The sequence below is a fragment of the Topomyia yanbarensis genome, chromosome 2 (genome assembly GCF_030247195.1).
Source record: "Topomyia yanbarensis strain Yona2022 chromosome 2, ASM3024719v1, whole genome shotgun sequence".
NCBI classification, from domain to species: Eukaryota; Metazoa; Arthropoda; class Insecta; order Diptera; family Culicidae; genus Topomyia; species Topomyia yanbarensis.
This window is the reverse complement of record NC_080671.1, coordinates 373,549,937-373,610,884: the sequence shown is the minus strand read 5'-3', so window position 1 is coordinate 373,610,884 and position 60,948 is coordinate 373,549,937. Positions and strand designations below refer to the sequence as shown.

Sequence of the window (60,948 nt, the reverse complement as noted above, 5' to 3'; positions counted from 1 at the left end):
ATCAAAATTATGAATTGTTTCTGAAAATCCCATTACGCGAAAAATGGCTAATTAATATACAATGGAATTTTTTGGGGCTTCCATTCATTTTGGGTTTCGTTATTGTTCTTCTTTTCCTGGCGGCGTAGTTAAAGATTATAATCAAAAAAATTAAAAACCCTCAAATGTTCAATATTTTAACCGAGGCTCTTTTCACTAAATTTCTTACGCAAAACATCATAATACAAATTTCCTACTAAGAAAATGACATTATGAAAATGACGCTTTACTAATGCAGTTTTTGTTTTGAGATTCGAGCAGCTCGAGGTTCCCTCGAAATTGTCATTTTAATATGTGGATTTTGTAAACAACGAACCTAAAGCGACTCGAATCTACAAGCGATGTCAGCCTAAGGGATTCATATCACTCAGCCGACTTCGTGCCAGCTATGCTGCGTCTCCATAGAGAGCACAAACGCTGGCCGCCCAACGCGTCGCGTGTTGCATGCAACAACTCACTTCCCGCACCTTCTGAGTCGCGAAAGCCGGTAAACGATCGTTCACTTATAAGCTAAGTGCGACGTATGAAGACTATCAATGAGCAGCGGGCCAGACGGGCCGCCAACTCGCTGTAGTTAATCCGGGTGTACTTACAAAGTAAGTTATGCGGACGTTCTGCTGTAGTGGCATTCAGTCAGTGTTCATCTCTCGAGCGACGCGGACGATTGTTGTTGTGTTTGCATTGTGTAATCATCCTTCCCTAAGTTAGTAGGGATAGGGAGATCCCGTTTCGGGAACACTATTGTTGTGTATTCAATTGCCATTGGAATTGATACGATTGTTTGTTGAACTGAAAAATCGTTTGGCGCTATCGTGGGAATATATCCCGTGGGAGTTGTGTAAAGTGAGTGTTTGTGTTAAATCACTGCTGAAGTTGTGTGATCATTACTCTGTCTCTCGAAGCACGTTGTGGCCGGAAATACTAAATGTGACGTGAAATGTTTAACCGTGTGAAGAAACTTGTACTAGTAAATTATTTTAAATTCCTGGACACGTTGGATTTAACCCTCCGGAAGTCGCGCATATGGCCCACTGAACGAGCAGCCGCAGGTGCCCAAAGACGATTCGCTAGTTTTTCAGAGCAGCGTGCACTCAGTGCACCAGCGCGACTGCCGGAAGGTTAAAAGTGGCATATGTATAATATAGGAAATATTTGATCGACGTGTCGTTCAATGGAGTTATATTCCGAAGCCGTTGAAGGAAATAATCGTTTCGACTATTATGAAAACTGTTTCCGAATGTTTCTATCTATTATGACACAATTTTGAATATTTATAACAAATGTAAGGTACAGAGCGTGTGCGAAAAACCAAGTTTCTCCAACGAAAGTCAATTCAAAATTCTTCCAACCCAAGTAATGTTTTATGTTGAATATCTGTTTTTTTCTGGTTTTACCTTGGGACGGGACATGTGAAGTGAAAAAAGTTCATGTTACCTTGAACTATCGGACCAGGGTTTCCACATTCACAAATTTTACTGAAACATTACAGATTGATTTAACATTTTTTTCACACAGATTTCATTTCACAATTTACAGGTTATGGACATTTTTTGAAAATCGACTTCTACAGATTTTTGTGTAAATATTGCAATATTTTAACAAATATATTAAAAATATCACACATATTTTTAGACTTGTGTAGGTTGCGATGTAGTATCACTGGCTATTAACCAGAGTGCTAAGTACGAGGTTGTATTATCAATGGCATAAATTGCCTTTAATTTTTTATTACAAAAAATACGACCTTGGGTTGTCACGCGTAAATATGTGAGCGCCTGTTCCAAGAACAGTATTCGGTACCTTGGAAACATAATACAGATCGGTAAAAATATTCTTTCTTCAATTTGTCAAAATTTGCCATCATTTAGACTATTAATTAAAGATAGTTTAATTTAAATCTTAACATACATTAATACCAAAATTTAGTAAGACGGAATATTCAAACAAATATCGACTGAGTCGAAAGGGTAACCCAGTGTAAAAAAATATTTCGAGTTTTAGCAGTTCCACTCAATATTCTACACAGTTCTATTAAGCCGACCACTGTTAAGTTTTTAAATAGATTGTTTTTCTTTTCAACTATAACCTATAACTCATAACTCAATCGCCTGTTTTACTAAAGTGTAACAATACAACAGATCGCTAAACCAACAAGTGAATGGCGGGAATGAAAGCCTGTGAGAAAAAAAATATGGGTTGGTAAGTCAAACATACAAACGGATTTTAGTACAGAACCTCTCAACTCAAGACTACTCAAGACTCAAGCAACGGTGTCTAAACATTAATGGACCATTTAAAATTGCAATAACCTACCATTTATACAAAAGTGTAGGTATACAAAACTTTCCTCTGTTAGTAGACTATCGACTGGAAAAATATATTTTGCAGCTTCCACGAAACACATGTTTTAATAAATGGCGCTACAAAATAAATGTCATCAAGATAGCACGTTTTAACTCGAAATGTGAACGTAGTGTAACGTGTGAGATCGCTATTTATGAGAATGTAGACGAATATAGCCAAAGGAAAATGTTGCTTTGCGTTGCGGCATACAATCCAAAGGACTCATAAGCCCATTGGATTTTATACCGCAATAGAACAGTTTCCTATTGATTTCTTATTGACTCCCTTTGACTAGTTATTTCTGTTGTGAAATGGAATGGTAAATCGATTTTTAGCGCTATCTTATTTTGTAATACTTATTATTTCACCTTGTTTTCTCAATCTCTTTAACTAATTAGCCAAAATGTATAGATTGGAATGCAATTAGTACGTACTTTTTTAATTCGGGGAAGCTATCCCAATAAAAGTTTTGGATACACTTGAAGGCAAAAAAAATTCTTTTCATCTTTTCATCAAAAAACAAAACGTGTCTTAAAATCCTCACCTAACTCTACTGTTAATAAAAAAATCCACAGTTCCGTCTTGCACGAACTTTCCCTACACCGGATGTTTCAAAGTAATTATAAACGATGATTTCTCTTGAAAGTGTCATTATCGTTAATAGTTATGTATCCATGCAAGCACTAACCTCATTAACATAGTTGTGCGGATTCTCTTTCATCAGGGGGGCTGGTTTGATTGCATTACGCTTTTAACCGATTTTGTTATTACGGAAATACGAAGTAAACATAAGAAACTGAAATTTCTTATGTTTACTTTGCCTTCTATTTCAAGTAACTTCACATACGATTCGTAGCGTACATGGCAATTGTATGGCTAGTGCTAATATCCTATTGACACCTTAAATCCTTCCTAGTCGTGACTCGAACGTGCGATGACTGGCTTTTGAAACCAGGCATGGGAGACACATCTCCTGCAGGGTTTCTTATAGTATGGTCTGAAGAACTTCAAAAACCTGGCCTGTAGTGTATTGGAACTGTGTGGGACAAACGCTATTAATACCCTCCATTGGAGCTGCTACAGCGGTGTCTAGACGGGAAAAACAGTGGTTTTTGAGCGTGTTGTCTCAAAAATGACAAACGCTGTTTTTGAAGGCGCTCAGATTCATGAATATCACCGTTTGCGGTGCCTTCGGTCACGAATAGTTCACTACGTTTGCCACAAGTACATATGCCCTGCCAAATCAGATACTTCGAAGCGACTTTCGACAGCTTCTTCCATTTGAAACGGCCATCCATAGCAAACTTGTCCTTAGCACAGTTAGAGTCCTGTTCCGGCAACTACTTAAAATTCCGCCTTGATGTAGGTCTCATCATCAATGACGCAGTTCCAGTATTTCATTAGAAGCATCTTGTAGAATTCCCAGGCGCACGTTTTGGCAATACTCTACCCTAGAACGTTCCACAGGGGTACAAATGTATCCCACGCCTTCTTTGAAGCCATGTGAAGACGAGAATTCGGCATTTACTTACCTGGGGTCCTACCATAATTCAATTTAGAGTTCCTAGTAAGAGTAGGAAAAGGTGGTATAGTCAGTTTACTTTTAGACTTCGTGGAAGCAGGTGCCAAAGTTGGCGTGGGTACATTTGTACACCAGTGCACGGTTGCCGTTAGCGATTCGTACTGTCAGTGGAAATGTGACTCGTGACAATATCAGTTTAAATACTGGTTGTTTTACTACGTAAGTGACAATTAGTTAGTTTTTGATAATTTATTCCAATAATTTTATTTAATTTTGAAGTAGAAAAAAAATCGGTCTCATTTTTGCTGATTTGTATTGTTAACTTTTTATAGTTTTTCAAAACAATGGCTGGCAAGCATAATTTGTGTACTGTTGTAACAGAAACGTTGCATGTAACCAATGTATTACGGATCAGAAATATGTTTTTCATCTCAATTTTCACCCTATTTCGTGGTATTTTGCAAAACCCGATTTTTAAAGTTTCACTCTTCCAAATAATTGCATTTTTTCGAAAATATCGAAATCTCATTTTTACCGTTTTTAGACCATTCTTTCAACTTTTAGAATAATTTGATTTTTTTCAAATCTGTTGAAAATTCACACTTTTACTAACACTGCTGTTTTCACAATTGAAAAACGAAGAAAATGATGTATTATACATTTCTTGTGTTTGCATTTTTACCTACGAAAATTGCGATCAAACGCGTGGGGTACGTTTGTACCCCAGTGCAAAGTTCTAGGGTGGAAAGTGCAAGTGCAACATTCTAGCGTTAAGAGAAACTGGGGTCAAGTATGAAAAAAGTTACACGAATTTGAAACTGTCGCAATTATCGAAATTCTTGAAGTTTATCCGTGATTTTTAGACAATTTACACGGAGAAAACCCGCTATCTAGCACTTTCACCGCTAGGTGGCTCTGTATACTTCAATTTATCTCTGGTAGTGAGTGCTGTAACCCAATGCAACATTGATAAAGGGCGAACAAGAAATTATTGCGACACCGAAAATGTCATGCCAATTTTCTTATAATGTTTAAAATCAAACCAAAATTTTAGGGTAGTTTTATAAATATATTTACTTCAAAAATCGAAAGAAAAGTTAATCGATGGAGCCTTGAGTGTAAAATTGAACGCATTTTCGCTTGATGCCCTCCATCAAAGTCTTTACAGTGTCATCCGGTACCAGCTTCTCAGTTTTTTTTCCATTTTCCTAACATGTTCTTCTTGTCTTTGACTGTCTTTTTGCTCTTTCGAAGTTCCCGCTTCATCATTGCCCAGTACTGCTCCACCGGGCGCAGCTCCGGACAGTTTGGCGGATTCATGTCCTTTGGAACAAAATGGACAGAATTGGCCTCATACCACTCCAGGACACTTTTAGAATAGTGGCATGATGCCAAATTTGGCCAAAATAGCGGAGCTTCGTCGTGCTGCTGCAAGAACGGCAAAAGGCGCTTCTCGAGGCACTCAGATTTGTAGATCTCGCCATTTACCGTGCCCTTTGTCACGAAAGGCTCACTCCTCAGTCCGCAAGAGCAGATGGTTTGCCAAATGAGATATTTGGAGGCGAACTTCGACATTTTCTTCTTCTTAAATTTGTCGTCCACATAGAACTTGCTCTTGCCGGTGAAAAACTCCAACCCCGGAATTTGCTTAAAATCGGCTTTTATATACGTTTCGTCGTCCATCACACAGCAGCCATATTTTGTCAGCATCTTCTCGTAGAGCTTCCGTGCCCGAGTTTTAGCCGTCGATTGTTGCCGCTCATCGCGGTTTGGGAAGTTCTGTACCTTGTATGTATGTAGTCCAGCTCACTTCTTTGCATTCTGGACGTAGCTCTGCGACATACCGTACTTTTTAACTAAATCACGGCTTGAGACGTTGGGATTTGCTTTAATCATCCGCTTCATCTTCCCCTCCGTCTTTTTGTTCTCCGGTCCCGGTTTTCTTCCAGTTCCTTTGCCGTGGTCCAACGTCAACCGCTTCTGGAACCGCTTCAACACTCTAGAGACGGTTGAATGGTGAATGTTCAACATTTTTCCCAACTGCCGGTGCGACAGGTCAGGAAATTCAAGGTGTTTGGAAAGAATTTGTTCTCTCGACTCGCGTTGGTTCACCTCCATTTTCATTGAATCGAAAAACACGACTTCGAGTTTGACCGCATGTAAACAATACACATCAATGAGAAAGTGTGCAAAATTTGGTAGATTTTTACCCAATGGTAAAAAAGTTATGCCCTGTTGAATGCGCCGCAATAATTTCGTGTTCGCTCTTTAGGACAAGTTATTAAATTTTTAACGAAGTAACGTCTCAGTCAGGTTGGTATGAGGTTTAATAGCGTATGGTAGTTATCAGTAGTCAATTTCCATAAACTTGACTGCATGAGCATGAGCATGATGACCGCACAATTCGGAGTTTCTACTCCGTGATTGACCAGAACAAGCGAAATTGCACAGAGAATCATCGAATGGGGCCTGAGCGTTGCTATCGTTGAACAATCTATTGAGAAAGGCAAAAATGGGAGATGATGCTCAAACCTACGGTTTGAAATGCGTAGGATGATAATAAGAAAACAAGGCAAAAATAGGCTCATTACCATACCCCCCAGATCTACATAGTTGACGAATCGTAGCTTTTTTGCCTCATTGTAGTCAGTCGGTCGAATTTGTCATTTTGAATATTTGTCCTTCATTTTGAATCAGTCATTTTGAATTTTTCAAATCTGAGAAGGGATTGGTAATTAGCGACCCAGAAAACCCTCAGAACTACATTTAAATTCATGTTCTCTTTTTGAGAAGAGGCCCACTTCTTCCTACAATTAAAAAAAAACACAAAAGAAACACTGAACATAAAAAATATTTTTTTTAAATCTATAAAGTTGTGTTTTTTGAACCGCTTTGGATTAAAACAAATATCGCGGGAATTTCCATTTTTAACAGTTGTACTACCAAAAATCAAAACCTGGCCCATTTCTGTGTGCTTTACTTCTTACAATAGAGTAGTTAAATTTAATTCATAATGAGCAACAGTCTATACAAATTTTATTCGCAAAAAGGGCACGACCTTTTGAGAGCAAACAATAAGTGGTTTAATTTAGTAGTAACATGTTTACACTTAACCAGCTTGATCATCAACCTTTAGCAGAGAACGCGATCGTGAGAAAGCCGGGCTTATTTTAATCTGCGCTTTTCCGCATTGCCTTGAATAAATGATAATTTTTTCGTTTGTACCATTGACGCTTTGTGTACTGATAGTACGTAGTGTTAATATAGCTATAGCCTTACACTTAAGGGGAGGGTAAGGTTAATCCGCTAAAAAGACTTCTTTTTAATTGTTATGGCGATACAGAGAGTGCTAGTAAATTCATCCAATTTCCATATACTAATGCCATAATTGAACAATAGGTTATCAAAATTGCCTTGCAAAATACTGGACGAGCGACAGTGAATCTTCGGAGGCGCCTCGTCGAAAACCTTTTTTGCGGTGTACATCATAACTCGTAGCGTAGTTGGTAAATCGATTGCCTTGTACGCAGCTCACCTGGGTTCGATTCCCAACCCCACACATACGGTTAGAGATTTTTTCAAAAAGAGATTTCTCTAGCTCGAAGAGGCGAAAGACCCTACGGTTAAAACCTCTATAATAAAAATAAAAATTGAAAAACTTTACATTATTCCCCAGTTAATGATATAAGCTTTTATTTTTCTCGAATCAAAGATATCATTAAGGAGAAAGATACCAGCTTCGATATTTTCCATGCATTCCATATCTCTTTATCATCCACCATTACTGAAAACCTACTAATGGACTATTTCAATACGATTTGAGCAAATATTCGCTACTTTGGTCATCTACGCTGCAGTGAGCAAAAACCCAACTAGTAAAAACTCAAAACTGTCTCCGATTTTTCGCAGAAGTTGGGTTTCTTTCTTCTTATTGCGATGTTTGATTTTATGTAGTTTTTATAAGATTCACCACATTGAAACATAGAGGGTAGCAGTGCAAAACACAATAACGTAAAAGACAAAGACACCAATAAAAGGTACGAGTGAAGCTTAAAAAGGTAACCTATCGGGCAAAATCAGAATCCAGCTGTGGATTCCAATTGTGCTTGATTGGTTGACTTATTTTGGTCTACAATTCTTCACTACTCAGAAGAAGAAAGATAAACTTAAATGCAAAATATTATTAATACTTCTAAATAATACACAATTTATGCGTTACAGTTACGTCGCTGCTAAAAGAAATAAGTGAAGATATAAGATATCAAAATAATAGCTGTCCAGGTTATCTAGAGAGGTTAAGCTAAAACCGATTTAGTTAATGCAAATCTACTTTTATTACGATATGTCTGTAGAGCAGGACGTTCTAACTAATCGAGACGTGAATGCGTGCACTATTATTCCTATTGTGACCCACTTACAGTCCCACCCGCCTTGGCCCTTTAGGTCAATCTTCATGCACCGTAAAACAACATACACTTAGGGTTTTCTTAGTATACGATGCAATTCTAAGCCACTCTCCCATTCATCTCACGATCCGCTGAAAACAACAAGCTTCAGAAGTTGAGTCGCATTGCGAATAAATGTGCACCCCCAACAAACAACAGGCTCAATGCAAGAAAGTGCATCCATCGCACAATTGTTGATGCTGGGGCGGCTATGGGTTGCCATCGTGGTCGACGTATTGGGGTTAAGATTTAATAACACGTAGCCGGCATTGCAACAGTGTTCGATCTGCGTCCACTGCCTCTCGGGGTTTTGATCTTGGCAAGATGGAGGTTATTATTTTCCTGGTGCGACAAAAATGCATAACGCTGGCTAGATCGTTCGCTTTGTATTTATGTTAGGGTAGATGTACCGATTGTTGTTTTGGATCGCACGGGTTGGAATGAACCACACAAAGCGCGTTTTCTTCATGAGCAATTATACATGCAGGCTAAAACAGTTGGGAGACGTTCCCTTCTATTTCACGAAACCGAAGATATTTTTCATGAAAATTCGTTCATAAGCATGAGCATAGGCATGATGACCGTACAATTGGTAATTGTCTTTCCATGATTGACCAGAACAAGCAAAATTGCACATAGAATCAACGAATCTCCATTCATTCCACCTCCCCCCAGTAGCTACCCAAGCAACCAGAAGTTCGGATAATACTTAAAAAGCCTACTATAATACTATTACAACATAAAACGTTTTGCAAAATTACTTAAAACTAGAAGCGTATACAGATCCCTTATACAAACTTTTGGTTGCTTTGGTATCCATCATCAATGTACGCACATTGATGATGGAGCTTTGAAATGACACTAACGGCGCCGGCCACGTCCTTGCAGTCATCGGGGAAGCAAAAAAAAGTAACAAACGTTATTGTGGAGACCGTGTATACCTCTGCATCTACGTTTGCCATGGAAAGGAGTATTTGTTAGTAGGATGGTGTAAAGAGTTACACAAATCTGGATTCACCTTGATAAGTGATACGATATATGCGAGTGGATATGGAAGCTGTCCTTCAATGTCAGCTTCTTTCTCCGAACAGCCTAGATAAACCGTGTAGTGTCGGTAGTGGTTATTTCAACCGGCAAAGAATTACACCCCGGACCACCTGTTCCGGTGATAAAAACCCTCTAAACATGGAGCTCTGGCTGTGGTCCAGGAGGTTGATAACAGTCTATTATCTTTCTCTGGACAAAATCAGCCTATAGCTTAAGCCGTATTTGATTGACAATATCTCTTCTGCTGTCGATATGTTATCTCACCTACCTATCCTCTCGGGGGTGTTGATATATCAGCTCTCTGTTTAAATGAAAACTCTAAATCCCTCCGGGGGTTGGAAGTTTTATTCCTCCTATGGTATCACCTGCAGATCGTTCAGCATTCTTCTGGGGGTGCAGAGAGCCCTGTTTTAATTGTTCTGTGTCGTTATTTTCCTTACTCCTAACCTTACCACTTCCTCAAATCCTTCCCATCAGGAAAACGATGAAAAGACGATTCGTGGCAAGGCACAAATCTCCGATCAACATGGGAAAAGTGCCATTTGAATCAGACGCTACTGTTTCCTGATTCCTGCTCTGGGCAGCCAGCTTCCGAGAATTTATGATAACTTTATCGCCTGTTGAAGTAACTTTGAAATGCTCGGTTTGTAAATAAAAGCAACTTCAGCTCCGGACAGCCTACAGTCGGGAGTGTGTTTAATTGGACGGCTGGTGAACGATGTTTTTTTGTTTTGATTAACCTTAGGATCATTCGCCTCTTATCGTGTTAAAGAAATCTCTTTTGGGAAAAATCTCTAACCCTGTGTGCGGAGTTGGGAATCGAACCCAAGGGAGCTACGTACAAGGCAACAGATTTACGCTGTCGCTGTCGAATATACAACCGATGACATGTGCGCGGTTTGTTACGCTATTTAATAGAACAAGATTGGACACAACAAGGACGAATAGAAACGAATTTGTCACCTGATGCGTCAATAATCAAGCTATAACTTTTTATACTCATGAAGATTTTTTTTTCATAAAACGTTTATTTGACACGGCATTCGCAAAAGCTTTTTACGCCGGGGTTTTTTTACATAACATGTTACAAAAGTTCTTAAGACTATCACGTTATAATAAAAATTCACTTTCTAATGCTAACACTGAGGATAATCATCATTTTGAATATTTTTATTTATACTCTATTTTCTTGAATTTCATTTTAAACCTATTGATAGTTTTTTCTGTAACCTTTGTTTATTTTTTTCTTTATTTATATCGTTTTATCTAACTTAACTCACTGCGAAGAAATCTAAATTGTTTGTGGGTAGCAAGGGAAGAAAACTAGAAACGTTGTGGGGATAATTATATTTGAATATTTATTGTTTTCAGGAAATGATAAATATGGCCCATGTATGTAAGATCTCGTAAGGCGAGGATATCACGAACAGGAACATAGGGTGCTTTTCTTCTAGCTCGTAAGGAGTCTATTAATTGGGATCTGGCTTCACGATATTCAGTGCAAGACCAAACAACATGTTCAATGTCTTCGTAACCCTCTCCGCAAGCACATTGATTATCTTCTGCGATCCCAATACGGCGGAGATGCGCATTCAACGTATAATGGTTGGACATGAGTCTAGACATCACACGAATAAAGTTTCGACTTACATCGACCTTCGTTGATACTTTGATACGTTGGGATAATTGAATGCAACCACCGTCCCAGATCTCCATTGTCCCATGATGTTTGCCAACTAGTAAGCGTCCTCTGACGAGAAGCGCTATAAAATTCATTGAAGGCAATAGGTTTTTCATAGATGTCACCGTCCAATGCCCCTATTTTGGCCAAATTATCCGCTCTCTCATTACCCGGTATAGAGCAATGAGCGGGAATCCACACTAAGGTAATTTGATAAGATTTATTTGTTAATTTAGTTAAGTATTCTCGTATCTTCTTCAAAAAGAACGGATCGTGATTATCAAGCTTTAAAGAGCGTAGTGCCCTAATTGTGCTGAGGCTATCTGTGAGGATGAAATAATGGCTCGGAAGTAAAGTATCAATGTTTTCCAGACTATAGTGAACTGCTGCTAGTTCGGCTGTGTAAACAGAGGCAGGTTCTGCAAGCTTGAAAGAGATCGAGGTGTTATTGTTGAAAATACCGAAGCCAGTAGCCTCATTGATTCGTGAGTGTAGAACATTTTATGGCAGTCAATGTGTTGGTATTTACTTATGAATATTTTAGGGATCTCCAGAGAGTGCAGGTGATCTGGGATTCCACGAATTTACTCTTGCATGGACGTGTCGAAAAATAAAGTGGAATCAGGAGTATCTAGTATATTAATACATGTCAGAACATAACTAGAAGGCGTTATTTCTTGTGACATGTGATTGAAGTACACTGTCATGAATCTGGTTTGGGATTGAAGTTCGACAAGTCTTTCGAAATTTTCAATTACCAATGGATTCATAATCTCACATCGTATAAGTAAACGAGAGGAGAGATCCCAGAATCGATCTTTTAAGGGAAGAACTCCCGCTAGTACTTCAAGACTCATCGTATGTGTCGATTGCATGGAACCTAAGGCGATTCGTAAACAACGATACTGTATTCGTTCCAATTTAATAATGTGAGTGTTTGCAGCTGAACGGAAACAGAAGCACCCATATTCCATTACTGAAAGTATCGTTGTTTGATACAATCTTATCACGTCACTTGGATGAGCACCCCACCAAGATCCGGTTATTGTTCGGAGAAAATTTATCCTTTGTTGGCACTTCTTTATCATATACCTAATGTGGCCTCCCCATGTACCTTTAGAATCGAACCAAATTCCGAGATATTTAAAGGTCATGACTTGGGCTATCGTTCTACCAACCAACTGAAGCTGAAGCTGAGCTGGATCACGCTTCCTTGAAAAATCAACCAACTCTGTTTTCTCCGTAGAGAAATCGATGCCTAACTTCAAAGCCCAACTTGATAAATTATCCAAACTATCTTGCAGTGGTTGTTGTAAATTTATGGCTTTTGGTCCTGTAACAGAAACCACGCCATCATCTGCAAGTTGCCTTAGAGTGCACGGGCTGACAATACAATTATCAATGTCATTTACGTAAAAATTGTAGAGAAGGGGGCTTAAACAAGAACCTTGTGGGAGCCCCATGTAACTTATTCTGAATGTTGCCAAATCGCCATATGAAAAATGCATGTGCTTTTCTGACAATAAGTTGTATAAATAATTATTTAATATTGGTGAAAGACCACATTGATGTAGTTTCTCTGAGAGAACATCAATGGAAACAGAGTCGAATGCTCCTTTTATGTCTAAGAACACAGACGCCATTTGTTCTTTGTTTGCGTAAGCTAGTTGGATTTCTGACGAAAGTAGCGCCAGACAATCATTCGTTCCCTTTCCCCTCCGAAAACCAAACTGGGTATCTGATAGCAAGCCTCAACCCAATTGTCGAGACGTCGTAGGATAATTTTTTCCAACAATTTCCTGATGCAGAATAGCATTGCAATCGGTCGATACGAGTTATGGTCGGAGGTTGGTTTTCCCGGTTTTGGAATGGCGATAACTCTTACTTGTCTCCAGTCGTGCGGGACAATGTTCTGCTCAAGAAGCTTATTGAATAAATTCAACAAGCGTCTTTTTGCTAGGTCAGGCAGATTCTTCACCAAGTTGAATTTAATTCTGTCTGGACCCGGAGCATTATTGTTGCATGAGAGGAGTGCAATTGAAAATTCCATCATTGTCAAAGGCGAATCTATGGAATCTTTACTTGTGGGAGCATCGCGAATGATTTTCTGCGCAGGAGCAGAATCTGGACAAACTTTCTTGGCAAAATTAAATATCCAGCGATTCGAAAAATCTTCGCTTTCATTAGTTACGTTTCGATTCCTCATTTTTCTGGCTGTGTTCCAAAGAGTACTCATTGATGTTTCTCTTGACAAGCCGTCAACGAAGCGTCTCCAATAACTAGACTTTATGGCATGACGGAGACTGTCAAATTTGTTTTGCAAAATCGAATAATTTAACCTTCTGACTTATAACCATCGGATCGATCTGAAACACATCTCGGAAAATGAAAAGCGAAATGAATAACTCCAAGCAGTGGTGTAGTCAAGAGGACGCCACCCCCCCCCCCCCCCCCCTCACAAAAAAATCAATTGGATTGTAGTTAAAAATGTATTAATGCAGACTGGTTTAATTCAATATTACAATGATAATTATAAAGCACATTGATAACCTATTGTTTGAAACATTATGGGGACCTTTGAAAAATTGTGGGAATGCGATCGTGATCTGTAACTGATCTGTTGGTTTTGATCTCACAGTTGTCTAATAACATCAATATGAAATACTTGCCTAAAACATTCCAATAGAAACTCATTCCAGAGTTCTGAAATCAATCATAATCATAACCATAATTTCCTATCATATTGAGATCAGTTTTGAAGGGGTGTATTGTAATATGGATATGGATTAGGGTCTTTTTTTAATAGGAAGCGAAACTTGAATTGCTTTAATGTCTATGAAACTTGGAACTGCTCACAGAAAAACATTTGCTGAAATTTTTTTATTTTGGGAATGCGTCGAGTTGAGACGACAACGTTATAGAATTAATACCGAGAAAATCACCTTCCAAAAATAGGGGAATATATGAAAAATTGCGTTTTTTATTCCGCCAATTTCGCAGGTTTAGTATCTTCGATGAATTTTACAAACGTTAAACAGCACATCATTTGATCAAATAATTTTGGCGTTATATCCTCCAAGACTTAATGTCTTCAGCAAAATTTTGGGGAGTGCTATTACAAACCACTTTGTTGAAGACATGAAGGCTCCATGTGGTCAAGGTATTAACATATTTTAGGCTATTTCTATTTAATTTTAAATTAAATTATTATAATTTTACTGTTTATGATTAATCTCTTCTATTGTTTATAAACGATAAAATTTACATTTTATGCAAAACTTGAGTTTGTGAAGCTCACAATAGAAAGTTATTTTATAAAAAAACAAGATTAAGGAACACTTCGTAAATATCATTTTATAACTCGATATACTCCATACGTAGTATCCATGCCTATAATAAAGTTGTTTTAAATGAAAGTCTCAACAAATTCGCTAAAGACAAGAAATCTGTTACAATTTTTTTGAAAAACTGATTCTCCATAATTTTAAAACTTCAAAGATGGCGGTTTCGTAATTATGCCATTTGAACAGTAAGTTAGATTTTCACCAAATCCCCACCAAACCGACTTTCTGACTATGCCGCTGACTCCAAGTAAGTAGTGACAAAGTCGTTTTACACTCGTCCATAAGAAACTTCTTCGAATACTGCCTATCTATTATAATACATTGAAGACCAGATTTTATCAGCTCCCAATTTTACCAGCCTCATATGAAAATATGTTTGATGGGCTCTAGCAGACAAACAAGGCTAAATTTGAGTAAATCCTTTATTGACCATGTATTCCTTATCTTAAAGATGCAAATATGCGAAATTAAAAAAAATCATTTTTTAAGGGAAGAATATTTTAACAGCTTCAGTTTATTATGAAGAAAAAAAATGTCGCGATTTAGTCAATCTCCATTTTTCAGTATTTTACACCATTTTCTGAGGATATTTTCTTTCCATTGCATCGAACTACACCAATTTTAGGTAGCTTTCAAGGGGTTATTTTTTCTGCTTCTTCCAAATTTCAGCTAACTTATTGCCATTCGTGCGATAGTGTATTTCAAAAAGGTATCCTAAGTTAATTGGTATACTTAAGGGTTTTTATGTTGCAGGTAGAGAAAATTCATAAATTTTCAGCTTTTTTCACAATATAACAAAAGCTTAAACTTCTTAAACAACTGTTCCTTATAAGATTATGTAAATTATAAAGAATTTGAAAATTTTTAATAGAAGTGACGGAAAGTTACCGAAAAGTTTCGTGAAAAAGAAAATTCCAGTAATAATAATGACTTTTCCTAACGGTTTTCGAGAGTTTTTTGTTTGTTCTTTGGCATTAGGATTAGGGATAAAAATTCAGACCAACGATACTACTGGGTTTTCATTTTTAGAAAAAGTCGATATCGAAGTAAAGTTTGAACTATGCACGCATGCACTTCAGAGGTAGCGAGATATCAAGAGCTGAAATTTCAGTGCACACACAATGCATTGATTGAAGAATTTATAGATGTTATTAACGGATCATTAGTAATAATTCGTTTGCATTTCTATTTTATGGGCCATTTTTCGGCTTTTCCATTAAATTGGTTTAACCTTTGAGATTTCTTGCACTGATAATGCTAAAATGAGCGATTCTCTGAGTCCTGCCACAATCCCATGTAGTATGTGTTATCAAAAACATCGTGAAGAGTCAAGTTCTAAATGCTCTCAATCGATATAATACCCGAAAAAAGCGATAAGAGTTATAAGAAATGTATCATCACACTGTTAGGTGGATTAAAAGCGTTTTTAAATAACTTTTTATTATGCGCTTCACAAACTCAAACTAGGGATAAAATGTACATTTTGTTGTTTATCGTAAACAGTAACATCATATTAACTTATTTTAAAGGTTTTCTATCACAAATAGCCTAGAATATTTCGATACCCTGAACACATGGAGCATTCATGGCTTCAACAAATTGGTTTATAAAAGCACACTCGAAAACTATGCTGACGATATAAGTCTCGAACTAAATTTGTTTGAAGAGTAAATTCTCCATAAATACTTCTTGGTGGATATAACCCCATAATTATTTTATCAGATTATGTGCTGTTTTACGCTGTAAAATTCTTCGAAGATAATAAACCTATGAAATTGGCGGTTTCGAATTGATATGATCTAGTCCTTAAATTACTGTTTTCGAACATTTATTATACACACCAGTTACAGTTCAGGGTCCCATTCCCACAATGATCCAAAACTACTATGTTCTCAGTGTACTAATCAGGCTATTATTATTGTAGTGTTAAATTAAATCACTTAGTATCAATAATTTCGTCAATCCAATAAATTGTGGTTTTGGAGGGGGAGGTTCAACCGCCAACTCCACCCTCCCCCACCACTTGCGAAGGCAGCTGGTTGAGGATTCTTATTTCGCTTCTCATTTTCCGAGATATGTTACAGATCTATCCAATGGTTATAAGTTGGAAAATTAGCTAAATAGTTAGTAGTAACTAAACAAATAACAGACTATCTACTTTTTTGAAGTAACAATATATTTGACATTTTCAATTTGAAAGGGTTTTACTTCACAAAACTTTACATTAACTATCCCACTGCTCCAAAGATCTTACTGTTTTTGTAGAGCCGCATTCTCATCCATTCCAAAGAAAAGAATGAATGAACAAATGGTCGGTGTTAAGTCAGACCGGACCAAGTCGCAAAACATCAAAAAATGAGTTAATGATAGCACTGGATAAAGAATTTCTTCATCTACACGCCACTTTTATCAGATTTGAAATATGAAACAATAAACAAGAATTATGGTAAAAATTATTTTCCAATTATAATGTCAAGGATGCTGCGATTCAAACTTTAAACGCGTTTTTCTCGAAATCAATGCACTGTCACTTAGTCCGGTCTGACCTAACACCGACCAAATATGACGTCAAATGAATTAAATCCTTGTGTTTGAGTGTTGAGTGAAAGTCAAACTTCTAATGCTAACGTCTGAGCCAACGTATTCAACAAAGAAAGCATGTGAAATTGGAATTATCCAACTACATATATACATAGTACACTTGAAACGAACAGAACGAATAACATAACAACTACCCTACACTCAATTTCATCCAACGTTGCCTGCGAAACAACAAATTGCTGTTCAACGATGATGCACTTTTCAGTCTGGTGGATTAAGGGGAGACCAGAAAATATCAGTAGAGGGTTCCGAGACAGGTCAATAAATTTGCATACCTTACTATGACCCAGAAATATCTGAGAAAGAAGAAACGTTGTTGCAAAAAAAATCATTTCGAAATTCTCTCTGCAATCAAGCAACTGAACGCGCAAGATGAGCACGTAATTGGGCTTGACGCAAATGGCACTGAGAAGTAAAATAAGCTATTACTGATAATTGTAAGTAACTAAAGTACCTAGATAATGCTAAAATAATCAGGTACTCAAAAACCGGAAAATCGACAAATCTAGATTATATTTCATGGCCATGCGAACATTTTGCGCGACATCGAATTATATGTTTGTGCAACGTTGTAGCCAATCTCGCTCATTACGACATTTTTCTCTTTATATCTTTGCAGGCCTCGTCCTTGCGAGGTGACCTAATTCGGGACCGGACTCTTATCGATGCAGTAAACGAAAATGGAGTCCATCGTGGCCCCGCCCCATCAACATCATCGGAGCGTGCCGGAGACGTACGCCGGACGGACATTGTTCATAACCGGTGCAACAGGTTTCATGGGTAAAGTCCTTGTGGAAAAGTTGCTCCGTGATTGTGGCGATCTTAAGTGTATCTACGTGTTAATCCGCACGAAGAAGGGCGTTGATGCAGTGCAGCGACGGGATGACTACCTCAAGCACATGATATTTGACCGTGTTCGCCAAACGAACCGCGATCAGCTGGACAAAATCAAGCTCATACGGGGTGATATTTTGGGCGAAGGGTTGAACATAAGCGACACCGATCGGACGGAACTGATCGAGCTGGTCGATGTTGTGTTCCATTGTGCGGCGAATGTGCGCTTTGACCAGGAGCTGAAGCATGCGGTAAATTTCAACACAAAAGGTGCAATGAGGGTGCTGAAGATGGCGGAACAAATGAAACGACTGAAGGCTTTTGTGCACGTGTCCACTGCCTACTGCCAGTGTAATGAAGAAGTCGTGGAAGAGCGAGGATATTCGGCCCCACACAACCCACTGGGTATCTCCAAGCTGACAGAGCTGGTAAGCAGCGATGTCCTGCAGATGGTTACACCAAAGTAAGTCGATCGGAAGATCACGGGCCCACAACACAAAGACGGACAGCAACACCCAACCCATACCAAACCATCGTAAACCATATCGGCTGATTCGCCTCGACAATTAGTCTGCATGTTTTGATAATGGCATTCCGCTATACACGCATGGCAAGTGCAATGCCCCCCGCTATTTAATATTCAATGAGATCGCAAAAAAGACGTGTAAAATTATTGCTTCTCGCGACAAAATGTTGTATAAATTTGACTCATAGTATCAAACAGCATTGAAAGATTAGAGGCCAAACGTAACCAAAAATAGGTTCATAACCAAGGTTCTGCCTGTTAGCAGGTTTTATCAGCGTGACATAGAATTTGCAGGCGGATATGATTAGATGACGTAAACTTATTCTGCGCACTTACACGCTAGTTACGCCCATTGCATTGTCCAGACTTCAAGTGTGGCATTGTTACAATGTTGTGAGAATTTCACTCGTAGGAATGTTATTCCCGTGCTGAATATACGAAGATACTCTTGAATAAGTTTCAGTATATATTTGTGCAAATAGCACAAATACACGAATATTTTTATTTAATTTGGATCACATTATATATTTATTTATTGAATATCTTGCAACCTAAGAATTCTTGTTTCATGTTACAGTTCAGATTTCATGTTACAGTTTAAATTGCATTTAAAAAATAAAATATTGCGAATCTTCTAAATCCACGTAGTGACTGAAAAGCAATGCGCTACCAGGTCATGCGTCAAATTATGCGCCCATTTGATTTGCATCAGTGCGAGTGTAAAAACGTTTTGAGGTTTGTTTTTGTCTCTTGAGTACTCGACGAAATGTTAAATTATCTAGAGATAGACAATACTTTAGAAGAAAAATAATAGAAAATCTATATTCCAAAGTGAACCTAAAAGCATCGTATGTATGTTATACCTTCTATTTGGTGTTTTTAACCGTTGTTTTATACAGTGGTTTCGGTAAAGTGGTTCTAGAAACTAATCGTTCTCAACACGTTGCATTCAAAATCACTAAGCATGTGTTGATGCCCCGCCAGCATGCTCCAGGTTTCTTGACAGTAGGGGACAACCGGTCTAATGAGCGATTTGTTGAAGATTAACTTCATCCGGTGTCGTACATTCATCGATTGAAGGGTTTGTCGAAGCCCAAAGTTACAACGTTCACCTGCTAGAATACGTTTCTAAATTTCTCCGCTGGTGTCATTATTGACGGTCATTAGTGAGCTCAAATACACGAGCTCACTCAGTTAACGAAATGGCAACTAGGCGGGTTAAAACATGCCGACGAGCGGTAGGCTATTGAAACATTGTTCTAGGTAACCCGCTGTAACTCGCCATCAATTCCTTCTAATAGTGTGGGTATCAACCAACTCAATATCATCGCCATCGCTTCAACCGTCAGTCGGGTGTACGGTCCCACCATCGTCTCAAGATTGTGTGCCACAATATTGACGTTACCGGCGAAGCTAAAAAGCTGAGCAGACTTCCGGAAAACCGTGTCAATCCTAGCTCTTATTGTCACACCTTACCGTAGCCCTTTCCGAGTTTCAAAAGGACTCGAAAGCATTTTTAATACTCATCACATATCATTCGATCTATTTTCCCTGGTCCGAATATCCGTATTTGGGCATTATATGCTAGTTTTCTCAACGAACTCGTTGCTAACGGTGATTGGCGGCGACAAGGAGTTTGGGAGAACACCTTCAGCAATATGATTGCTCGATAACTATTTGCAGCAATCCCGCTTAACACCTTTTTTTAAAGATGGGACATACTACTTCCTCCATCCCATTTTTCGGTAAATCTGTTTCTCCCTGATCTTCAAAACCACCCAGAGGAGTGCTCTACACAACGCCTCTCTTGCGTGTTTCAGTAGCTCACATGGCAGTTGATCATTGCAAGCGGCTTTATCAGTCCTCAACCCGCCGATCACCTCATGAATCTTCGGTAGATCTTGCGCTGCGAACCTGTCGTCGGCTGCGCATGTCCCCAGACTGATTCTTGCGATACTCTCGTCGTCAACTGCTATTTCGATGTTCGTCATAATACACTCATCGATCAGTTGACACTCGGTCGTGAGAAGGTCTCCATTAGTATCTTTTCATATGTCAGCCTGTGGCACATAGCCTTTGCTTGAGCGATTTACCTACTCGTAGAATTTGTACAGATGCTCCATCGCCTCAGTATCCCAATCTTCCTGTAGGCGATTTCGAATCTATGTTCACACTGTGGAAGGTGCGCACATTTGTGATGTTGGAGAAAAATTTTCCGTTCATTAGAAAGTGGTCGATTTGGTTCTCAGTTTGTTAATCAGGTGATCTCAGGGGTGGGGTTCATGTCGCTGATGAGGAGCTTCACATTCTGCCACGGGCTCCATATGCGCGTAAAATGCATCTTTCTCGTTCTCGGGTCACGCTTCGTGAGGGCCGTGCACGTTAACGATGCTGTAGTTGTATAAATGGCCTTTGATCTACACACATCCTTTCTCTGATCGTCTGGTACTTAATAACGCGATGGCGCATCTTGCCCAGCACTACAAAGCTGATTCCCAAATTGTTTGTTGTGCCGTCGCTCTAGTAGAATGTAACCGCGCGATGCCCGCTTTTTCACACATTCTGTCCTATCAAGCAAAGTTCCTACAATGCTACGTCTTTGAAGTTCCGAGTTTTCAGCTCATTTTGTAGGTTTCGTTCGAACCCAGGGAAGCAAAAAGACTTACAGTTAGATGTGCCAAGTTTCCAATCGTAGTCCTTTTTTCGTTACGTGGGCTTTGATCGATTATTCCTATCCACCTTATCCTCCTGATTCTTCGTAACGTGGTGTTTTCCGGCAGCTTGTTGGGTTTGACACAACCTCCTGTCTCCTCGGACAGCCGCACGGGGTTTCTTTGCCACCTCACGTATTCAGTTCTGTCTACTGCATAAGACGGTAGTACCCAGTCGATGCCGGGCTACAGATTAAATGTCTTCAATAGAAGCACAGGAAATCATGAGATAGGAGCTTGTTAACACTGGGAAATATTCACCATTTGATGACCAACCTTCGAAGTTGATGGTTTCGTAATTTTGTGATGTTGACCGTAAGATATATTCCATTTTAAAACTCTATGAAGATATGAAAGGTATTCTTTATTTTTTGCCTTTCTCATATAGAAAGGTTATGCAATCGCTCTAAAAATCGTCAACCTAATCCTGGCCCGGAGGGCCGAATGTCCTATTCCATTCGACTCAGTTCGTCGAGATCGGAAAATATATGTGTGTGTGTGTGTATGTATATATGTGGAAAAAAATATCACCTCTGTTTCTCATATATGGCTGAACCGATTTGCACAAACTTAGTCTCAAATGAAAAGTACAACCGTCCCTTCGGCTGCTATTGTTTTTTTTGTTGATTGGACTTCTGGTTCCGGAGTTACGGGTTGAAGAGTGCGACCACACAGCAAATTCCCATATAAACTGAAATGGAAAATTTTTAAAGGGAGGAGTAAGGGAAAATTTCAAAATCGAATTTGTATTTTGGATGCCAAATAACTTTAAAATGCATAAAACGTTGAGATTTGATGTATGCTCGAAAATTTTTTTTGACTAAGATTGACTTTTTTGACTTTAGCACCTTTCTCATACAGAAAGGTTAAGCAATCGCTCTAAAAATCGTCAACCTATTCCCATTTTTTTTTAACTTGTATAGACTTAGGTAGGAGTATGCAGTAAGAGGTTGCTACTTTAAAATTATAACTAGTTTAAAATTTCTTAACTGATCTTCCTCCTTGATTCGCCGCTGGTTTCAAGCGATGTTTCAGTGTCGACACATAGTATCTCAAAATCGTGGCTGTCGATCCATTGTATGTACTATGTGCAAATCATATTGAATATGTAATATACATTTCCACCATTGTATTGAACATAATGAGCCATGGAATCGTAGATTGGACAAATGAGAAAGGCACAATAGCACCACTAGGTGAATTTAAACAGGTTTTTTTTCTTATTTTTAGAACGGAAGGGTAACCGCTGAACTGTTTTTGTTTCTGAACTTTCAATATTTTATCAAATTTACATTATATTGAAACATTTTCGAAAAATCAACGATTTTCGTCAAACAACTCGCCCCTCCCCTAATTTCTGGCTACGCCACTGACACAAACTAAAGCTTTCAAATACCAAAACAGTTGTATTTCTTCTTTCACCTTCATGTGTAATTTGCATAATGATATTTTGAAACAAAATTAAAATGGATTGAGAAGGGGATACACTGCATAGCACAGTGGCTCGATACAGATGAAATTAAGGGGTTACACTACCGTAGAATTTTCAAAAAATCGATTTTCTATTTATTAGTCTAAAATGTGCTTTAGGATGTTTTTAAATGATTTCCTAAAACATGGAAGACGTAAACTATACATAAACGTTCAAATTCTCAATTCTCCCGCAACGTCTCTTATGTATATCCCGTGTGTACTGAAAACTTTAACAGCGGTTTTTTCGAAACCACTTTTTTTAGCTGGCCGGAAATGTAACTCGAACAAATGATTTTTGGTCGCTTTGAAATTTACACAGCATATTCAAAATTAATTTCTCTAGTGACGTACGTAGGATTTTATTTTTTTATTGCTTAAATTTTGGTAAATAACATTTTTGTGTCGATTTTTATGACATTTTCGGCGTTTTTTTACTCAAAAGTACGCCATTTCGCGTAAAATCAAAGTATTGAAAAAATCGTACGTACGACGCTTGCTATTGATATAAGGAATCAGGAAAATTTTAGTTTTTGGCTCTAGGTAAAAAATTACGGGAGATAGATTTCCGGCCGTGGACCCCTTTAAAAAAACGCTTATGGGGGAAAATGCTACACAGCCACCATCATGTGATAAAATTGCTCGAAAATATTATTTTGTGTAATTCAATACTTATGTCGTAGATCCCATTTAACAAGATCTCGATTAACCTCTTTATTGCGTCTAGAAAAATTCTCGAAGAATGGCTATTTTGTCGTGCTCTACAGTGGTGTAACACCTTAAGAACCAAAGGGTGTTTTTTAACGTTTTTGCCTTTCTCAATAGAAAGGTATAGCAGTTGCTCTGAAAATCGACTTTATAACCGAGGCTCAGAGATCCGAGTGTCATATACCATTTGAGTCAGTTCGTCGAGTACGGCAAAGCTCTGTGGGTATGTATGCGTGTGTATGTGTGTGGCTGTGTGTCTGTGAGTGTATGTGAAATGTCTTTCACTTTTCTCAGAGATTGCTAAAGCGATTTTGACGAACTTAGTCTCAAATGAAAGGTACAGCGTTCTGATAGTTATTGAGTTTCTAATGGATCCGACTTCTGTTTCCGGAATTGCAGGGTGATGAGTACGATCACACAGCAAATTCCGATTTTAACTAATTCTGCGATGAATGTTAAAAAGGTGAAAATTTTTCCAAAATGTGACCACAACTGCTTGGATAGGTAGTAAGGTCACTAACAGCTATTCAAAGTCTCTTTAGCTACATTGACCGCACCATCATCGGTTCCGGAAGCCCAAGCGGGAGAATCCAAATTTAGAATACTGACCGAACTTAGTCTCAAATTAAAGGTGTTACGTCCCCGGAAACTAATATTAAATTTCATCCCGATCCGACTTGCCGTTCTGGTGTAACGGGTTGTGGAGTGCAGTCACATAGAAAATTCCGATTCAAACCGATTCAAAATGGTAAAAAATTCTGCTAAAATGGGTGCCAAATAACTTAAAATTGCAGTTCTAGTTTCCTGGCGGCCAACCGAAGTCTCGTTGACTACATTGACCACCATAGACAGTTCTGAAAGTGTCGGAGAAAAGTGGCCATCTTCAAAATTAACAAACTCACATCAGTTTCCCGGAGATGGTTGGACCGATTTTTACAAACTTAGTCCCAAATGGAAGGTATATTATCCCCATAGATGTCTTTAAAATTTCATACGGATCGCTTATATGGTTCCAGAAATATATAGATTAAAACCCTTAAACTGTCCGGTCACATGAAATTCTTATATTAGCCGGAACTCAATTTCAAAGAGGGGATCCCATGAAATTTTAGAAATCTAATTCGTATTTTTTATGCCATACATCTTTAAAATGCATGAGATTTTATGTTATCTCGAAAAAAAACTTTTTGGAATTTGGCCGATTTCGTTCCTCTTTTCGATTTTATATTACCGTGGCTGTATCGAAAAATGTTCGTAAACAATCTTTGGTGTTTAGACCATTTGGTCGGTATTAAGTCAGACCGAACTAAGCGACATTATATTGATTTGAAGAAAAACGAGTTTAAAGTTTGAATCACAGCCAGAGCCGTAGCGTGGTCTTCTAGCACCCTTTGCGAAGTCTCATTTTTGCGCTCCTCTGGTGTTTACATTAGCTTTCTTTTGCATGCCGACTTTCGAACCATAATTTAGTAGTGTTTTTTTTTTCAATGGAGAATGCAATTTACGCACTAACCCAGTAGGTACACGTGCTAATTAGTAGATGCCAAGCTACCACACGGGGTGTACTGGAGTGTCGGGCTCTCATGGTGACACCATGACTAGGTAATACCGACTAAACTCCATTGGGCACCGCCATTGTTCCCCCCAGGGACTACCTCTCGGTATTACTTCTGGGGGGATGGCTGTACTTGATGTACTCACTCACCCTCGCTCACGCGTTCATACATCCTGTATGAGGCTTACTTGGGTGCTCTCTCTGTCGCACCTTGATTCACAGAAAACAGACTTGGTATCATCATCGGAAGAGGATTTCCACGGCTTTGAGCTAGAAGAAAAGTTTACATCACCCGGGTCAGCTGCACCAAGCCGGCAGCGAAGATCAACGAAGAAACCGACTAGATTTAACGATTACCACCATTTTCCGGGTTGATCCCCTGTCGAATCTCTCGATTGCTACTAAACCTCGGTTACTACAGAGTATATACATAAAAACCTGTTTAATCCACCTAACGGTGCAATTGTGCCTTTCTCATTTCTTCAAACTATGACCATTACCATTACCATTTCTTCAAACTATGACCATGACCGATTATGTTCAATATAATTGTGGAAATGTCTGTTACATTCTTAACCCTAGAACGTTGCACTTGCGTTTTCCACCCTAGAATGTTGCACTGGGGTATAAATGTACCCCACGCGTTTGATCGCATTTTTCGCAGGTAAAAATGCAAACAAAAGAAATGTATAATACATCACTTTCTTCGTTTTTAAATTTCGAAAACAGCTGGGTAAGTGGAAGTAAGGAATTTATTGAATCAATGATACATAAATTGGTTTGAACAAAATAAAAAGTGAAAAATTAAACGGTAGTGTACAAGACGCGATCGCAGTCACATTGAACATGTAGCATTATTAATGAACACGTTGCACGAAGTTATTTTATCACATCAATACCACGCATGACGTTGCATTTTTTGAAACCACATCGACGATAAATGTTTATATCGTCGCTGTTGTGCTATCTTATGACAAACGCCATTTTGGGCTAAACTGAGTTAGATATGCAACATTACTAATCTGAAAATTCTCTACAAAATGGCGTTTTCAGAATTTTGAAATTTTGCTTGGTTACTGAGTTATAGCGAAAAAAGTGATGAGAAATTGTCAGTTTTTTGCTTTAAATCACTGTATCTTGGGATTCGCTTAAGTAATGTAGAAGTTTTAGATGTTTTTATATGTTAAAATGTCTGAGGAACACAATGGCATAATAATTTTTAAAATAAAAATACGTGTATTGCGAGAAATATGCAGTTTTACTTTTAAATTGGCAATATTTCATGTTTGGCAACACTGTAATTAAAAATTACTATTTTTTCTAGATTGCTTGCTCAATTTCCTTCAAAATACATCCCATCGATTGTTTCTAGGCCGAATAAAGCCGAAGATATTAATAAAAGTTAATAATTGATGCTTTTTTTCTATGGAAAATTTTCCATGCACAATTATGACACGCCATACAAATTTTGACCTACCTACGACACGTGTGAGTGCGACTTTTGTTTACATTTATAGTGAAAATTCGCAACATAGTCAACCGAACCTCATGATATTTGAGAGTTTAATACAGAATAGTTTGAAGCATTAATTGTCTTCTTTGAATTGTTTTTACCATTTATAAGTTTCAAGATATTCAATCTCAAACTTTAAAAATCGTTTTTCTCGAAATGTGCTAAATGGCGCTTGTCATAAGATAGCACAACAGCGACGATATGCTTTATTACATTATTGGATAAACAGTATTTACATTCTTAAAAAGTCGATTTTTACAGTGACTGCATAATAGAGTGGGACATGGTTATATGAAAAAAATAAAATTTGGCTCCGAGTAACTTTTTGGGTCCCATTAAGCTCCCAGAACAACTCTGCAAATTTTTAGTTCGATCGGTGTAACTATATTTTTGCGCCCGCGGTTTAAAGTTTACATGGGATTTCGTATGGGAAAATTGTCATTTGCAAATTAATTCTTCCAAGAGTCGCCCGTTATCTCCTAAAAATAAATGGATGTCTGATTTTTATAGGAAATTTGTCAAGGAAATAAAGACTAGAAGACTGCAAAACGATCTGATGCTTGTGGAAAAAGTTATTAAGCAAAAACCGATTGAAGCCCTGAAGATTGATGAAAATTTAACTTTTCACAGCATCACTGCTTCTGACGGTCCAATTATATACAACATTTTTAACTTTCTCTTATTATGTACAAAAGAAGCCTCAATTTATCCCTCAAAACATTTCGAAGTGGCCAAATAGTATAGATAAACGATTTAGACACATTAAGAGAGGATTAAAACAAAATTGCGTATAATTGGACAACCAACAGCAGTGTGGCTAGAAAAAATGAATATTTTATCAATCGTCAGAGCATCAATCGGTTTCTGCTTAATAACTTTTTTCTCAAGCGTCAAATCGCTTCGTGGTTTTCGAGACTTTGTTTCCTTGTTAAATTTCCTATAAAAGCCACATAACGATTTATTTTTAGGAAGTAATGGGCGACTCCTGGAGAAATTATTTTGTAAAAGTTAATTTTCCCATACAAAATCCCATGTAAACTTTAAACAGTGGGCGCAAAAATATAGTTTCACCGATCGAGCTAAGAATTTGCACAGTTGTTCTAGGACCCAAATGGTACCTAAAAAGTTGCTCGGAGCAGGAATCTAATTTTTGTCCCACCCTACTGCATAACCTTTCTTTATATGAGAAAGGCAAAAAATAAATCCCAAGGGAATCGGATATTGGCTCGAATCGTTTTGTCGAGAGGGCCGGGGGAGTGGAAGGGTATTGGGGAGGGGATCAAGAGTAGGAGAAACATCCAAGCCCATATCATATCTTGCATTTGTGACTAAGATAGTGAAAATTGGTTCAGTCATCACCGAAGAACTGATTCTGGTATATACCCGGAACCGTCGATAGTGGACAATATATTTAAAAAATTCTTGATTAGCCACCAGGGATCTAGGTGTGCTAATAATTTAGAGACTAGGCGAGTTCCCCGGAGGCATAAAGAACCGTCATAGGTGGCCAATGTAGTCAAATCAACTTTGATTGGTCATAAGTGATCTAGACCTGCAAATCCAAACAATGTTGTACCCATTTTAATAATTTAGACATCATGGTGTTACCAGTTTATATGAGAACTTGCTGTGTAACCGCACTCTCCAATCCGTAACTCTGGAACTGAAAGTCGGATGAACTAAAAATTCAATAGCAGGAGGAGGAATATAGGAGCGCTATTCCTTTCATTTCAAACTAAGTTTGTGTAAATTGGTTCAGCCATTTCTGAGAAAATTGTGTAAGTTTAAATGACACACATACACTTCCGGTATGCGGGGTCAATGAAGAGAATGCGAGTGTGAGGGTGGTCCGAGGGGGGTAATGAAGGGGTGAGGTGCAATTGTAAGGGGGAGAGGGGCGAACGATGCAACACCTAGCTGCATATCATACCATCCATTTGAGACATAGTTTGAGAAAATCGGTTCAGTCGTCACCTAAGAATAGATGTGACTTAAATTGTGGAATACGCCCGGATACCAGGATTTCCGGAATTGTCGATAGTGGACAATATATTCAAAGAATGTTTGATTTCCATTCAGTGATCTAGACCTGCGAATGGATGTAATTTGGTGACGATTTCAACAGTTTTTGGCCTCTGAGGTATTACGATTGTAACGGTTTCTATAGGAAATTCCAGTGTAACCTTACCAACCAACCCGAAACTTCGGAACTAAAAGTCAGAGCCGAATGAAATTTAATAGCAGTTAATGGGATTACTGCATTCTAAATTTGAAATCAAGTTTGTAAAAATCGATCAAGAATTGGCTGGGAAATAGGTGTGATACTAGTTTAGGAACATTGCCAGTTCCCCGGGGGCCAATGTGGTCGAAGCTGCTTTGAATGATCATTAGTGATCTAGACCAGCAAATTCAAGGAATGTTGGACCCATTTTAATACGTATTACACCATTTGTACATCAAAGTGATAACAGTTTCTATGGGAATTCGCTGTGTGACCACACTCTTCAATCCGTAACTCCGGAATCGGAAGTAGGATCAACTAAAAATTCAATAGCAGCTTATCGGAGCGTTATACCTTTCATTTGAAATTGAGTTTGTGAAAATCGGTTCGGCCATCTCTGAGAAAATTGTGTGAGTTTAAATGACACACATACACACACATACACACACAGACATTTGCCAATCTCGACGAACTGAATCGAATGGTATATGATACTCGGCCCTCCGGGCCTCGGTTAGAAAGTCGATTTTTACAGTGATTGCATAGCCTTTCTTTATATGAGAAAGGCAAAAAGGTATATTTCCACCCAGTGCTAAATTGTTAAAAAAAAATAATAACACCAAATTAACTCGAATCGAAAAATATGGGTGAGCACGATTGTTTTAACATTACTCGCTTCCGAAAAATGGAAGAAAACACATCGTCGCTCTCGTTTTAAATTTGCTTGTTTGCAAATTGGTGAAATGTGTCCAATTCCTATGAAACGTCTGCAAAACCTTTCTCAGCTACGATGAGTGTATCAAACCTTTCAGTTAAATTTGAATTGATATGATAAATTGGCATCGGTCTAAGGACCAAATGTCATCAATAGACTCACGTGGAGGCATGAGATAGAAAAACCCCGGAACACTACGTTATCTCTTCGTTAAAATAAACCAACATTGGTAGCAAATAAATAAATTGAAATAAATACCCGTAGCGGTTAAAATAAAATATTAACTTGATTGGAATGATGCAGTTATTTTCTTTATATCCTCGGGTGGGTTGATCCCAGCTCGACGTCCGACAACATTGTTCAACACCACATGTAGTATATGACCAACGACAGACGGGCAGGTTTTAACAGATGGTTTTTTCTATCCCAGGTCTGAAAATCTAATAGATGGACATGTTTGACTTTGCTACTGACTCTTCCAGACACTGAATTCGAATTTATTTGGTTACACTAAATTTCATAAAACACCTTTGTTCCTCCAGCTTACTCAGCAATCTACCAAACACGTACGCTTACTCCAAAGCCCTTACCGAAGATCTCGTGTGCAGTTATGGAGACCGGCTACCGATCGCCATTGCTCGACCTACCATCGTAGTAGCGTCGTGGAAGGAACCTACACCGGGATGGATAGAGGGTACCAATGGCCCGACTGGGCTGATGATCGGTGCCGGTCGTGGAGTTATTCGCAGTATGCACTGCAATCCGGATTACGAGACAGACCTAATGCCAGTGGATGTCACCATGAATGCAATCATCGTGCTGGGAGCGGAACGAATTAACAACACAATCGACCGAGATGTTATGTTTTGCAATGTGTCAGGAGCCAATATGAACCCAGTGACTTGGGGCGAAGCATTGGAGACTGGCCGAAAGAAACTGTACGAAAATCCACTATGTTTTGCCTTGTGGTACCCCGATGGTTCAATCAAATCGAACTACTATTATCACATGCTGTGTGTGATTTTATTCCACTACCTGCCTGCGTATATAATCGATTTCTTGATGGTTGTGTTGCGACGGAAGCCTTTGTAAGTACCTATTACTAAGCCGTCTTCAAAACGTTATGAATTTCATATCCTACTTTGCAGTATGGTCAAAGTTCAGAAGAAAATAACCCAGGGACTAGAAATTCTGCAGTACTATACCACCAAGGTTTGGGTTTTCAAAAACGACAATATGCTGGCAATGTACAGTCGTCTCTCGGAACAGGATCGTGAGAAGTTTTATTTCGATATGTCCCACGTGCATTGGCCCACGTATTTTCTGAATTATATCCTAGGTGTGCGGCAGTTCGTGCTAAAAGAACCGCCGGAGACATTGCCAAAAGCCCGTAGACTACTGCGAAAGTAAGTATTGAAATCTATTCAGAATCCATATTCAGATAAAATTTTCCACGAAAAATCTTAAAAAAGGCTTAATTTATATTGTTTGCTTCGTTTTAATTTCGCTGCTAAAACTCCTTACGCATCTAATATTTTTTTCTCGTATTTTCAGATTGTACATTCTGGACAAAGTAACTCAGATAATGTTCTATATGCTGTTGCTTTGGCTAGTGTGGTCCTACTGGAGCCTTGTGCTCGGGTCAATTCAGTTTGTGTTTGATACAGGCATCGAATACGCTCGAAATGTGATGTTCCCGAAAAGAAACGGTGCTGCAGGTCGTGTGTAGATGTTCTAGCAAATTAGTACCCGCAATATCGTTAGTTCTTATTTCATACTCACGCTTCCTGCAACGTTGTATAGTAACGCAAACGAATATTGTATAAAATGCACGGATTTCACCAATTGTAAATTTTTAAATGAAATATACTGCCCATGCATGCAAATCAGTCTGTAAAGAAAGCATTACTCATACACGCTAAATCTATTCAATCCTTGAAACTTTTAACGCATCCCACAAAAATGACATAAAGTCCACCAATTTGTCATGCGAACTTCAACTTGGTGCTGAGTCTACCAGCAATTTATCAATTAGTTCGTTTACCGATTTTGTCATTGCGGCGCACTTTGCGACGGCCGGATACAGCCGAGCGCCCATATACAAGATCTTGGCGCCACTAGAGAAAGGTGAGAGTACCTAGCGCAGCACGGGCTCCGACCGTCCGACGGTTTTGCGTGCCCGAAATGTGCAGCAGAAGTAGCCCAGAAGCAGCGATAGAAGACGCAAAAAATACAACTGCCAAAAACATATTAAAATAATCGTAGTAACGTATTTAAGCTGAAACAATGCACACAAAATTAAAAAAAAAAAAATAATTGCATCTTTAAGGTTTAAATCACAACCCTACAACCACTAACGGAGTTTATTTGGGAATATTAGAACTGAACTTCACTACGTACAAATAGTGATAATGCTCGTACTCATGCCGTTTCTTTGTCGGGCAAGTTCGTTAGGTATTTAAACATGATTTCATCGTTATCCTAATCTATGTATTACGTTTCAAACGTACCTATGACAATGCTTTATCTGAGAACCAATTTGGCAATAAAATAACCGATCACAACTATACCGACGTACATCGCTATTTTACCGTTGGCTCGATTTACGCCGCTGACCGTGCGAATGACGCAGTTATTCAGTTCAAACACCTTTCTACTTTCATCTACCAGCTGCTTTCGCGTGTCTTCATCCAATGTATCTCCGAAATCATCGACGATTTTTCGCATTTTTTGCTTCAACTCGTAAATACTTCCGTCCTCGAACGTGGTGATGGCCGCTCCCGCAGAGCTGGTCGCTTTACTGGCGAAAGGGTTGAACTTCTTTGACATATTTTTTCTTTTCTGAAGAATTTGTCCACCTGAAAGCAATCCCATATAGAGATGATAGACGTACGCCACGAGAAGGTTGGGGTTTTGACGTTCCACTTCCTCTAAATGCTTGATATAATCGAGAACCTCCTTTCGCGGATGGTAATCGACGCGCCAATCGTCGCCCAGATAAGTCCTAAGGTCCTGCTCGAATTGCTGCGTTCGGTGAAATTCTTCCGGTAGAAAGTCGTGTGCAACATGCAGCTCGAGATATTTAAATATTTCGTAAAATATTAGTAGACCCTCTGCCCATACCCGATTGTCATAAAGAGCTACAAAGAATTAATAATTATTGTACTATATTATTACAACACAAAGAGTTTGCTCGAGAAACTTTACCAAACGCCAATTTCGCATTAACCAACGCATCGCTGACACTATGGATGTCTCGCGTCGCCAAACGCATTTCTTTTGAAAATGGCATTTTGCTGGATCCCATTTTACACCACCAAAAATATTTAATACACTACGAATCCTGTTACTTTACTACGCCGCATTCACACCAAAACCGGGTTATTCATTCTCTAAACGAAAACAAAAACAAACCTGTGTACTCTTCCATAAAAGTTCGTATTATTGAGTAAATTGATTCTACCTATACGTACACGGAAAAATTAAACAACCCAAAGAATAAGTTCTATTAACTTACTTTTAAGTTGTGCCCGTTGTGCGTCGCTTTCGCACTTATTACCCGAACAGAAAATAATATCGAAATTGATCGTAGAAACGTTGAATTTACAACAGTTTTATTTGTTAACAACAACTTTTGTTGTAACATCAATATAGCTATGATGCAGACCTTCATGCCTCCAAAATCTACAACGGAAAAACAATGTAAATCGATGTTTTTGATTTCAGAATGTATGGGAAAAGATCAATTTTTTCATTGTTACATCCCTTAACGACCCCCATTTTTCCATGTAAAAATCGGGTTTACAATGATGTTGGATGTAGAAACAACAAATGTGATTATATTTCCATTGTAAATTTTCCAGAATAACATTGTTTGTCGTTGTAATGTAACAATAAAAAATGCTGTAATACTGTTGTGCATTTCTATTCGGGTAGTGTTGTCAAAAACAAAAGGAGAGATTCGACTCAGTCGAAGTTGTTTGGGATATACTCAAAATTAGGTAAATTCAACTTAAATTTTAGTATGTTGAATTTAAGGTTGAGTTGCCACCCCTCCGGGTTTAACCCGGAGGCTCCGGTTTTCGCGAGTGATCTCCGGACCTTCGAGTTTTACATTAATTTCTCCGGGTTTGATGGGAAGAAGCATAATTTCAACTTTTTTGAAAATAATTGATTCTTTGCAAAATATTTAAAAAGTTTACTATTACTCTGGCTCAGACTTATTTTTCCCGACTAACCCTTCGTATCGAGGTGGCGAAGATGAATTCGCCAAATATTGCTGATAGCATTTGCAAAACAATGAAATGAAAACCAAATCAAGTTACTTTTATAGGAAAGAAATATTTCGCTATACGCTACAATTGAAATTTTGCATCCCACTAAGTCGCTCGAATTGGTGTAAAGAAGTGTAATGAAGTTGCACCAAGGTATATCAGGTTTGTTCTATAATCCAACTGGCTAGGCCAATATCAAACGAATTCTTCCGGTGTTTTGCTACTCCTGCAGCGACCCTTACCTGTTGGTTAGGGAGGTGAGTTTTGCCTCTTTGTTGGGACCTATGGTGATTATTAACCGACACCACATAGTGCTTCCGCAGCCCTGCCTGTTGTTTCCTGTTAGTTGTGGAGAAGAGCAAAGTTCGTTCGACTTATCCTCCACAGCGAGAGTAGCTGGTGCTTTTTTATTCGGCACATAGACGGGGTAGTGAAATACTACATCTGATTAAATGGATAAAACCGTTCTCAAATGTGAAAATTTGCAGATTTATTTTAACGCAATTGAAAAGTGGTGCGTACTAAGTATGTGCAAAACATAACACTACCGTGGTTGTGAAATAAATTTGGTAATTTTCTAATCAACCAGTTCTAAAATCCATGACGACTTACAGAAAGAATGAAAGAGTACATACTTAGGTAATAAAAAGCGATTAGTGTTTCGTACCACTCAAAATCCACTCGTAAAACTCGTATGTTTACAAATTAAATCTTATGAAAACATAGTTTTGTTACTATTTCATGCATCATAAGATAATTCGTATGAATTTCGCTGTACGTTTTGCATGAGTGAATGACCGTGTAGTTTGCACTATTACGACTTTTTTCAGTGTCTACACGCAGAAATTTATTTATGCATCGATAGCATAATTTTCTATCTGACTCTCGTTTCTTCTGCTGTAAATTTTAGGCATTTAACATATTCGGTGCTGAGTCAATATGGAGAGAAAGGTGGGAACATTTGACACTTTTGAGTGTATTAGTATTATACCGGCAAAATTAAGCATGGCGGCCGGGGCCCTTGAAGTAAACATCAACATCCGAACGAGCATCCTGATTCTTTGGCACACGATGAAAAGTGAGAAAAGGCCGAGCTTCACTTCGGATCTATCGATTAGAACACTTATGGACACTTTTTACCTCGAAAATAATCGACTAAATTAACTATGACCGAACCGAAACAAAGCTTATGGCAACAGAAGGGCCCGCTACGTCAACTGTTTGTGCTTTTCTTCTTCATATGGTCGGTGTTAGGTCAGACCGGACAAAGTGACAGTGCATTGATTTCGAGAAAAATGCGTTTAAAGTTTGAATCGCAGCATCCTTTACATTATAATTGGAAAATAATTTTTACCATAATTCTTGTTTATTGTTTCATATTTCAAATCTGGTAAAAGTGGAATGTAGATGAAGAAATTCTTTATCCAGTGCTATCATTAACTCATTTTTTGATGTTTTGCGACTTGGTCCGGTCTGACTTAACAGCGACCATATTCTCTTGTTTTTTCGGCTTCACCGAAGAAAAATGACAACCGCACTCACACACAGTAAAAAATGTGCACACCTGTATCCGTCTTGGTGCTGAGTAAGGGTATCTTCACTCTCCTTACATACACCGAGATAAAATAACTATCGAAATCCATAAGAACTACTTATGAATTTGCGCCACAAGGATCCCATATAGAAATCATAAGTGTGTCTTATGATTCAGAGGGGAAGTTGGCCATTGGATCACTTAAGAATTTCATAAGCCATGCTTATGAAATTCTGAGGATACTCTTATGATTTTCATGCCATTATACTTATATTATTCATCATGGTAAGAGTTTGTAAATAAGAACACCTTTTATATTTCTTTTTTCTGGTCATATATTTTTAAAATCATTAAGCATAATTTACATACGTTTTCAAACAAGTCTCCAGTTCACCTACTTGGAAGCCCTTTGTTTCTGAAGCACTATGGTTCGGCTAAGCATCCATCGTAAAAGTTTCAGTCATGTTACAATATTGCTTAGGTGCTGTCAAATATATACAAATAATATGAGACAATAGTCAATGAACACAAAATAAATACTCACATTAACTTTCCATTCGTTTGAAACAGCTAGTTTAGTTCAATTGCAACACACCTAACTTGAAGCTAATCCCATCAGTTTTGTTTGAACTTATGACATTTTCACAATACTACTGTTTATAATAATCTTAACACTCGTCTATGGATTCAATAATGTGAACTTATGAAATTCGTGTATTCGCTTATGGAATGCATAAGCGTCTAATGAAATCACAATTGCGCAGGTTCATAAGTCGTAACTTATAAAATTCTTAAGTGCTTTTTCCTCAGTGTACACTCTGATTCGGTCTATCCACTCATTGAATGCTTACTAAAAGTACACTGAAAAATATCCAAACGTTAATTCCATTTGCTTCAAGCCACTTAAAATCCATATGAAGAAGAAATGCTAATGTTATTACGCGCACACATACCTTCTTTGTGACAACTGTTTAAACGATGTATGCGCACCTAGGGGCAGATCACTCTAAGAATGTATAACAAATTTGCATCAAATTGAAAAAAAATTCATTTAATTTCCATTTTTGTATCGGCTTTGCACTGCCTCGCAAAAAAAGTTTGTTTAACAAACGTCCTACGCTGCTTTGTTCGACGTTTTGTTAAATGTAGGGCTAGTTTTTCTGTAGGGTTTTGACGTCTTACACGCAAACAACATTGCACGCAACGCAAAATACATTATGAATTTCTATTTTGATGGAAATAAATACATTTAATTTCGCTGATTTTTGAAAATGCATCACCAGTGATCTGTCCCTAGATGCGCACACATAAGTTAGATGTGCGTATTGTTATAGCATCGGGTTTTATGTGCCTTATAGTTATGAAATGTGAATGTAAGATAATTAAGTCTTGTAAATATACACATTAGGTATATTTGCCAGCAAATAGTATCTATCTGCCTCAGCTAATTGCAAAAATCTATGTGTAAAATCAATAGGCATAACGTTCAAATATTTTTGAGTGTACATACACACTCAATTCTGTTCGGCGATTTCCTAACAGCCGGGTACTTTTTAGAAACTGAAATCTCAGTAAAGTAAGATTTGTTTGCTGATTTTCAGTAAAATATTTTTCGAGACTCAGCTATGAAACATCACTTTTACTGAGATCTCAGCAAAAAAAAATTGTTTACTGAGATCTCAGCTGTTGAGATTTCGACAAAAGATGCGAAAAAAGCTGAGATTCGGCAGAAAAAATTAAGTGTGTATCTCACCATTTTTTTAAAAAAACGGGCCTAATAACAACATTTGGGACTGTTGTTTTGTTTCATATTTAGGATCCCTATTCGAAGTATTATCACATGTAAAAACCCAAATTCCATAAAAAATAATTGAAAAAGCATATCGCTATATTGGGTAAACGGCCAATATCAGTTTGGTGTGCGATAATACATTGGCAGTCTACTTGAGGAAAAAGTCAATGAAAATTTTGTTTTGTTTTGGTTTTTTGGCCCTTTACTTTTTTCGTTTGAAAATGACTTAACACAATCAAACACGAGATCAAACATCATTTCTAATAATCGAGTGCTTCATTATAGAACAGAAGAAAGCATTTTCTTAGTATTCTCTATTTAAAAATCTCAAATCATCGAAGAAATATGCAAAATATAAAAACGACAATGCATTCAACTACCCAGCTAACTGAATTAACGCTTAAAACACATTGAATATGTCCATAATTCTTTTTGAGACGTAAAAAAATAATTTTAATAAATGGCCGATAAATAATTTGACGTTTCAGCAAAGGGCCAAAAGTAAACGGACAAAAAGCCACCCGATTAAAGTAAAAGGCCAAAAAAACTTTTTGATCGAAATATCTATCGAGTTTGATATTCAGTAAGCAATGTATGCTTGTCAAATACATAAAAAACCGTACAAGGTGTAAATTGCTACAATATCTTGATTGATAATCGAATTGGGACAAATCAGTAGAACTAGAACTTTTCTCAATACTGTTCATCTAATATAATAATACTTTAATCAAATGCGCGTGAAATACATAATAGCCAACAGCCAAAAAACATTTGGAGTTTGGCAAAGGGCTAATAGTAAACGGCCAATGTGCTCTACAGTGAAAGCAAAGGGCCAATAATCTTTTTTGAGCAAAAATCCGCTCAAAATCTCCAGAAATTATTGCATGTAATCATCTACAAACTACAACGAATGTGTACATTGTTTTGACAAAAGTCGCCTTCGTTTTCAAAAAGCAGATTGAAATATATTAGCAAAATTTCAAACCCATTTCACTCGGTTCAGTCATTTTGTTTATTGGCCCTTTCAAAAAAGGCGTGATATATGCTACACGCAGAATTTTATTTATGCAACGATAGCATACTTTTTTATCTGCCTCTCGTTTCTTCTGCTGTAAATTTTATGCATTGGGCATATTCGGTCTATCCACTCCTTAAATTCTTACTAGAAGTATATGCATGAAAATGCATAAAAATCAAAGTAGAAGAAAAGAGACGGGAATAGAAAGTATGCTAACTATGCATATTTTTGTTTCTCAGTGTAGAAAATGCATAAAAATTACAGTAGAATTAAAGAGATGGGAATATTTTTGTTTCTCAGTGTATAGTACCTCTCAAGAGTGAGGGTATAGTTCAAATGAAACCAACTGGAATCCGCTTTTAAAACAATTTTGGCACACCCCTGAGTAGAATTTGACTTGGCATCAAAATCTGTGTATGAGACAACAATCGTAGATGCTGTTCTCATTATTTTGAGAATTTTAATCGTAAACCGAGTTTACTGGATTTTGTCTCCAGCAAATCGCAAACGTGAATTAAAATGGGAAAAACCAGCAAGGATAAACGTGATATTTACTACCGTTTGGCCAAAGAAGAAGGATGGCGTGCTCGTAGCGCATTTAAGCTCATTCACATTGACGAGGTGTTCAACATCTTCAAAGGTGCGTACCTACCTAATATTGATTTTTTTTTCAATGAGCAGAGAATTTGATGAAATTAATTTCACCCACAAATAGGTGTAACAAGAGCGGTCGATCTTTGTGCAGCTCCAGGAAGCTGGAGTCAGGTGCTATCTAAGAAGTTATATGAAAACCGTGACAAAGAAGCCGACGATGTTAAAATTATTGCCGTAGATTTGCAAGCAATGGCTCCTCTACCGGGCGTAACCCAGCTGCAGGGAGACATAACCAAATTGAGTACAGCCAATGCAATCATTGAACAGTTTGGGAATGGGCAGAAAGCTCACCTCGTGATTTGCGACGGCGCCCCGGATGTAACCGGTTTACACGATATTGATGAATACATTCAATCTCAGCTATTGCTTGCGGCTCTTAATATTACGACTCACGTTCTAACTATCGGTGGAACATTCATAGCGAAGATCTTCCGTGGAAAAGACACCACCTTGTTATATTCGCAGTTGAGAATCTTTTTTGAGAAGGTATCGATTGCCAAACCAGCAAGTTCGAGGAACTCCAGTATCGAAGCTTTTGTCGTATGTCAAAACTACAAACCTCCAGAGGGTTACATTCCACAAATGATTAATCCTATGCTAGATGATGTTCAGAAGATTGCCGGTGAAACCGAATCGGAAGTAAACCGTTCCATCATTCCGTTTATCGTGTGTGGAGATTTACGGGGATATGATTCGGATATGTCGTACAGTTTAAATGTTGGTTGCTACTTTTTAATTACTTGGGCCGTCATTAAATTTTTTTTTTTTTGGGTTTTCAGCTTGATCCTGAGAAGGACTATGAATACCGAGACGTTGTACAAAAACCGTTAGCTCCAGCGTACAGCGAAGTGCTCGAACGAATGAAGACTACATCACTAAAGCATGGTAGCATCAAAGTTGAGTATGACAAAAAGAAAGATTAAGATTCACATCATTCATAAGACTTACATTCTGCAACATATTAGTGTTTTGATCATACAGCATGATGAAAAAGACGTGGTCATGGTTTTTACTTGCGTAAAGTAATGTCACATACCATTTATGTTTTCGGAAAAGCTTTTTTCATTGATTTTTTATGAAAAAATCAGCAATGTACATGCAACAAGGGATAATAACTTGCTTGTTATACTAAATTATCTGCTCAATTGACAGTTTTTCGATCCGGTTTAGTCGCGGTACAATACCGTGAACGGATACCAATATTCTATCATTAACTTTATATGCGCGTTATCAGACCAACGAATTGCATCTTCAAATAAATGAAATTTGAATTCTCTTAAACGACAGAAAACTAAATTGCAAGTATGTAACATAATGCTAAATGGAGGTAAAGTCAAGCTATCTAATAAGTTCATGATTTTCACATCATTGGCATTTTGGTTGAAAATAGGTATCCAAATGTAGAATAATATACTACTTCAGAGCTGAATTGAGTGAAAATGATGTGAATGAAATACGCTATACGACTATATGAGCCAAAACCATAACTTGAGGGGTCAGAAAATTGTTTTCTGTGGGTCAAAATCAAGCAAATCTGCTTTCGTAAAGGCATTTTCACTGTTTTGAAAAGCATCGTCACAGCTAGAATTTCAAACAAATTTAACATTGTTCTTTAACAAACTATACTTGTTATACAGTTTGGATGATAAACGCGGAATAAATTTGCTATAGTAGTTTTTTAGACCCAAGCTCACATTTTTTTTTGGGGAACTGAAGCATCGCGACATGTCCCAATTTTGTCAGAACCTTTCTCAGTCATAATGTGTTCTAAATACGGTAAATTGGATACAGCAAATTTGCAGTTGACCTTGATATCGACATTGATGTTGACATTTGCCAATCGCTCTAAAACTTTAAACAATTTCCTTCGGCAGTCTTTAACATTTTTCCTAGCGCTGCTAGACTCACAAACCAGCCTTGAGCTAAGGATAATGGATAAGCGTTAGAAATGGTCAATTGGTTGATTGAAACTTTGCAATCAATTACTAACCGAATTTCATTGTTTTTTACAACAACTGGAGAAGCACATTCGCTTGTTTTTATTGGAATTATAACCTTTTCTCTTTCTACCCTCGGCATGATACTGCACCTTGATGTGATCCGGGGGCTTTTCCACCAAAGCAGTATTACAGTGATTATATCACAGAAACTAGGGATGCGATTTTTTTCTTTTTAGTCAAGCTACATTGTGATCAATGTTAGTACTTAACATGGCGACCTTTATTATCCACTGCCATGGTCAAATAATATACAATGGGGATTTAGGGCCCAATTCTCTATGCAGGCACCCTTCTTTTGTTGCTATATTTTCAATTAGATCCATGCTAACACTCACTAACACAAATTGCTTATTCTCTCATATACACTAACAATCTCTCATTCCAAACGTACAAACGTGGCCTACGCGATAACACAAACCTGGTCACAAATACGAACGCCCGCGATCTCGCCAATATTCAAACAACCCGATTGATTAGGTGAACGTTGGAACCTAAGAACCTAAGCTCGCGCAATCACGAATCGGTCACGTCCGGAAGTCTCCGCCCTTGATCCTAGCAGCCCAAATTCATGCCTTTAGTTGGACCAATAGAAATAAAAACTAGACAAGACGTTCACGCGCGATCATTGAAGAATTCGCGAACGTGCGAATGGCCACACACTTATAAAAATAATGTGTCCACGCGAAGTTACATACATACTAGCACACGCGACAAAAACGTCCACATACAAACGCTCGAGTCCTTCGTGACTACACCCACGATCTCGTAAAAAGTATAACATTCCGGTGACTAAGTGAATGGTTTAGCACTTATAAATTAACAATTCCGGTCTCGAGAGTGAACCTCCAAATGCCCGTGTTCGCGCGAATCGGTTTCGTCTCGAATCCCCTATTCTCGGCCCTAGTAGCATAAGTCCAATGCCTTCAGGTGGACCAATCAAAAATATGCTCATATCCACTAAACTACATAAAAATCGAATGTATACACACAAACTCACATACCCGCGACAAACAAATATAAATATATATGAGCCCTTCGCGACCATCCACGCAATCTATACCCGCAATCTTCCAGACATTATAACATCCCGGTGATAATATGAACGTCTCAGCACTTGTAATCACTCAAACGCAGCATCAAGCGTGAACCTACAGTCCCCCGCACTCGCGCGATCATGAATCGTTCACGTCCGGAAATCTATATCCTCGATTCCAGAAGTCTAGGTCCATGCCTTCAATTAAATCAATTAAAAAGAAAGCTCTCATATACACTGGACAACACGGTCCATGGCGACATCACCAGGAAATCTATTGATATGGAGTAACTCGCTCCCTGCTAGAATGTGATCCGTACACCGAAAACTAAATATCAGAATGGCGGTCCGCGTGGCACATATACACCAGCACACGCGACAAACATGTCAACAAATGATACTTCAGCTCTTCGCGATCATCTACGCACATCTAGATTCGCGATCGCAACACTCCGGTAAAAACGTGAACGTTTTAGTACTTACGAAGTTACAAACGCGGTCTCAAACGCGAACCTGCAAACGCGAACCTGCAAACGCGCGCCATCATGAATCGTTCACTTCCGGAAATCTTTATCCTCCATTCTAGTAACTTAGATCCATACATTCAGTTATACCAATCGAAAAATAAAGCTCATATCCACAAGGTAACACGTTCCTTGGCGACATGACTGAGAACTCTAGTGATATGTAAGAACCCACTTTTTTCTAGAATCTGAACCGCACACGAAAAATTAAGTATCAGATTCACGGTCCGCGCGCGATCATTCTAGAATACATGCGAATATGCGAAAGCAAACGACATTTATATAGAATTTATGCACGCGAAGTTACATACACGTTAGCACACGCGACATACAAAGGCACACGCGATCGAACACGTTAACGTACAAATGCCCGAGCTCTTCGCGATGATACACGCGATCCCTACGCCCGCACATACCTGAACCGTACAATGAATATCACATTCAGAATCACGGCCCGCTACAATTGGCCAAAAGCAGTGTTTTAGTGGGCGACATTGTCTGTCTCGTCTGCAAATTGTAGTATGTGATTCTGACGGGGAGCCCTTCCGAGAGCCTAGCTCTACGGCTCCAGTAGGACAACTCTCGAAAAAAAAATTCGGCATATTATTAATACTCAATAACAATACTAACTCTCTTCTCTTTATTTTATTTTTATTTATTTTCGGTCTCATGCGTTATATTCTTGTGATGACCTTTTGGAGCTCATACATCCAAGAAGAGCAACATTGCTGCCAACAACGATTCTTCTCTGCCATCAGAAGTCGACAGGTTTTAGAACAATGGAGATGTATTCTCATACTCGATGGAATCAGATAAGTAGGAACGATCAACAAACTGCAAGTAGTATATTACACATTTCTTGTTTTAACGCATAAAATATTATTTTTTTTTTTTGAGGTCGCTAGCCGTGCATTGAAGAATGCCTAAAACTCTGAACTAGGCCCCGTCGAGTGCAGTCCGTCATCTGTCCGTCTCGTCCTGTCGTGTCTGGGGCTTCCAGGTTACATGCATTCACCAGACGAGACTAGCTTATGTCAGCTTAATTGTGCACTGGTTTCGTAGAATCGAGGCGATCATCGAAATGATAGATCCTACGAGTGAATGCACTTGGCCCAGTCACCTGTCGAGCATTTGTATATTTGCGTGTGTGAATGTTTACGTGTGTATGGGAAGTATTGCATGTTGAGATATGTGTGTTACCTGTAAATAATATGTTAATACAAATATGCATGATGTTAAAATAAGACATGTGTAATATGCTACTTACAGTTTGTTGTTCGTTCCTACTTATCTGATTCAATTCAGTATGAAAGTACATCTCAATTTTTCTAAAACCTGGCGACGTCTGATAGCAGCGAATAGTCATTGTTGACAGCAATGTTGCCCTTTTATGTTAAATTATCTCGGAGAAGTCATCAGAGAAATATGACGCATGAGATCGAAAATAAATAAAATAAAATAAAGAGTAGAGTTAGTACTGTTATTGAATATTAATTGAACAACACATGTACCATGCAATAAAACTACTTGGAATCGTCCAAATGCCAGAAAATGATATATATATTTACCATTAACGACAATTAACTCCGTTAGAAGTTTCTCATGCTATGCTGGACGGGAATGGATCATTGACGTCCATCGGTAAATCAATCGTACCTTCATTTATCCAATCCGAATGAATCGAATCGAATGTACGAATTGAACACCAGTAAAAAATAACCAACGAATCCCAAGAAGGATCACCCACTATTCCATCATATAAGTCAGTTCTGCATCCATTCCCTGGTCCACATGTCACAAATACTCAGACGCCCACATACACAGTTTGGCACACGGCTAGCACACAACTGTACACTAGTACTAAAAACCACAATTATTACAACACAACACAACTAATAGGGTTCTACTGTTATTTTTTTAATGCGCCTGTGCACGTTGCCGAGGTCGACCGATAAATCGACACACACTGACTTCCACTGCGAGCCGTGCTCACAAAGACTGCCGTTAAGCTGTTGAACAATGTCTGCAAACACAGCCCACAGAAAAAGTCAATCCACGGCGACCCGCCAATCGGCCACGCCAGTGTGCACAGGCTCTTAGTTGACTGTTAGTTTGGACTGGAGCAGAGTATGAAAAAACATAAAAAAGGTCCATAAGCCCTCTCGGTCTCCTCGATGCACCACTATCAAGGCGCAATGCAATAACCATCCTAAAGCAGGTGTCTGCTCAAATATGCGTGAAGATGTTTGCAATACCGTCAAACCCGTCAACCTAGGAGAGGGTTTTAACGCATAAAATATTATTCGTATTAAAATATTATTTACAGGCTCCACACATATCTCAACACACATAAATACACAAATGCTTGACAGGTGACTGGGCCAAGTGCATTCACTCGGAGGATTTATCATTTCGATGATCGTCTCGATTCTATGAAACCAGTGCACAAGTAAGCTGACATAAGCTAGTCTCATCTGGTGAATGCATGTAACCTGGAAACCCCAGACACGACAGGACGAGACGGACAGACTGGACTCGACGAGGCCTAGTTCAAAGTTTTCGGGCATTCTGCATTGCACGGTTAGTGACCTAAAAAAAGAAACATTCGGCATGTTATTTTTCCTTTTATTACTATATCCACAGTCTATAGAGAACAAAGAGTGAAGTCAAAAAAAGCCTACCTATCGAGCACAATTGGAATCCATCTCTGATACCTCTGCAGCAAAGTTGGATTCTAATTTTGCTCGATAGGTAGACTTTTTTCGGCTTCACTTTCTGTACGCTCTTTGCGTACCTTTATACTAGGGCCTTTAACTATATCTTAAGTTAGGTTCATACTAATACTCACTAACACAATCAATTGTATATTCTCCCACATATACTCACATCCAAAACGCACAAACGCCCCTAACTTTCGCGATAACACAAACCTGGTCAAAAACGCGAACTTACATTACAATTTCAATCATCCACACACACCTACGCTCGCAATTTCGCCAACATTAAAACACCCCCTTACTTGTGTGAACTTTACAGCACCTATAACTTTACAACCGCATTAACCCACCACTCGCGCGATCATAGACCGGCTACGTTCGGAATTCTCTACTCTCGATCAGCCTAGACTCATGCCTTCAGTTGGACCAATTAAGAATGATGCTCATATTCACCAGATAACATGTTCCTCTACCATACACTAAAAATTAATTATCAGATCCACGGTTCGCGTGCGATCGTTCAAGAATTCACGTGAATATGCGAATGGCTACACGAATCTAAAATCGAATTTATGCACGCAAAGTTAGAGACGCAGCGAAATTTCGCATTTTTGATTTCAATCGGCAGCCTATTTTTGATTCGAAGCTTATTGATTGTTGAATATTCATTATTTTATTATTGAATCAACAATATTATTTTTATTCCAACCAAATTTTCTTTTCTTTTAATATTGTATAGTAGTAAATAAGCGTGTATTTTTCATCTGTCAGTGAACTACCATATAGCAAAGGCCCATTTTAATTGTCAATTGTAAATTTTCATTAAAAAAAATTTTGCAGTCCTATTATGCATACCATATGTCAGCATATACAAAACAATTGCAGAGCCAGACACCGGCTATACTCTCTGGTAAGTGTCAATGTTAAAATAATTAACAATATTGAACATTATCTTTGAAACTTTCAGAACAAACGCAACATGATGAAAGTACATCATTGTCAATTCAAAATATAGCATGCTGAAAGTACATCGATGGCAACAAAAAATGGAAACTAAAAAGGATTTTTTATATTACTATTTATAAAAATATACAAATATATCAATAGTGACTGTTATTAGTTGTTTCAACAAAAGTATATTGTTGAACTAATCGTCTTTGTATCATTGGATCAATAACACGGTCAATCGTTTCAACAATAATATTGTTAATTCAACTGATAACACGATTAAAATCTAGAATTGTCAAAACCAGAATATATTGTAGAAACAACAATACTGCGGATTGAATCAAATATGGAATATTATTAGCTCTGAGATAATAATAATTATTGTTGAAATTGAACCAGAATATTGTTGTATCTACAATACATTTTTCTGCGTGTAGCATTCAAATGCTCGAGCCTTTAGCGATCACACTATTACACAATTACTAAACGCCCACGCTAATCCAGACAGATATGCACTCCTGGACTCGAAAGCTAAAAATCACACCTTCCACGCATACTCCACCCAGGACTGAACATTAGATTCATACATACAAAGCAACAAGTAATAATTACAGGTATTCGTCTGGCAACCGGGGGAAGTACATCTCAAACGCAGAACTTATCATTTCAATGATGGCCTTGAATCTGCGTTGCCTGTGCTCAAGGCACCATAGCTTTGTCCGTCAGGTCAAGGATGTATGAAATCCGCTAGCCTCCACCCTCGGCCCTAGCTGCCCATAAAGGGATAAAAAAAATTATAACCTTTTCTCTTTCTAGCATTTCTACACACAAAAAAATGTAAACGTTATGCCTATTGATTTTACGCATAGATTTTTGCAATTAGCGGAGGCAGATAGACACTATTTGGTGGCACAATAACCTAATGTGTGTATTTATAAGACAAATTAATCTTGCATTCAAAATTCATAACTATAAGGCACATAAAACCCGATTCTATAACAATACGCACATATAACTTATGTGTGGGCATACATATAGTTTATACAGTTGATACATAGAAGGTATGTGTGCGCGTGATAACATTATCATTTCTTCTTCATATGGATTTTAAGTGGTTTGAAGCAAATAGAATTAACGCTTGAATTTTTTTTTCAGTGTAGATGTGCTATCACCTTATCCTTCAATCTATAAGGCGTGTTGTATGCTTTTTGCCTTTCTCGTATAAAGAAAGGCTATGCAATCACTGTAAAAATGGACTTTCTAACCGAGGCCCGGAGGGCCGAGTGTCATACACCATTCGATTCAGTTCGTCGAGATCGGCAAATGTCTGTGTGTGTGTGTATGTATGTGTGTGTGTATGTGTGTGTCATTTAAACTCACACAATTTTCTCAGAGATGGCTGAACCGATTTTCGCAAACTTAGTTTCATCTGAAAGGTATAACGCTCCCATAAGCTGCTATTGAATTTTTAGTTGATCCGACTTCCGGTTCCGGAGTTACGGGTTGAAGAGTGCGGGCACACAACAAATTCCCATATAAACTGGTACCACCATGATGTTCAAATGATGTAAAACATATTAAAATTGATGTAACATTACTCTAGTTTGCGGGTCTGTATCACTAATGATCAATCAAAGCAGCTTTGACCACATTGGCCACCTATGACGGTTCATGGCGCCCCCGGGGAACCCGCCAAGTTCCTAAGCTAATATCACACCCATTCCCCAAAGAATTCTCTACCGATTTTTACAAACTTGATTTCAAATTAAAGATACAATAATACCATTGACTGCTGCTGAATTTCATTCGGTTCTGACTCTTGCTTCCGGAGTTACAGGGGTGTTAGTAAGCATACACTGGAATTTCCCATATAAATCGGTACAATCGTAATACCTCAGAGGCTAAAAAATATTGAAATGGTCACCAAATTACTTCTAATTGCAGATCTAGATCACTGATTGCCAATCAAACATTCTTTGAATATATTGTCCACTATCGACGATTCCGGAAGTCCGGTATTCCGGGCATATTCTACAATTAAAGTCACATCGGTTCTTCGGTGTTAACAACCGATTTTCTCAAACCAAGTCCCAAGTGGAAAGCAAAATATGCAGTTGAGTATTGCGTCGCCGCCCCTCCCCCACCCCCGCCTTGCCCTTACACCTCCCTCCTTCATCACTCCCCTCCCCTTGGACCACCCTCACGCCCGCATTTCCTTCATCCACCCCGTATACCGAAATAAGATGAAGGATTTCTGACGCATCCTCCACTCCCACTCTACTAACCCCCCATTCCCTCCACTTTCAAACCCATTCCATTAACATTTCAAAATATAATCACATGAAGATAACATTGAATTCATGCTGATTAAGCTAATTAAATATTATTCTTTTGCCTTTCTCATATAGAAAGGTTATGCAATTGCTCCAAAAACCGACTTTCTAACCGAGGCCCGGATGGCCGAGTCTCATATAACATTCGACTCAGTTCGCCGAGATCGCAAAATATCTGTATGTATGTATGTATGTATGTATGTATGTATGTATGTATGTATGTATGTTTTTTTTTTTTTTTTTTTTTTTTTGAGAGCAGTAAAAAAATTTTCAGAAAAACCCTGAGTGAGGAAAAATGTACAAAAACCCCATTGTCAGGGAACGGGTTTGGGCTGCCATCACCCGACCCGCTAAAAACCACTGCTCTTGCCCAGAACCTGATTCCTCCCCGGCACTACCTTGCGGCATTACTTCGGGGAGGGGTTTTTATGTGCATAGCACGCACTCTAATTCAACTACTTCCTAGTTCGTTTCTTCCGTAGGGTTACAGCCCCACTCCTCTACACACCTCCAATTCTCTACCATCCACACAGACTGGCAAGCTCTGCATGGCAGTCGGAAAGCTGGCTGTGAGTCGAGGCTTAGTACTCCTCCCCTACGAGTACAGTCTGAGCGGCAAACTTCTGACTGTCTAATTCACTGAGCCCTGCGGCTCGCTTGTGCCGGTTAGCACCGCAACTCCCTTCTCGCACCATTCAACGCCGTTTACTCTTTGAGCACCAGACTTGTTCGCGAACTACTCGGTCTAGTCCCCGACGATGGACCTAGCCTACTCCGACGGAGAATTCCCCGGCGAGAGAAGTTCTCCCGAAACCGAGCCAACCAACCAGATGTCGAGGTCAGTTCGGCGATTCCGGTGGAGCAGAGCGTCCGGTTCGCTGATGCCCCGACGACCTGCGACTGGTGGTATTTCGTCGCGGTCTACTCAGTCTAGTCCCCGGCGGTGGATCTAGCTTACGCCGACGGAGAGTTCCCCGGCGAAGGAGGCTCCCCCGGTACCGATTCTTCTTTTGTTTTAGCACCACAATTTCATGAGCTCTTTGGCTTCCTCTCGTTCCGTTTCGCCCGATCTACTCGATCTAGTCCCCGGCGGTGGATCTAGCCTACTCAACGGGCCATACAGTAGGTGCTGAGGTCTATCCGGCGATTCCGGTTGGAGCGTAACTTCCGGTTCACCGGCGCCCCAACGACCCACTGCTAGCTCTGCGACGCGGTCTACTCGGTCCAATCCCCGGCGGTGGATATAGCCTACTCACGCCTATGTATGTATGTATGTATGTATGTATGTATGTATGTATGTATGTATGTATGTATGTATGTATGTATGTATGTATGTATGAATGTATGTATGTATGTATGTATATATGTATGTATGTATGTATGTATGTATGTATGTATGTATGTATGTGTGTATGTGCGGATTTGTTAAAAAAATGTCCACATCGGTTTCTCGGAGATGGCTGAACCGATTTTTACAAACTAAGATTCAAATGAAAGGTATAATATTCCCATAGGTTGCTATTGAATTTCATTTTCAACCGACATCTTGTTCCGGATTACGAGTTGAAGAGTATGGTTACAAAACAAAATTTGTTGATTTGTCCACATCGGTTTCTCGGAATTTCTGAACCGATTTGGCAAACTTGATTTTAAATGAAAGGTCCATCAGCTGCTGTTGAATTTTGTGTGGATCCGAGTTCTAATTCCTGAATTACAGGGTGATACGTACGATCACGCAGTAAATCCCGATTCTAACGAATTCTGCGATGAATGTAAAAAGGTGAAATTTTTTCCAAAAAAGTAAACACAACTGTTGAATTTGTAGATGTAGGTCACCAACAGTCATTCAAAGTCTCTTTGGCCACACTGGCCACCATCGACGGATCCGGAAGCATGCAAATTCAGAATAACGACTATATTGGTTTCTCGAAAATGGCTAGACCGATTTGATCATCTTAGTCTCAAATGAAAGGTGTTGCGTCCCCGGAAACTGATATTAAATTCCATCTCCATCCGACTCCCGGCTCCGGAGTTACGGGTTGTGGAGTTCGATCACATAGAAAACTCCGGTTCACACCGATACCGCGATGAATGCAAAAAGGTGCTCTTATATATGCTTACCAAGTGTAATAAGAATGAAAGACATTTCCATAATGTTATATTGTACGAACCAACTATTAAATCATAGTTTGTAGAAATGAGAAAGGCACAATGGCACCTCTAGGTGGATTAAAACAGATTTTTGAAAATGGGTTTGTTTTCTTTCAAATCCAGCTATTGCCGTAAAAAAATCGGTTGGTTAGCTAATTTTACTCAAAAACATCATTGGCATGCATATATATTGATGCTATTCACCGACACTGCTTTTGTCGTGTAGAAAGGGTTTACCTGACAAACCTACATTGAACAAATCCAATTGGCTGCCTCGCTCCGTTGACTGCCTTAGCCCGTTCTACTCTAATATTCTTTCAACTGACTAAATGCAATTCAAGTGATCTGAAAATATTGGCGTTGTAATCATCTGCATTGTAGTACACCGGCGATCAGCTCTTTCGCGACTTGAATTTTTGCTCATCACTCCAGCAATTCGTACTGAGGCAGTAGATAGTGTCCCACAGTTGCTTCCTTACTAACTATTATACCCTATACTCATCCTACCGTCCATTCGAGAGAGAGCTACGGTCTCCAAATCGGCGCCCTTCATTCGCGATGTAGGTCCCTTTTGTTTGTACAATGCACTTTTTATGTGTATTTGCACGTATTCTTCTGTGTTTGTCAGCTGTGGAAGTACTGGACAAAAAGAGAGATTCATAGAGTATTTTTTTCCTTTCCCCGTTCTTTTTTTTAATTTAATTCCATTTCCCGGTTGTATTAAATGCAAGTTAGTTTCGTCTTCAATTCAGCTGTGCCCTTACCGCTCTCTCACTCGCTACAGGTGATGCGCTCCGAGAGGACAAGCGAATTGCGAATGTTTCGTTTGACTGGGATTTTCTGTTCTGTTGTGAAATAAATATCTGGTGTGACTCAATTGCACAATCACACGCATTAAATACAGGCATCGCATGCAGATCTGGTTTTACGACAGGGTCTACTTATCGTTTACGACGGATTGTACGACGAAATAGCCCAATGCTCTGGATTGTATTTGTTCTTGCATTGCTTTCATTGTCACGCGGTATACAAGTACCTACATTTTCACTTTCAGGAATTATTATAACGACAAACCTTGCAATAACTTACTTAATTTGTTGGGTCTTTTGGTGGTACGATAAACGTGGCTGAAAGTGTCGGTGAAATCCAGACTAACGTTCAAACTTTTTTAACAGCCCTATAAGGCTGGAGCTTCTATTGGATTTTATTGCATTCGTTATGATGAATAAATCATATAAATCTCTCGAATATATAGGCCACGTGATTCAAATGCTAGTTATCCATCGGAACATGAGACATCCACCATTCAATTGGAGAGGCTCTGATCAAAAATATCAGCAGTAAAAGCAGTGTGAGATTTTAAACGTCAACGATACTAAACGAATGACGAATTTTTTGCACTATTTGAAGCAAAACAGTTTTTAGAAAGCGGATCATTTTGTGTGTTTTTGTATAGTAATGCATTTTAGGATTATTGCCAGGAGAATTAATTATTAACTAAGGGGAACATTTTACAACCATACTAAAACTAGGATTAACTAGAGGTGGTGATTCAATATTGTTAAGATTAGGGGAAGGGGTATAATTAGGGCTTTTTATGAGTAGTAGTAGTGTTGGACATTTCTTAACGAAGGTATATATTGGACAACTAAAACTAGAAAAGGCAGGAAGGCAAATATGTTTTGGGAAAATGTTCAGGAGGGTGTACGGTACAGGCGGAAAAGGGTACTTCTGAGAATTATAAGCAAAATAATAGGGGCAGTTTAATCTGTACATTGACGGTTTTAAGGAAGTTGTACACGAGGGACATATCGAGGTGATCGCGGCTTGCCAGTACATCTCGAACCGGGACATCGAGTGATCTTCCTTGGGCCCGAAGGGAATCCAATAGTTGAGATCTGGCTGAACAGTAGTCGGCGCATGTTCAATATCGTCATAATCGTTGCCACAAGCGCAGATACCGCTATTCGCGAGCCTAATACGTCGGAGATGAGCGTCTACCGTGTAGTGATTAGAAATGAGCCGAGACATCACACGAATGAAATACCGATCCACATCCATTTCTTTGAACCAAGATTTCGTTGATACCTTCGGAATGATAGAATGTAAATACCGTCCTAACTCTCCATTGCTCCAAGATATCTGCCAACATTCTAGCGTCCTCTGACGAGAGATATTGAGAAATTCATTGAAGCAGATTGCTCTTTCGTAGATTTCACTTTCTGAAGCGCCCGCCTTAGCTAAAGAGTCCGCTTCCTCATTACCTGGGATGAAGCAATGCAAGTGAACCCAAACTAAGGTAATCTTGTACGATCTTACAGACAAAGCTTGCAGGAGCTCCCAGATGTTCCCCAAAAAATATAGAATGTGCTTTCACGGTTTTATTGAACAGAGGGCTTTTATTTAGCTGAGGCTATCCGAGACAATAAAGTAATGAATGATGGGCAAAGTATCAATAATCCCAAGGGTATACTGAATAGCAGCAAGTTCTGCGACGTAAATTGAAGCAGGATCATTGAGTTTGAATGAGGCGGTGAGGTTTTGATTGAGTATACCGAAGCCAGTGGAGGCGTCGAGGCTTGACCCGTCGCTGTAAAACATCTTGTTGCAGTCGACTTCTCGAAATTTACTATGAAAGATGCTTGGGATCACTTGCGGATGTATGTGATCCGGGATTCCACGAATCTCGTCCTTCATGGATGTGTAGAAGAATACAGTTGACACAGAAGCATGAGAGTGATTCACACGGTTGGGATAATATGAAGAAGGATTGATATTTTGTACCATGTAATCGAAGTACAAGGACATAAAATGGGTTTGAGAATATAGCTCGACAAGCAATAATTAATTGAAGCTGTAGTTCCGCTGGCTCACGCCTCCTTGAAAATACGACTAGCTCAGTTTTCTCCGTGGAGAACTCGATACCCAACTGGACGGTCCAATCAGACAAATTATCCAAGGTATCTTGCAATGGTCCTTGCGAATTGCTGGATTTAGGACTGCAAGCTTCCTTGACGTGAAGGAATTAACAAGACGTCAATGTCATTCACGTTAAAGTTGTAGAGAAGGAGGCTTAGACATGAGCCCTGGGCAGGCTTGTTTTTTGCTCACACAATGTGCCACAAAGAGCGAAATACACCGATGAAATACAGAGCAGCACAAAAACACTGCGATGTGCAGAACGACTGCACAAAGAGAAACTAGAAAACGAAAATGAGAATGATCTGTGCACCAAGAACTGCACAATTTCGTTCAAAGAGTCATCTTGAAGAGCCACTTTTTCATGCCTCCCCTCACTGGCAAGCAGGTAGAAAGGCGAATTAAACTACAATTCAGATAAAATTTGAGAGGAAGAACGTTTTTAAAATGTTTTTTGGTTGCCTTCTCTGCTTCCGTGCGCGTGTGACCAAGATTCACACTAAAGAGCCTCTTTATTTCTACTCTTTGAGGTGTGCAGCCATGGAGTAGAATGCACGTATGGGAGCAACACACATCGGAGTGAAGTGGTTTATTGTGAAAGAGAAGAGCGGTGGTTCGCATGAAAAGTGCAAAGTGCGTTTATTCTTCTTTTTATTTGCTCTGAGGTGGATTACATCCCTGGCATTGGGGAAGATCCATGTAACTAATTCATGATGTCAATAAATCACCATGCGAGAAATGCATTTGTTTTTCAGACAACAGGTTTAGCAAAAAAATGTTGAAAATTGGTGAAAGACCATGCTGGTGCAGCTTCTCATAACCAATGTTGATAGCAACTGAATCAAAAGCCCCCTTAATGTCCAAGTATTTCGATGCCATATGCTTTGTTAGCATAGGTCATTAGAATTTCTGTAAAGGGCAACGCAAAGCAATTGTTCGTCCCTTTGTCTCTACGGAAGCCAAATTGTGTATCTGACAGTAAGCCATTTGCTTCGACCCAGTTGTCGAGGCGAAACAAGATCATTTTCTAAAATAACTTCCGGATACAGAACAGCATTGCAATCGGTCGATAGGAGTTGTGGTCGGAGACTGGTTTTCCTGGTTTTTGGATGGCGATAACACTCACTTGTCTCCAGTCATGTGGGACAATGTTACCCTCAAGAAACCTATTAAATAATTTCAAAAAGCGTCTGGCAGATGTTTCAACAAGTTGAATTTAATTCTGTCTGGCCCTGCCCCAATGAGCGCTCATCGATGTTTCTCTTGTTCACCCAACAATAAACCGGTACCAGTGACTACGTTTCTTGGCTTTCATTAAATTTTTCATTCAAGTTTCTAATATCGCGTATAGTCGATAGCTAGCGACTAACCCGTCATTCCGAAAGGCTTTATACGCGGCAGCCTTCTCCGCGTATACGTCTGAGCACTCTTTGCCCACCACGGGTTGGGAGAACGTTTTCGGGTGTTCACGTCGGGTACTCGTTTCGTCTGAGCTTGAATCGCGGTATTGACAATCGATTTGGATAAAAACTTATACTCTTCCTCCGGGGGATGTACCTGTGTCGAGTCGATAGTGTTGGATATCTTCGCAGCAGAGTAGCTCTTCCAATCAATGTATGTTATATTTGAAAATGTTATATTGAAAAAAATGTATGTTATATTGCAAAAAACAATCATTATGCTAGAAAAGTTTAGAAATTTGTTGATTTGATAACGTTTCGAAAATAAAACTTTTCAAAGAAAAAGAATAGAATGAAATAGAATAGAATTGAAAATTTTGGATAAAAGAATGGAATACAATGGCATGTAATTAAATAAAATGGAATAGAATGTGATACAACGGAATAGAGTGCAAAAGAGGAAATAGAATGGTCGATTCCTAAAATAACTATAATCTAACTATAAACTAACTATTTTTAATTTGAATGACTATTTACTTATACTAAAATAAAAAAATGATAAACGTTGCTGAAAAGCTGGCAGCAAACATGCTGGAATGTTGAAATTCAAGATTCCAGCATATCTCGATCGAGTTAATACCGTGCGTGCGCACCCCAGTGAAGTTTCGAGTGAAAGTAAAGAAGCTTGTTGCGAATATTTCACGGCAAAGTGACATTTCCGGGAAACTGCAAGTGTAGTGCAGTTTGTAAGTCGTATGTAACTGGTGAATCCATGGCAGTAGTGACCAGAGTTAAAAATAATCGAATCTCTTTTTTGACGACTGAAAATGACTCCTGTTGTGACTCGCGGTGAATAGAAAAAAATATTCATTCAACTATCCATTTTATTCATTCAGTTGAATATCGTACAATATATTCATTACACTAAGTATCTAGGAAAATGTTTTCAAATGCTGATAAAGCATGTGAAACAACAATCATCATCGCTTACATTGTGCCAGGGCCTACTTTGATGCGTTTGATTCGTTGCTGCACGGTCGCTTCGTGTAATTAGGTTCTTTACTGGCACAGTTAACCTCACTTTTCTTGACAGTTCGCTTGTACTGTTTACAGGGACTTTGAAAAATTTGTGGACGACTAGATTCGCTCGAAGAAAATCGTAAAGAATTTTTCTAAGTCCATGTAAACAGTACAAGCGAACTGTCAAAAAATGAACACTCAGTTCATTTGTGACGTCAGCGTAAAGTATTCAATAATCGGAGCCGAATGAAAATCTGCATGGATGAATGGGCGGTTTGTTCGTTTGATATTTTCAGCTGCGTCACTGAATTTCAATGAATGCGGCTGAATATGATCAATTTTCATTCAATGATTTGAATATTTTTAACTCTGGTAGGGACGGTCTGCCCGAGCATGTCCCCAGCAGAAAAATAAAACACGAATAAAACAAGGCAATTCCAAGCGCAGTGAAAAAAATTAATAGCTTTCTCTAGCGATTTTAGATCGCGATGTAGTTTCCTACAAAGTTGAACACAATGAAATTGTCCATCAGATTCTCACTTTTAGTAATATTTGAATTCTAATGTACTACCTATGGGCAAAAATGTGAACCAGTTTCATTGAAAAACCTAAGTTTTCAAACAAAAAAACTTTAAAATAAAAAGTTGTTCTGGAACCCCCGACAGAATATTTTAATTTTACTTTCAAATGAAAGGGAAAAGCCCATTCTATCACATTCTGAAGTTTTAGCGATGCCGATTTTTTCGAATAAAATTGTTCTACCAAACACACCGTGCGCTAGGACGGTTGCTTAGCCGATATTCCAGCTGTGCCGTCCTCGCGTGTCTCACTAACCAGGTCATTTTCTGACTAGTGTGGCCTAGTTTACATTAAATTGCCGAAACGCAACCGTGCACCATTAAAAGAGTACAACACCAACTTCAGGTGCTTCTCCAACCCTGCTGTCCATATCAGACTGGTCTCTGGTCGTTTATTGCAGTAAGCGCTTCCGGCAACCGGACAGTTCGGATCTCCGAATAATTCCCGAGTGCAGGGAAAGATCGATTGTAGTTTACTAGCGAAGAAAAAAGACAAGTGCAGTGAGACGAAAATAATGAACAGAAATTTACCCACTGCCTGCTGGAAGCAAGCGATCAGTTGTGTGCGGTAATCGCGAATCAATTTTGCTAGATCACTGATGATCATTTTGGGCCATCCTACAACAGACGGAAGGAAAACCTTCGACCGGAACCCCATCAAGTAAGTCGACCCAACAGTAATCAAAAAAAATTCTAACAAGAATCTGATTTGAGGGGTGCAAAGAGGGTGGGTAATAGGGTGGGACAAAAATTAGATTCCAGCTCCGAGCAACTTTTTAGGTACCATTTGGGTCCTAGAACAACTGTGCAAATTCTTAGCTCGATCGGTGAAACTATATTTTTGCGCCCACTGTTTAAAGTTTACATGGGATTTTGTATGGGAAAATTAACTTTTACAAAATAATTCCTCCAAGAGTCGCCCATTGCTTCCTAAAAATAAATCGTTATGTGGCTTTTATAGGAAATTTTACAAGGAAACAAAGTCTCGAAAACCACGAAGCGATTTGACGCTTGAGAAAAAAGTTATTTAGCAGAAACCGATTGATGATCTGACGATTGATAAAATATTCATTTTTTCTAGCACCACTGCTGTTGGTTATCCAATTATACGCAATTTTGTTTTATTCCTCTCTTAATGTGTCTAAATCGTTTATCTATACTATTTGGCCACTTAGCAAGGTTTTGAGGGATAAATTGAGGCTTCTTTTGTACATAATAAGAGAAAGTTAAAAATGTTGTATATAATTAGACCGTCAGAAGCAGTGATGCTATGAAAAGTGAAATTTTCATCAATCTTCAGGGCATCAAATGGTTTTTGCTTAATAACTTTTTCCACAAGCATCAGATCGTTTTGCAGTCTTCTAGTCTTTATTTCCTTGACAAATTTCCTATAAAAATCAGACATCCATTTATTTTTAGGACATAACGGACGACTAATGGAAGAATTAATTTGCAAAAGACAATTTTTCCATACGAAATCCCATGTCAACTTTAAACCGCTGGCGCAAAAATATAGTTTCACCGATCGAGCTAAAAATTTGCAGAGTTGTTCTGGGAGCTAAATGGGACCCGAAAAGTTACTCGGAGCCAAATTTTATTTTTTTCATATAACCATGTCCCACTCTAGTGGGTATGTCCCACTCTAGTGGGGGAGGCCTACCTTATAATATCGAAAAATAATCGAGCTTTTTAATTTTTTTTTATTTCGATTATAGAGGTGTTAGCCTTAAGGTCATTCGCCTTTTCGAGTTAGAAAAATCTCTTATGAAAAATTTCTAACCCTATGTGCGGGGTCGGGACTCGAACCTAGGTGCGCTGCGTACAAGGCAATCGATTTACCAATTATGCTACGCCCACCCCCTAGTTTTTTTATTACGTCTATCAATAGATAAACTATCTAGAGATAAATTAACAATTTTAGAAGCGAGTTCGAAGTGATTTCAAAGATATAGAATGGAACGCATTAGAATGCTAAACAAGTATGAGAGCACACGGAAGAATTTGGTTATAGGGAATAACACTCACTTGTCCTCATTAAATATTCTTTCAAATTGACGGGATAATTATTGACCACTTGAAACAAACCACAGTTTGTCTTTTCGGAACTTATTTTCTCCTACATGAACCAAACATCGTAGTTTAACGCAGCTTTTAATATTTTTACAGCACGTTAAAGACCAAATTTTACCCCGAGGATACGCATTTCTCAGAATTCGAAAATGAAAGATGCAATTTAACGAAATTCTCAAGTTTTCTATCATTTAGGTAATTCAATGAGAAGCCGGCCAGCTGACCCATAAGACCGCAATTGCGCGAAATTTTTTAACGATTTTTTTCTACTGTAATATATCTAAATTTTCAAAAATCTGGGTCTTTCCCTTCTTTTTGATTAATTTCCGCAATCATCACTATTAAGTGTCGTCTTACAGATCTATGAGTAGAAACGGTTGTACAATAGGGTGTCCCAAAATGATATCATGTTAAAAAAGTCATCGGGCTCACTTCTTAAATGAAAGGTTAGGGTAGCAGGGCCACTTTCTTCTTCGGAGTGAGTTTGTTAAAACGCTCCCTACTACTGGCGAATTTTGATTTTTTGTATTTGGGCCGATTTTAGGTAAAATTTCAAATTCATTCATGTTGAAGTGCTCCTGAACTGTCTTAGATTTTTTCAGTATTTTTTTATTTTTCTGGAGATCCAAATGGAGAAGTTTGGTTAGATAGTTTGTAGAAATTGTGGATTATAGGAGCGGCAGCGCCTTTAAAACATAGTAAAAGGTGTAATTTTTGGTGTTTTTCATTAGTTTTCCTTCAAAACTGGGTATCTACAAAATTTTAAAAGTATAGGAAACACTTCAACTAGTTGAGTCAAATATAGGGGCTTAATTTTGGTTCAGAAAGTGTATAGCTACGGCTAATGGGGTATGAGTTATATATGTTTTTGTTATGTAACCTTCGACATTTTTAGCAATTCATCAAAAATAATAATGTTCCAAACAATAAAACAATTTAAATATGCTTAGACCACATATTGTTTTTTGGAAAATAGAAGGAAAATGATTAAAAACTGCGTTTTTTGTTGGTCTTTAGTGCGTCAGGATCGGGTTTAATGAGAATTTGATGAATTGTTGTACCATCAATTATAAAAATAATGATATCTTTACTAATGATGCCAAGTCTTTAATTCTTTTCTGAAAAGTTAATTCTTCATAATTCTTGTAGGCTTACTCACCAAAATTATTGTACGAGAAGATGCGCTGTATTCTGTTGTAAAACATTTTCGAAAATACAAAGCCTTCAAAATTGACTATTTCTCAATTGCGTGACCTAAAACGTAAAGATCAGTTTTTTAACATTCACCCCACCCTTCTGCATTTTTTTCACTCTAAGGTACCTAACATGGAAATGAGACTTTATATACAAAATCTGAATACGTTAATCAATTCGGCATACAAATATATGCCATAACTTGCCACTAACGACATATTTGTTTAATTTTCATGATTTTCAACCCCATTAGTTGGTTAGTAATATACTAAATAATTTTAAAAAAATTGTCAAATTCTCATAAAAGCCGATTCTGATGTAGTAGAGACAAGCAGAAAACGCTATTTTTCATCATTTTCTTCCTTTTTTGCGAAAAACAAAATGCGGACTAAGCACACTGAAATTGTTTTATTTTGTAGAACAGTGATATTTTTTATGAATAGCATAAAATATCAAAAGGTTATCTTGCAAAAACTTAAATAACTCATACCCCATTAGCCGTAGCTATACACTTTCTTCAGCAAAACTACGCCCCTATATTTGGCTCAAATATTTGAAGTATTTCCTATACTTTTAAAACTTTGTAAATATTCAGTTTTGAAGAAAAACTAATGAAAAACACCAAAAATTAAACTTTTTACCAAGTTTTAAAGGCTCTGCCGCTCTTATAATCCACACTAAGTAACCAATCTTCTCCATTTGGATCTCCAGAAAAATAAAAAAATACTGAAAAAAATCTAAGACAGTTCAGGAGCACGTCTACAAGAATGAATTTGAAATTTTACCCAAAATCGGCCCATTTTACAAAAAATCAAAATTCGCCAGTAGTAGGACAATGTTACCCTCAAGAAACTTGTTAAATAAATTCAACAAGCGCCTTTTTGCAGTGTCAGGCAGATTCTTCAGCAAGTTGAACTTGTTTCTGTCTGGCCCTGGGGCTTTATTGTTACATGATAAGAGAGCAAGTGAGAACTCTACCATCGAAGTCGGTGTTTCGTTCGCGGTATTGTGGGGCGACGAGGCGCGGTAGATTTCATGTGCCGGGGCGGAATCCGGGCAAATCTTCTTGGCGAAATCGAATATCTCGTTACTGTATTTCTGAATTTTCTCACTTATGCCGTTTCTGTCACACAAATCCTTAACCATTTTGAGGTCCATTTGCAATGCGCAACAGTCCACCATAGTTGTTATAGCACGGTACATTTTCAAATCATCTGCATACATGACTTTAGACGACGACAGTAAACTGCAGAGGTCGTTCACGAAGAATACAAAAAGAAGAGGTCCAAGATGAGTTCCTTAAGGAACACCCGAGGCAAAGTTGAAAGGATCCGATACTGTAGTTCCAAGCCGCACCGAGGCGCTACGGTTCGTAAGATACCAAATTAGTCAGCCAGGCAGTCTAGTCCACCTTAGCTTTTCCACAGCAAGCTCATCAGCTTGGAACAAGGTCGAAAGCTTTCGAGAAATCGATGGATTTAGGCAAGATATCCTAATTAAATCATACCAACATT

The 60,948-nt window shown here is 38.5% G+C and overlaps 3 protein-coding genes across 4 annotated transcripts; 2 read left to right on the top strand and 1 right to left on the bottom strand.

Annotated features, from left to right (window-relative positions):
• The first annotated feature begins 582 nt into the window (after positions 1–582).
• LOC131684576 (putative fatty acyl-CoA reductase CG5065) lies at positions 583–31,183 on the top strand. Of its 2 annotated transcripts, none has more exons than XM_058967579.1 (5): positions 583–635; positions 17,642–18,319; positions 29,818–30,363; positions 30,424–30,681; positions 30,830–31,183. In XM_058967579.1, the coding sequence occupies exons 2-5, from the start codon at positions 17,703–17,705 to the stop codon at positions 31,002–31,004; spliced, it is 1,596 nt and encodes a 531-aa protein (XP_058823562.1). In that variant the 5' UTR covers positions 583–635; positions 17,642–17,702; the 3' UTR covers positions 31,005–31,183. The 2 variants fall into 2 exon arrangements, with proteins under 2 accessions (XP_058823562.1, XP_058823561.1); XM_058967578.1 differs by lacking the exon at positions 583–635 and adding an exon at positions 666–882.
• Positions 31,184–31,591: 408 nt separating this feature from the next.
• On the bottom strand, positions 31,592–32,688 carry LOC131684577 (heme oxygenase 1). Its single transcript, XM_058967580.1, has 2 exons — positions 32,483–32,688; positions 31,592–32,415 (listed from the first exon to the last, which is right to left on the bottom strand). The coding sequence occupies exons 1-2, from the start codon at positions 32,580–32,582 to the stop codon at positions 31,799–31,801; spliced, it is 717 nt and encodes a 238-aa protein (XP_058823563.1). The 5' UTR covers positions 32,583–32,688; the 3' UTR covers positions 31,592–31,798.
• A 5,595-nt stretch (positions 32,689–38,283) lies between these two features.
• On the top strand, positions 38,284–39,542 carry LOC131684575 (putative tRNA (cytidine(32)/guanosine(34)-2'-O)-methyltransferase). The gene is made up of 3 exons (XM_058967576.1): positions 38,284–38,533; positions 38,609–39,264; positions 39,327–39,542. The coding sequence occupies exons 1-3, from the start codon at positions 38,413–38,415 to the stop codon at positions 39,468–39,470; spliced, it is 921 nt and encodes a 306-aa protein (XP_058823559.1). The 5' UTR covers positions 38,284–38,412; the 3' UTR covers positions 39,471–39,542.
• The last annotated feature ends 21,406 nt before the right edge of the window (positions 39,543–60,948 follow it).

Coding starts and splice junctions, on each gene's coding strand:
- LOC131684576 (XM_058967579.1), top strand. CDS start 17,703: ATGGAGTCCATCGTGGCCCCGCCCCATCAACATCATCGGAGCGTGCCG. Junction 18,320..29,817: donor CTGCAGATGGTTACACCAAA/GTAAGTCGATCG, acceptor TTGTTCCTCCAG/CTTACTCAGCAATCTACCAA. Junction 30,364..30,423: donor GTGTTGCGACGGAAGCCTTT/GTAAGTACCTAT, acceptor CCTACTTTGCAG/TATGGTCAAAGTTCAGAAGA.
- LOC131684577 (XM_058967580.1), bottom strand. CDS start 32,582: ATGGGATCCAGCAAAATGCCATTTTCAAAAGAAATGCGTTTGGCGACG. Junction 32,416..32,482: donor TAATGCGAAATTGGCGTTTG/GTAAAGTTTCTC, acceptor AATTCTTTGTAG/CTCTTTATGACAATCGGGTA.
- LOC131684575 (XM_058967576.1), top strand. CDS start 38,413: ATGGGAAAAACCAGCAAGGATAAACGTGATATTTACTACCGTTTGGCC. Junction 38,534..38,608: donor GGTGTTCAACATCTTCAAAG/GTGCGTACCTAC, acceptor ACCCACAAATAG/GTGTAACAAGAGCGGTCGAT. Junction 39,265..39,326: donor ATATGTCGTACAGTTTAAAT/GTTGGTTGCTAC, acceptor TTGGGTTTTCAG/CTTGATCCTGAGAAGGACTA.